General features: G+C 39.8%; 1 long non-coding RNA gene across 1 annotated transcript; it reads right to left on the bottom strand.

Moving 5' to 3' along the window:
- Nucleotides 1–26,014: 26,014 nt before the first annotated feature.
- Nucleotides 26,015–40,307, bottom strand: LOC125300919. The gene is made up of 3 exons (XR_007194636.1): nt 40,161–40,307; nt 27,246–27,384; nt 26,015–26,522 (listed from the first exon to the last, which is right to left on the bottom strand). It is a non-coding gene; the product is annotated as an uncharacterized LOC125300919 (long non-coding RNA).
- Between the last annotated feature and the right edge of the window lie 31,782 nt (nt 40,308–72,089).

Genomic DNA, 72,089 nt, shown 5'->3' on the forward strand with positions numbered 1-72,089 from the left:
TAAGTCTTGAAGTCACATCAAGCATACGAAGGCAGGATATAAATTCTTCCATCTGAGTGTGACTACATAGAAATCACTGTTAAGTGAGATCCTCAAATAACCTAACATACATGGGAAATAACCTAGTCTCCTCATGCACCCCAATTAGTAATACCAATTTGTACTTCTTTCACTTCCTCGGTGTGATAATTAAAACTATTCATTTAAAAATGAAAAATATTACGTAATAATTCTGCTCCAATAGTCTAAATGAAGTAAATAATAAAAGGCATTCTATCCATCAGCGATGATGCAAAGAAATTAACAAATTAAGAATGTGACTGAAATTGTCTGTAAGATTTTACCTCAACACATTACCACACATTTTACTTCAAAATGACGCAAAATGCATACTGACACTAACGGCATGTTTGTGTATGCCAATGGAGCTTTGGTAAAAACGATTTCTCTCTTTCAGAGTCCATGCAGCACACATCTGGCATGACTGTGGGAGTATTGTCTCCAGTCTATGAGTAATTCACTACCCGATGCAAATTAGACAGCTGCAGAACCACAATGATGGTCTGCCAATGCATGACACACTGTCACAACAACTCCGAAATATTTTGGATGGGTCTCTTCCATTGCATAGAACTGACAATATAATTAAACGTCCTCAACTGAAAAGCGTTGTGTGGTCCCACTTCTCACTTCCCTTTTTCCTTCCTTCTAAAAAGTGCAATTGCAAATAGGCATTTGACTTTTTCATGTATGTATACAGTGTTATGATAAAGCACTTGTCACTTCACACTGCAGTCCACACAGCTATTTTAGTGCAACAGCAACTCACTTATGGGTTACATGAATCTAGTGTGAGGGATGAAGTGAACGCCATGTAGTAGGCTTTACATTATACAGTGGACACAAGCAATAGTCAATGAAGTCACAAACTCTCACAGGATGTAATTGGTTCAAACTCTTACACGACCAGAATAATCCTAAGGTAACACGTTATTCACATGACATTACAGTCAAACTTCTTCAGCACATTAAAGAAGCTGGCTAGTTTTCTTGCATAGAAGATTAATCACACACTATTAATGTGTTACATTATTAAAACAAAAAAATGATAATTCATTCAATTATCTTTTACTTGAAATTGTTCACACAGCACTTTGCAATACTCCAGAGGCCAACAATTACTGCCTGGACTGTACCTGCAAGGTAGGGTAAACGTGCCACTTGGAAGCAAATGAACATTTATCAATTCATTGAGAAAGAAAACATGCAAGGTGTTGGGGCAGAATGCCACTAGGGGAACAGTGGGGCTTGTTTCTAAAAGTAAACCTGAACTCAATGGCTGCTCTCATCCCCATTCTGGGCGCGCGCCCCAGAGTGGAGAGTGATGAAGCACTCAAAGCACTAGCCCGGTCATTTACATGCAGGTGCTTAGCATTTATCAGTTTCCATTGGTATTAGTGATGTCTATGCTATCTAGGGAAATTATACTTCATAAAAGGCAGTCTGCCATGGGATATGTTTTATACAATTTCATAGTTGTAAAAATGCTTCAATTGTGTTTCTAAATATTTTTGACCTGTTTGCTTTTGTGCTTGTTTTGGGTGCAATACGAGTTATTGTTGTTTTCTTTAGATATGACTGAGGAATTGTAGTGCTCCTTTTCTAGTCTTTTTTGTCCTTTTTTGTGTTTTTTTGCCTGTGTTACATTTCCATCGCTTTACATTAATTTGCTTAAGGGAACAAATCAGAATTCAGTTTGCCCTTTGTTGTCTGGCAACGGTAATTTTCCACTTACATAAGGGGAAACAAAAGTTCCAAGACAAAAGCATTCAAAAGTATTTTCAAGACAAATATGGGCAATATTTTATGTTATGAACCCACTCGTCTGAGACATATTGAAACATAATTTCAGCTTTAGCTGTATTGTCATTGTGCTTCCTGTTGTGATTCTAAGCCATTATAGTTACATTAACCCCAAAGTATCAAGGTTCTTGTCAATGAATAAAAGTCTGTTGAGGTGAGTTAAATTTGTACCTGGATAAGATCAAACTTGAGGTCAAGTTGTGTTGTAGTGGTATTAAACTGTATTTCAGAAACAATTATTATGGTTCATGCATTTACAAATAACATACTCATTCGTACTCTTGTCACATAGCAGTCTTTATTTTCTGCTTAAAAAGGGGGAGCTGTTTGATTTCCTCTATATTCTACATTAATTGAACCACAATTCAGACGCCTAGCAGCCCCCACCAGTGGATATGTAGTGCACTGTTCATGTAATCCTAACATTTACACTGATTCCATCAATATCATAAAATGTCACATACCAATTTACTTTCTCACACATGCTGCTCAGGCAAACATAGAAAAGACATTAGGAAGCATTAGTGTGTGATTGATTACCTTTTTCAGTGCAGCCACAGCTTACTGAGTCGGGCTGATGGCTTGGCGTCGCTGCACTTGTGTACTGCTTTTCTGCTCTGTGGAATATCAGCTATTTGTTGAAGAATCATGATCCACATTATATCGACCCCAGTGTGCTATTGAAATAACACGCGGTGCGCCTGTGTGTAAACATGGGTTAATTTAGCCAAAATATATTATACCAGTATATATTTTCTCAGAACATTTTAATGAGATCAGGTGATCAGGTGATCAGGTGATCAGGTGCTGAATGTATATTAGCACAGATTAAAGAGGCAAGGCAAGGCACTTTGAAAGTGTCTCATAGGTGTGATTAGATAATTGTACTGTATTCACATGTGTCCACATTTCCATTTCCACGTCTCACAATATTACCACCCCTTTCATTTTGCTATATGTGTAACAAATGATCCCCAAATTACGCTTCCTCAACAAAAGAGCTTTGGTTGTTGTGGCACATTATGATAACATATTTTTGCACTTTCAATCCCAAGATACATCATTAAAGTTCGGCGTAATGGCAAAGTTCCATTATAAACAACATAGGTATATGGTTTTACAATTTCTTAAACAGTTTGTTACTCTGTGCATCATGGTGTAGATACACTATAATAATAGATCTGTAATATAAAGTGTTACCTTTATAATTCATTGTTTTCAAAACTCACAAACTCCTATTTCATTGCTGCAACAACGACCTGCTCCTCAGTTAATTCCTCCCCACTGCCAAGGCCAGCAGCTGGTCATTAGGTTTCCTAACTAACTAGTTTTCAGTTGACCATGTCCAAACAAATTCTGCATATTCATGAACACATGTCACTCAAAAGATCGGTGCCACTCGACCAGGCCAACTTAATATCTTAAAAGGAGTGAATAAGTAATTGTCAAGGGGGAAAATCATATCAACTGAAGTGGTACTGGGAAAACAGTTTAAGACAGTCACAATATAACTACCAGCAGAATACAAATGAAAATGACATTAATGTACCTTCTATTTTTCTATTTACTATCTATCTCTTATTTATATATGCATCTGTGTACATAAGCCATTATTTCCATATTTTCTTTCTCCAAATTGCAATGATCTGCACTGCTACTCCCCTCCCTTATGTAATATGTTTCCCTTTTTCGATTATTATATATATATTTGTATCATAGCATGCATAGTGATATATAGCCACAATGTAAAGATTAGGGGACCACAGAGTAGGTAGCTGGTTATCCTCACTCCACCCCACCCCCATCAATAATGCAGACCCCAAATTGAAATGCACTCAGGCTGAACCGTGGAATTACTTTGTGATCTAACGTCAGGTGGGTACAAGCTTGCATCCTTCTGCCTCAAAATGGAGAGGGTGCAGACAGCTATGAAAGAGAAATTGAACAAGGCTCTTCCGTTTCTGCCAAGATAATCTAACTCTTTGTATGCACAGGGTGAAGCGAGAGTGATTAAAACCCCTGCATAACGACATGGAATGAGTACTTCCTTTGTTAGGCATATGCTGATGAACTATCTCTACAGTGAATGCCATCAGTACCTTGGAAGACTGTTTTGTTTCAGCTTTGTGATTAAATTATTGCTTTGTCAATTATTGCAGTGTAATGTGGCGATAATACTCTCCGATAAACGTGAACTGTATATTACCTTAACGTTTACCATTACCTTAACATATGCATCTGCATTTTAACAATCAGTGTAGTGTAGCATCTCTATCTTACAGCGATGCAATCTCTTAGTTAACCCAACCCTCCATAATGTGGTTTGTCTTTCAGAAAATTCACCATGTGTTCAGTGGTGGGCTTCCTGACTTGGTTGTGCTGGTCAAGCTGTTTTAGGCACAGACAGGCCCATTAAGGCTGAATCAGGGGGAATTTGCCTTGTCCTGGCAAATGATCTCTCACTGCTTGTGACAGGCCTGGCAGTTCCTCCACACAGCTCCTTGGGTAGAGGCCGCATTCAGCTGGAACCATTGGGACTTGTCTCTCCCTGCAATAAGAACAACACAGTCAAATTGAAAGAGCCAGCAATCCTTGCTTGGTGAACATGGAGGCAAAATCGGACAAACAAAGCCAGCGGATTCTGAGAGGTACACGGGGTAATTTATTTATTTATTTATTTTTCCAAAGCTTCTTTTATTATTATGACCGCTTGTTGGCCGCGGTCATATAGGTTTAGTCAGATTTTTTTTTTTTCTTTTTCTTTTTGATGTCCAAATTTCGCCAATGATTCCTGGGACACTGAAAGACCGGGGTAGACAAAACTTGGTGGGCATGTAACCCCCATATGGATAGCATGGAACCATCGTTTTCGTTTTGATCTGTAGCCCCAGCTGGACTGCACCCTGAAGGAGGGGGGGGGCAGACACAGTTTTCTGTGAATATCTCAAGAACCGAGGGGTTTAGGAGGACCATTTTTTTTTGTATGTTGATCTCAAGGGCCATGTCAACGCATTCCATAACCACTCATTTCATGTATAGCCACCTAGTTAAACACAAAAAAGTAAAAATGAGGTGTTGTAATTGAAGGTATCTGTGACCCAACATAGTCAAACTGCAACGGAAATTGGAAGTGTAGGATCATTATGACACCCTCTGTATGCACGCCAAGTTTTTTGTGGAATTCCGTTCATGGGGGGCCACACAATAAATTAATTTATGTTACTATACACCAACTGGCCTGTAGGTGGCGGAGACAGTTTTCTGTGAATATCTCGAGAACCGTAGGGCCTAGAGGTCCACCTTTTTGTATGTTGGTCTAGGGGGCATGTCAACCCATCCCATTACCACTTATTTCATGTATAGCGCCACCTAGTTAAAAAAAAATTAAAAAGCATAAAAATTAGGTGTTTTCATCTCAATATCTCTGGCTGACAAGGTCAAAACTGCACAAAATTAAAAGTGTAGGATCATTATGACACCCTCTGAATGCATGCCAAGTTTTGTGTACTTTCGTTCATGGGGGCCTTACAATAAAATAATTTATGTGTACATTTAGTGGCATTACACCAACAAAGGATTCCGGGACACTGAAAGACCGAGGGGTACACAAAACTTGGCGAGCATGTACCCCATATGGATAGCATGGAACCGTCATTTTCGTTTTTCATCTGCAGCCCCCGCTGGACTGGACCCCGAAAGGAGGGTAGGGCGAGACACAGTTCTCTGTGAATCTTTTATGGTATGTTGGTCTCAAGGGCCCACATAAACCTGGCTCATAATCACTCATTTGTGATTTGCCCCGGTAAAAATGAAAATCAGTAGGATTAAAAGAAAGCCAAAATAAATATTCATCATCATCATCATGGCTGCATTTTCAGTATTGGCGAGAAGTAGTCGTTTGTCCACTAGATGGCGCATCGTTGCAGTGAGGCATGTAATTTTGTTGGAAGTTAAAAGGGGTTGGAAAAACAATGGGACGCTTCATACAAGGACTGTAATTTACCGCAGCAAACATCTAATAAGGATAGGACGATGTTCACATGAAGTGTAATTCCCATTTCTTCTTGAAGCGAAATAAATCTGAGGATGTTTATCGGACATGCTTGGTTTTACTGCAGATGCGTTAATCTTAATATCAATAAGGACCTAGGTAATGTTACCGTTAGCGTTGGTTGAGTGATGGAGGCATTTGATTTATTGCATTTGTAGAAAAACTATAAATGCGGTTATACCAAACAAATGTATAGCAGCACTGTTTGTATCTTCGACTGTCATTTATTGCACGTGCTACAAAATCATTCTGTGCAATGGAAGATTTACCAACGTTACACCGGTCTGATGCAGTTTTGCCTATACATGCGTGAGACTGAGGCGCCTGTTTATTTTGTTTTAAGTGCGTGCAGGGTGTGAGAATCGATGTGCTTTGATTACAGTTTGGTAGTTGTAGTCTGTGAAATTAAAAAGCGATGTGTGTGAAGTATCAAACAATGGACACCTTCATTTCATTATGGCTGTTTTTAGCAAAACACCTTAAGCTACTGTGTAGTAGGTCCCATTTAGAAGTGGCTACTTCATTTTTGCTTTCATTGACTCATGGAGCTGCGTGAATGTTATTACAACTTTTTAAGCCCGCGATATGACAGTTTAAGTCCCGCTTTTGATACTGTAAGGCGAAGCCATTGGTTTCAAAGGAGATTTTATTTTGTGTCGTTAGCATAGCCTATTGACAATTTATGTTGTCAATAGGCCTACCTTATAATCCTACCTGTAGCTTAGGGAAGCTAACAACTTTCTATTAGGATCTAGTTTGTTAGTTACCGTTTTGTCATAACTCCCTGATGCATTTTTGCATTTAGAATAGCCAGAGCGTGTATATCTCAATCGGGAAAATTAAACAATATCGGGTGCCTATGGACTAGGCTGGGTGAACCCAGCCTGATCTGCCCGCTATTTATTTTTTGATTTCTTAAAAGATTGAGCTTGGTCTGATGAAAGCCAGACTAGCCATGGACCTCAGTTAAACAATGCAAGGGAACATGAATCAGCCTATATTTGCACTAACAATAACGGACAAAAGCTCTTCAACGTTGGTCGTTAAAATGTGTATGAACAGTCTAGCTAATGATTTCATCAAGGCCCATTTGGACATGTCAGTTATTTGCACCACTGGTTAGATGTAAAACAGCACTTCGTTTCAGACTAGGCTACTGTTACTTAATTTGTGCATTAACAATAACGTTTCAGACTACTGTTACTTAATTTGTGCATTGACAATAAATTATTACATGAACTAAAGATGACTAAAATCTTATGTAGAAGAAGAAACATTCACAAAAATCCATCCATCCAAAATGACCTTTGTTTTTGATAGCTATTTGAAAACTTGGCATGGAACTGACAGAGATGTTTTTGTTTATAAATACATAAAAATAAATAAATAAATAACATTATGCTGATACCTTTTGCTTTTCCCCAAATACAATGTAGCCTACAGGTGTAAGTGACCTTTCATCAATCCAGTTGCAATGGATGAACTGTGATGAACTGCCCTACTTGTGATTGTTTAGAGATTTTAAAGGTTTTATAACAATTCTACATCTTCTTTGGCTATTCTACAATCTATTCACCTTTTCAGCACCAGTAGGGTACTTTCTGTGCAGCCGCGACACACACACTCAGGCATGCCAAACAAGCATACACAAAAGTTTCAAGAGTGGGGATGGAGTAAAATATGGAGACAAATTGAAGTGTGATTTATTTTTGTGAACGGATGTACAGGACTGATGGCGGTCATATTTTGTACCGCTATATGCGGTACATCTAGTTTATTTAATATCCATCTAAAAAATCTGAACGCACCACCAGGATTTAGTTTGTGACAAGCCATGCAAAATTGATACACCACACTGTTTTCATGTAAAACAGAGACAGAGGAGGAAGGAGGAAATATCAAAGAAACAGTCAGTCATGGATCTGTGCTGCATACTATTCAGTGCAGACAATGTCATTACATGTTGCCACATTGAAACTTTCTGTTTGTAGTGTAATATGACATTAATATACTATACTATTGTATATTATTATACTATATACTATTATAGTATTGTACTATAATCCACTATATTATTGCAAATGTTATAAAAATGTTCATGCGATCTAAGCCAGGAAAGGAGATGTCTAGGGACTAGACTCTACATCTCTTTGGACCCTGGGGAGGAAGAGGTGAGGTACATTCAGCATAAGTTCTGGGTGGGACGATTTTTTTTCACAGACTGACAGACTAGACTTACTAAATCATCAAAAAGCCACGTAGAAAGATCATAGAAAGCTGATTCTGCATTTGGAGAGCAACTGACCTCTCTACGCTCTGTGAACTCACAGACAAAGCCACGAGATGGATATGATGCCAGCATCGCATCCAGGATCTGGCTGTCTCTACTGTCTCTATTCGCTTCACCTCTAACAGGTCCCACAAAACACATTGTCTCAACTCAACTCAACCATATGGATCTGATTTCACTTTCTCTCAAGACTTTGTTCAGGAATAGCTAACTAGCTACAATGACACCAAATATATTTTATGCTTTAGACGACATTTGATGAAAAGGTCGGTGCTAAATTTATACATTTCTATCCTGCCTCAGTTCACTCTGAAGTTCACATGCATTTTCTATGAATGTAACAATATTTTTAAAAGAGAAAGTGCTGCTGCTATCACTTCATTTTCCAGTCACCAATATGGGTATTAGTATCTTTATCTTTTCAGTATGCTTCCTGTGCACTGCTTTAAGAGTTGAGAATATATTCAATTATCTTAGGTATCTGTCACCCCCTGACTAACCTTTAATTTTGTTACTGCCCTCTAGCTCTGGCACCGATAACTAGTGCATCAATATATCATGTTCCTCTCACCAATGTTTCTACCTTGACTCCAGCACAAATCCTTCCCCAAGATACACACCACTAACTCACTGCACTGGCTCCCGCATACATAAGTCTGCGTGACTTGAATGGGAGTGCATTGCTTTAAAAATTACCCTGGGAGTCTTCATCATTATTATGACCGCCGCCAAGCAGCGTAAGCGGCGGTCATATAGGTTTAGTCAGATTTTTTTTTTTTTTTTTTTCTTTTTTTCGCATGTCCAAATTTCCGCCAATGATTCCCGGGACACTGAAAGACCGGGTAGACAAAACTTGGTGGGCATGTAACCCCATATGGATAGCATGGAACCATCGTTTTTCGTTTTGATCTGTAGCCCCCACGCTGGACTGCACCCCTAAAGGAGGGTAGGGCAGACACAGTTTTCTGTGAATATCTCGAGAACCGTAAGGTTTAGGAGGACCATTATTTTTGTATGTTGATCTCAAGGCCATGTCAACGCATTCCATAACCACTCATTTCATGTATAGCGCCACCCTAGTTAAACACAAAAAGTAAAAATGAGGTGGTGTAATTGAAGGTATCTGTGACCCAACATAGTCAAAACTGCACAAAATTGGAAGTGTAGGATCATTATGACACCCTCTGTATGCACGCCAAGTTTTGTGGAATTCCGTTCATGGGGGCCACACAATAAATTAATTTATGTTACTATACACCAACTGGCCTGTAGGTGGTCGGAGACAGTTTTCTGTGAATATCTCGAGAACCGTAGGGCCTAGGAGGTCCACCTTTTTTGTATGTTGGTCTTAAGGGGCATGTCAACCCATCCCATTACCACTTATTTCATGTATAGCGCCACCTAGTTAAAAATTAAAAAGCATAAAATTAGGTGTTTTCATCTCAATATCTCTTATTGACAAGGTCAAAACTGCACAAAATTAAAAGTGTAGGATCATTATGACACCCTCTGAATGCATGCCAAGTTTTGTGTATTTTCGTTCATGGGGGCCTTACAATAAAATAATTTATGTGTACATTTAGTGACGCATACACCAACAAGGATTCCTGGACACTGAAAGACCGGGTACACAAAACTTGGTGAGCATGTACCCCCATATGGATAGCATGGAACCGCCATTTTTTCGTTTTCATCTGCAGCCCCCGCTGGACTGGACCCCCGAAAGGAGGGTAGGGCAGACACAGTTCTCTGTGAATCTTTTATGGTATGTTGGTCTCAAGGGCCCACATAAACCTGGCTCATAATCACTCATTTGTGATTCCCCCCTCCCCGGTAAAAAATGAAAATCAGTAGGATTAAAAAGAAAGCCAAAATAAATATTCATCATCATCATCATGGCTGCATTTTCAGTATTATTGGAGAAGTAGTCGCTTGTCCACTAGATGGCGATCGCTGCAGTGAGACGTAATTTTGTTGGAAGTTAAAAGGGTTGGAAAACAATGGACGCTTCATACAAGGACTGTATTTCACAAGGTTTAACATCTAATAAGGATAGGACGATGTTCACATGAAGTGTAATTCCCATTTCTTCTTGAAGCCTAAATAAATCTGAGGATGTTTATCGGACATGCTTGGTTTTTACTGCAGGTAATGCGTTAATCTTGTAATATCAATAAGGACCTAGGTAATGTTACCAAGTTAGCTTGGTTGAGTGATGGAGGCATTTGATTTATTGCATTTGTAGAAAACTATAAATGCGGTTATACCAAGCAAATGTATAGCAGCACTGTTTGTATCTTCGACTGTCATTTATTGCACGCTACAAAAAATCATTCTGTGCAATGGAAGATTTACCAACGCTACACGGGTCTGATGCAGTTTTGCCTATACATGCGGGAGACTGAGACGCCTGTTTATTTTGTTTTAAGGCGCGCAGGGTGTGAGAGGGGAATCGATGTGCTTTGATTACAGCTTGGTAGTTGTAGTCTGTGAAATTAAAAGCACGTGTGTGTGAAGTATCCAAACAATGACACCTTCATTTCATTATGGCTGTTTTAGCAAAACACCTTAAGCTACTGTGTAGTAGGTCCCATTTAGAAGTGGCTACTTCATTTGCTTTCATTGACTCATGGAGCTGCGGAATGTTATTACAACTTTTCGCCACGCATATGACAGTTTAAGTCCGCTTTGATACTGTAAGGCGAAGCCATTGGTTTCCAAAGGAGATTTTATTTGTGTCGTTAGCATAGCCTATTGACAATTTATGTTGTCAATAGGCCTACCTTATAATCCTACCTGTAGCTTAGGGAAGCTAACAACTTTCTATTAGGATCTAGTTTGTTAGTTACCGCTTTGTCATAACTCCCTGATGCATTTTGCATTTAGAATAGCCAGAGCGTGTATATCTCAATCGAAAATTAAACAATATCGGTGCCTATGGACTAGGCTGGGTGCACCCAGCCTGATCTGCCCGCTATTTATTTTTTGATTTCTTAAAAGATTGAGCTTGGTCTGATGAAAGCCAGACTAGCCATGGACCTCAGTTAAACAATGCAAGGGAACATGAATCAGCCTATATTTGCACCAACAATAACGGACAAAGCTCTTCAACGCTTGGTCCGTTAAAATGTGTATGAACAGTCTAGCGACGATTTCATCAAGGCCCATTTGGACATGTCAGTTATTTGCACCACTGGTTAGATGTAAAACAGCACTTCGTTTCAGACTAGGCTACTGTTACTTAATTTGTGCATTAACAATAACGTTTCAGACTACTGTTACTTAATTTGTGCATTGACAATAAAGTATTACATGAACTAAAGATGACTAAAATCTTATGTAGAAGAAGAAACATTCACAAAAAATCCATCCATCCAAAATGACCTTTGTTTTTGATAGCTGTTGAAAACGGCATGGAACTGACAGAGATGTTTTGTTTATAAATACATAAAAAATAAATAAATAAATAACATTATGCTGATACCTTTTGCTTTTCCCAAATACAATGTAGCCTACAGGTGTAAGTGACCTTTCATCAATCCAGTTGCAATGGATGAACTGTGATGAACTGCCCTACTTGTGATTGTTTAGAGATTTTAAAGGTTTTATAACAATTCTACATCTTCTTTGGCTATTCTACAATCTATTCACCTTTTCAGCACCAGTAGGGTACTTTTCTGTGCAGCCGCGACACACACACTCAGGCATGCCAAACAAGCATACACAAAAGTTTCAAGAGTGGGGGATGGAGTAAAATATGGAGACAAATTGAAGTGTGATTTATTTTCGCTGAACGGATGTACAGGACTGAGCTGGGCGGTCATATTTTGTACCGCTATGCGGTACATCTAGTTGTCACCACTGCCAGTCCAGAATCATGCTGATTCTGAATTGAGCTGGCTTTCATGTGGTTGCCCATGTCAAAAATGCTTAGGATTCCAGAGGAACTTAGCCCAACCTAGTAAGTAATACAGTAATACTGTAAGTCGGTGAATTTGACCAATAACCATGCTCCACTCATCATGGTTATGGTATTTCGCAGACACGAGTACTGTATCCCGATAAATGAACCAGTTAATCAGTTTGTTGCAACAGAGTCAATTGCCTTTCTTAAGCAGGAAGCAGGAAACACAATGAGCAAATCCTCACCATTAAAAAAATATTGTTACAAATATTTGTTGAGTGGAGCAGCTGAAGAATCTTCAGATATTGGTAGGTGATGTGGAGGGAAATAAGGATGCATTGTCGGAATGTGCTGGCCCACTTCAAAATAATCTCCCAGTTGAGTTGTAATGACTACAGTGTCATCCAGAATAGGCCCCATGCATATTATCCTTCATGGTAATTAAGTTGGGTCATTAAGAATAATTAAATGAGAGAGTAGCTACTTCTAGGCTGATGGGAACCACACTGGTTACATCCTTCATGTAATATGGGAATCAACCCGAGTGGGAATGTTTGCTAATATCCTATTAACTTATCTAATTGCCTTCGGACCAATGAGGAACATTTCTTTATGGACACTGTCAACTAATCTAATTATCTGCTAATCTGATTGAACAGAAGCGGACTAGCAGGTACTTGTCAGAAGCCTTAAAAAGATGAGCGTGCCACTCAGTATGTATCTGCCAAGCAGGGGCCGTTGGACTGGGGGTAAAACCACTACTCATTAAAGGGGCCCAAGGGGAGAGAGGGCCCTTTAAAAGTCTGGAATATATTTTATTCTACATGGGTTGAGGAACATGGGGGCCCATCAGGACTGCCTATGCAGGGGCCCAGGTTCTTGTGCTACGCCCCTGCTGCCCCAAGACTAATCGAATGTACCTGTTGCTGCATCTGTGCTCACTTCATAGGCTCCATTAGAGATTCTTTCAAATGTTTTATTGTACATTTATCTTTTTTTGCTCTGGTTTGAAAAGATTTTATAAGTGGATGTGAAAAAAAATTTGTACACATCTTTCTGGTGCCGTCTGCAACTGATTCAAAAGGATACACTACACATTGTCAGCAGTGACATCACGTTGTGTCAATGAAAATTGTCATGTAAGTTAATGTCAGGGAGTGGCATAAGCAATGACATATTTATGCCATAGTAATATAGATTTCTTCATTGCTGAAGTGTTATCATGGAATACTACTCCAAAGCATAACCCTGTTTGATCCACCCCACACTACCCCACCCATTCAATGCAGCCTAAAACCCTTACACAAATGGTTCTCCATTGAATCTAGAGCTTACCTAACCTACGCAAATGGTATACACTTTATTGAGCCAGTAGATACATTTAATTTGTATATGTTTTTAACTTTGTTTTTGATTTTGTAAATGTTACCAAGACATATCCACCATGAATACTTCAGGACTGAAGTTATATCAGACAGGAACTTCAGGAGTTCAGAGCAACAGACAGACAAAAGATACATCAAGAGTTAGAGCTTTATTCAATGACAAACAGACCATGACATGACAACAACCACCAGTCACATGACTTGACTCGAGTCAGATTCGAGTCACATTTTTTAGGATTATGTATAAAAGACTTGACTTGACTTTGACTTGCTATTCATGACTTGAGACTTGACTTGAAATGACTTGACTTTTTATTTTTTTCATAGATATTAAGGAGTTAACTTTACGATTTTAGAAAGTCGGCTTAGGTGCTGTTGCATGTGTCACGCGAGCGAACCTGTCATTGTTACCAAGTGACTCGACAGACCAATAGCAAGTGCCAGATCAAATGAGACAGACTGAGGTATAACTTGCCAATATGGAAGGCTCTATGTTTATACCAAAACATAATAATGTTTGGCTTTCACAGATGATGTATCTGACAACTCAAAGGAGAAATGAACAGCAGTCTGCAAGTGCGCAAATTGGCGACATAACCAACACCACGTTGATTTTCATCCGTCAGAAGTTAGTCGTGTTAGAAACCTATTGTCAAATTTGAGGCATGTTAAGAGTTGGCTTTGAATCTATTATACTTTGTAGTTAACGCCATATTAGGTTAAAATGTGTGAAATGGCAAAGTGAAACATTTTCTTGTTTAAATTTAATCTTGATATGCTAGCGAAAATGTTGCCAATGTAACCTAAAGTAAGCGCCTCTCTTTCTCCCTCCCTCTTAAACACGTCCCTGTTCCATACTGTATGTTACAGCCTAGTAGTAGGCTAACAACAATAAGTAGGCCTAGCAAACTGCCAGCAATCAGCATAGGAAAGTAGCTTACTTCACATGTTAGGCTTAGGCTATGTATAATATGATATAGCATTGACGGTCCTAAACCCTCCTTAAACCCATTGCTTGTCAAAGATTGGCAGTGACGTCGGCGGCAGCGTTTGATTGATTGATTAGTTCACTTTTTCAACATTATTGGGTCCCTGGAGATGTGACAGGTCAGTACAGGTGTAACTTGAACTGTTTGAATATATGTTCATGATTTGATGTAGCTTACCTAATATTTGAGGCATATTGAAACAATAATAGGCTATTTTATAATAGGTCTACTTGAAATACATTTATTTTTATTCGTATACATTTCATCTTATTCTATAAACCGTTCAGATGTAGAGCCTATGTGGCTTGAATTAATTTTTGAGTTTGAGTTTGTTACAAATAAAACTTCAGCAGTTCATAACTAGCCTATTGTAGCTTATTTTAAAATGAAAACCTAGGTAAATCATCATGAATTTGAATGATTTGGCTATGACTTGACTTGACTTGCTTGACTGTCACAAAAAATGACTTGGACTTGCTTGAGACTTGAGGGTTAAGACTTGAGACTTGCTTGTGACTTGCACATGTGTGACTTACTCCCACCTCTGTAAGTCAGCTTTACTTTGCTTAAAGGAACACAGCATCTCGTGTGGAGATTAGCTTCTTTACCATAGCACAGAGATAGATAAGAGGATACATACCGTTCTCTTCTCTGTGCTAGCAATAACCCAGTTTGACACTGTTAGCCTAGCTCAGCATAATTAAGTGGAAGTGGATTACACCAGTTAGCCTACTGCAGTGGTCCCCAAACGTTTTATTCCGAGGGCCAGCTTACTATGCCTGGCTGTAAGAGAGGGCCAGAGACTCGGAGTATATCAGTAACCATAAATAGCTTAGTGCTGTGAACAACAGCAGTCTACCTTAGTTGAATATTCCATTACATTTAATCTGTAGGCTATTGCAATTTAACACCATTGTTAGCTGTGTTTATATTGCCATCATGCCATATCAGTGTAAAATGTAACTGAAATTAAATAATACTAATAAAAAGACTTTTGCATTCCCAAAAGTATTAGCAGGTAGTCCCAAAAGTATATTTCATTAAAAATGTATGAACTCTGCTGAAGTGGTCTGAAATGACCACCGTTCTAACTTTCACTCTCCTGAACTTGTGAACATTGTATGAACATTTGAACAAATAAAAATAATTATCCCAGAAAGTCCCAGAAATATGACTTGAATATAAGTTAGTTAGTTATTAACAATTCATTGATAAACTTTTAGAATACTTTGAGCACTGATGCAGTCAGCATAGGCCTCTTACATTGTTTGCAGGTAGGACTACATTTCATTCCGTTTTTGATGGCAAACGCGAAACAGCGCCAAAACAACCACCAGTGGACAAAAAGAGTATTACATGTGTACTGTTAAGACTCGCCATAGAGAATGAATGGGGGAAATTGCGGAGGTTATAGTTTGACGATGTCGCACTCCCATGCGGGCCAGATGCTATACTACGAACATGTTTTGGGGGGCCACCCAAAATGAGGTGGCGGGCCGTAGTTTGGGGACCACTGGCCTACTGTATAGCTCCATTTTCACAATGGGCTAGCTTTACACTAACTGCTCTGCTCACTCACACTGTTCTTAAAGGAGCAACATCATTTTTTATCACAAAACACTGCTGCTTTATGAGTGTTACTAGGTTGACTTTTAGTTTTGTTGCAGCTGTACCATGGAGGACAGGCCATGATTTCTGTCATCATTTTTAGGCTTGGGTAAAATGACTGCAATTAAAATGTTAATATACATTTTTTCACACCTAAGTCACTAGTCTTAAAAGTCAACTAGGCATAAAAACAGATTGAATTTCATCCAACATTTTAAAAAATAGCCTCTAACCATCTGTCTGACGAAATCAAGGTGTTTCATCCCTAGTCTGGACATACTGCTATAAGCAATACTGCACTGTGACATCTACCTGCCTCGTATGTCTTCTGGGGGTTTTGTCTGTATTTATTAACATCTGTTGTGTCCGTCCTGTTCTAAATGGGTCATGGGCATGGTACTTTTTGTGTGACACCCTCTTGGGTCATTTCTGTAGAAATATTGCTCCATATATAAGATTTGGATTGTTCTTCTGCTACAGCCTAGTGCACTACCTCCAAGAGACCAATAAATAATCACCCCGGTGCACCCCCACCCAACTCCAACATGCAAGCATACCTCCCTCATTCAGTCACCTGCCCCCCCTCCCTCCCCCACCCTTACCTCTCACTACTTAGGTGACTCTCTTTCTCTGCTCATCCTCTGAATGAGTTTCAGAAAAATCACTGCCCCTTGAGTAATCATTACCCATAAGAAGGCTTTCTGCTGTTTATTTATTTTCTCCACCAGTAAATCTAATGGCATTTGCTCCCCACTTCACCCTGGCCCTCTGCCAGGACTCTCCTGCAAGTCATTTATCAAATGACCTAGCTACTAAACAAACCGCTCTAACTGGGTGATCGGTCCTTATTTTTGCCAGAATTTCTTTGACAAGAGAACGGTACCTTTCCAGAAGTGGACCATTAATGGTCATACCTCAACACAATGGAGAGGTCCTCACAAAAATCACACTCTTCCTCAACTACAGTTCACATTCCTCTCCCTCTAGGCTGCTGACTTATTAAGTCATTACCTCATTCAATACGGCCTGCCAATGATGATTTTGGACAACTAATTTGCCTTTGCCTTTGACCCAAACATCAAATCAATGTTTTTAATTTGATTATTGATGGAAGTGAGTTAGTGTACCATGATGATGCACAAATTCTTCCAAGTTACATTCAAGATGTGAGATCCGACCCGACTTTATCTTGTCCAAAATTAATATTTTTCCTGAATGGTAATTAAAGAAGTTTGGACTTGGAACTGACAGAGTGGAAAATATATCTGGAATGGTGGAAATACTTAAACAGCACACAATCAACCACTTGGCCAGCAAACTTTTTAAGTTTTTGAGTTTTGCTTTTGTCACTTGATGCCATGCAGAGGGCAGACTGCAATGCAGATGACCTAAGAGTTTATACATTTAAAAGCCCCATTGTATTCCATCAAAAAGGATTATCATGCTAAATATTATGCTATTTTACACCATTACATGCATGGCTGTTCAGTTGTTCAAGTGTATTTAAGTGTGTGTGCTTCACTACAACCTTTCTGAAGGCTATCCTGTTGTTGTCAGTAGTTTGATCATTCAGCCATGAAGTTTATAGGGATTTTGTGGAGCTCTTGACATTCTGATCAATGACCATCATAACATTAAGACTAGTGATCTGTTACATACTGTGCAATAACCGATGAAAAGGACTGAACACCAGTAGTGTTCTATTACACAGTGTAATTTCATAAAGAAAAACATCTGGCAGATTTAAGCTTCATCAATAAATAGATGACACTGAACAAAATTAAATTTCACCCAATCCTAAGCCTCTGGCTGACAAAGTGTCACAGAAACAGGATTTCCAAATAGATTCAATTTCAAATCACAGAGAAATTAAAGCTGTTAACATATTACCTATAATCCTATATTATCAATCACACATCAAACACATCACAACATTTTGAAGTAACATTTCACAAGTAGCAACATATTTGAGTTGCAAAAAAGAGGAGGTAACACTTTACGGTAAGGGTACATGAATCATCATGAATTCATGCATTAATTCATTCATGATTTATGCATTACTTCATGCCTTAATATCTCATGAATCATCAGGAATTGACATGAGTTCACCATATGTCATTCATGACCTCATGCATGAACAACATATCAACTAAAGCATTAAGTATGGTGGGTAAATCATTAATTATGCTTTATTAAGCATGATCATGATGATTTTTGTTTTTCTGTCACAAATGTGGTCATCACGGTAACTACTCATGGAATTCAATTCAGGCTTATTGTACATGGATTATCATGAATTCATGCATGTAAGACTTCTTGAGTTATTAGGGGAATAATACAAGAATTCATATTATCTTGTGCATGCGTGCATCCTCATTATGAGCGGTCATATAATGATTGTCAAAGTTTTTTTTTTTTTTCCCCCGTCATCTACTGTACTTCCTGAATTTTTGGTCAACGATACCCGGGACACTGAAACACCGGTGCACATGAAATTTGGTGGGTATGTAGCCCCACTAGACTTACAGAAAAATTTTGTTTCGTCCCCGGGGCCACTCCCCACCCCCCCCCCACCCCACCCCCCCGTGCTGGGCCCCCGGAAACGCAAAAAAAGCAGTTTTTCCTAAATAACTACCTGAACCGTGGCACTGATGATGAAGAATCTTTTATGGTATGTTGGTCTCAAGGGCCCACAACAACCTGACCCATAATCACTCATTTGTGATTTGCACCCCCCCGGTAAAAAATGAAAATGCAAATGCATACTCTGGGGGTATGCCATAGAATCATAGAATTTCATAGAATTTCATCCATGGGGGGGTCTAAAAAAATTAGGTTATGTGTACATTTAGTGACTGTACACTCATTGGCCTGTAGATGGCGGTGCACACATATACACATGCACACACACACAGGCACCCACATACTATCGGTGTTAGAACGGCCGATACATAATTACAAATTCAGTAGGATTAAAAGAAAGCCAAAATAAATATTCATCATCATCATCATGGCTGCATTTCCAGTATTGGCGATAAGTAGTCGTTTGTCCACTAGATGGCGCATCGTTACAGTGAGACGTAATTTTGTTGGAAGTTAAAAGTGGGTTGGAAAAACAATGGACGCTTCCTACAAGGACTGTAGTTTACCGCAGAGAACGTCTAAGGATAGGACGATGTTCACATGAAATGTAATTCCCATTTCTTCTTGAAGCCGAAATAAATCTGAGGATGTTTATCGGACATGCTTGGTTTTTACTGCAGATATGTTAATCTTATAATGTCAATAAGGACCTAGGTACAATAATGTTACTGTTAGCGTTGGTTGAGTGATGGAGGCCAATTTGATTGATTGCATTTGTAGAAAACTATAAATGGGGTTATACCAAGCAAATTGATAGCAGCACTGTAATTGTATCTTTCGACTGTCATTTGTTGCACGTGCTACAAAAATCATTCTGTGCAATAGAAGATTTACCAACGTTACACCGGTCTGATACAGTTTTGCCTATACATGCGTGAGACTGAGACGACTGTTTATTTGTTTTAAGTGCGTGCAGGGTTTGAGAGGGGAATCGATGTGCTTTGATTCCAGCTTGGTAGTTGTAGTCTGTGAAATTAAAAAGCACGTGTGTGTGAAGTATCCAAACAATGACACCTTCATTTCATTATGGCTGCTTTAGCAACACACCTTAAGCTAGTGGGTCTCATTTAGTGGGTCCCATTTAGAAGTGGCTACTTCATTCTCGCTTTCCTTGACTCATGGAGCTGCGTGAATTTTATTACAACTTTTCGCCACAATATGGCAGTTTAAGTCCGCTTGATACTGTAAGGCGTAAGCCATTGGTTTTCAAAGGAGATTTTATTTGTGTCGCCAGCATAGCCTATTGACAATTTATGTTGTAAATAAGCCTACCTTATAAGCCTACCTGTAGCTTAGGGAAGCTAACATCTATTAGGATCTAGTTTGTTAGTTACAGTTTTGTCATAACTCCCTGATGCATTTTTGCATTTAGAATAGCCAGAGTGTGGATATCTCAAAAAATTAAACAATATTGGGTGCCTATGGACTAGGCTGGGTGAACCCAGCCTGATCTGCCCGCTATTTATTTTTTGATTTCTTAAAAGATTGAGCTTGGTCTGGTGAAAGCCAGACTAGCCATGGACCTTAGTTACACAATGCAAGGGAACATGAATCAGCCTATATTTGCACGTACAATAACGGACAACAGCTCTTCAACTTTGGCCCATTAAAATGTGTATGAACAGTCTAGCGACGCATTTCATCAAGGCCCATTTGGACATGTCAGTTATTTGCACCACTGGTTAGATGTAAAACAGCATTTCGTTTCAGACTACTGTTACTTAATTTGTGCATTAACAATAACGTTTCAGACTACTGTTACTTAATTTGTGCATTGACAATAAAGTATCACATGAACTAAAGATGACTACAATCTTATGTAGAAGAGGAAACATTCACAAAAAATCCATCCATCCAAAAATGACCTTTGTTTTTTTAATAGCTGTTGAAAACGGCATGGAACTGACAGAGATGTTTTTGTTTATAAATAAATAAATAAATAAATAAATAAATAAATAACATTATGCTGATACCTTTTGCTTTTCCCAAATACAATGTAGCCTACAGGTGTAAGTGACCTTTCATCAATCCAGTTGCAATGGATGAACAGTGATGAACTGTCCTACTTGTGATTGTTTAGAGATTTTAAATGTTTTATAACAATGCTACATCTTGTTTGGCTATTCTACAATCTATTCACCTTTTCAGCACCAGTAGGCTACTTTCTGTGCAGCCGCACACACACACACTCTCAGGCATGCCAAACAAGCATACACAAAAGTTTCAAGAGTGGGGAATGGAGTAAAAGATGGAGACAAATTGAAGTGTGATTTATTTTTGCGGAACGGATGTACAGGACTGAGCGGCGGTCATATTTTGTACCGCTATGCGGTACATCTAGTTAACTAAGCATTAGCTTCTCATGTGTTCATCATGTTTGTGGCCCCTCAGCTAAAGTGGTGAATAGGTCCTAACACTGATGAATGACATGGTCATGGTATTAATAATGGCAAAACTGTGAAATTACATTTTTGTGACAAAATGAATGAATTTATGATAATTCATAAACAAATAAGCCTGAATTGAATTCCATGAGTAATTACCGTGATGACCACGTTTGTGACAGAAAAAAATCATCATGATCATGCTTAATAAAGCATAATTAATAATGTAGGACTACCCACCATATGCTTTAGTTGATATGTTGTTCATGCATGAGGTCATGAATGACATATGGTGAACTCATGTCAATTCTTGATGATTCATGAGATATTAAGGCATGAAGTAATGCAAGGATACAAGGAAGTTTATTGTCACATGCATATAGTTACTGGAAGTAAGAAATGCAGTGAAATTATGTCTGGTGTCAGCCTATTTGTGCATTTATGGGGGGGGGGGGGGGGGGTAAAAAGTGCAGCAGAAGAGGGGTTTAGTAGATTAAGTGGCAAGGGCTGCATAAGAAAGGTGGGGGAGGATTGGGATTGGGGGTACCAACAAAGGAGCACCCAAGAGCAACAGGGGCAAGGAAAAACTCCCTTACCAAGGAAGAAACCTTGGGTAGATCCCACGGCTCAAGGGGCTAACCCAACTGCCAGGGTCTTGGTGTGTGTGTTGGGGGATGACAAGGAGATGGGATAGTGTGCTGTGTATGTGGGGAGAGGGCAGTATGCAATATGTGTGTTGGAGAAGCTTCCTCATGAGACAATGTGCTGTGTATGTAGGGGAGGGGGGGGGCAGTGTAATGTGTGTGTGGGCGGGAGGGGAGTGGAGCAGTAACGTGTGTGTGTGTGTGTGTGTGTGTGTGTGTGTGTGTGGGTAGGTGGGGGCAGTGTGCTGTAAGTATGTAGAGGATGTGTGTTAAATGTGTGTAAAGTGTTACCATGTATTCAATCATTAGATAAATATCAGCCAAAAAAGTAGACAAAAACAAATCTGGCAATACGATGACCTTGATAAGTATTGCCACCAGTGGGTACCACCAGTGATGGCCACCATTTAGTTTTTAATTATAATTTAATTACTTCACATTTGCTATTGTTGCTAATGCACTTTTACTAACAAAACTAAACACATTTGGTCCACTGTGCTGACATGTAAAAGGTGTATAATTATATGATTGGGTTTGAAACTGTTTCACAGAAGCATGGACAATGGGGATGTGATATTTTCCTCTTTAGTAGACACTTGAGTAGATAAACATATGCAAGCAGATATATTATATTGTGGTTGTAACAGACACACTCTCACCCTTGCCTATAGCTCTAGGGGTTTACCAGGGCCTGTTATAGGGATTTGTTATGGTGTGATCCTCTCTGTCATTGAAAACAGTGATAGGTAGGGGATGTTTGCTGCGAATTGAGTCTTTGTGTGTTAATCACAAGCCGGAGCTCTGGCACGCTATTCCAAGCGTCAAGTCCAGAGGGTTTAGTGTTGCCTTTTCTTGCTTTGGTTGTGGGTACAACCTGGGCTTTTGTGTATTACAGACTGGTGGCAGAACTGGAGACTGTCCTGTGCCAAGCCATGAGGGTCTGACTATCCTTTGGGTATAGGGACAAGTGAATGGGGTAGAACTGTGCATTTTCTGAGTACTAACTTAATATCTTGTGTATCACTTCAGCCTTAAGAGTGCATATTAGATTATTATGGATTATTATGTCTTGTATGTGTTAAATGTTGCAGAGGGTTAGCTTTGAACTGTCATAATTAAAAACTACATCACTTAGCTGATTCTGAGATTTACCGAAGGCTGAGATTTACTGAATGCCACTTTTCCCTAAGTAAGGACAACATTAAATTTTAAGGAACCCTTTCAAGATAAAAAAAGATCATCTCCTTTGTTCTCTGCCTTCAAATAATGAAGTCTGCCAAAGGACTCAAACAGAAAATGCAGCACAAGGGCAATACACTTCACAAGCCGATGTACAGTAAGTCTCTGGCAGTCTACTGAAGACCAAGCCAAGTCTAAATTCACATGAGATTCTTGCTAGCACCTTGTGGAACACTTCCAGTTAACTTACTCCATAAGCAGCTGTCCAGTTGGCTATCATCATACACAATCCGCAGGAGTCTTCTGTGAAGATCTTCCAACAGTAACTTTTCCTCCATACATCAAGGTTGTGTGTTTCTCCTGCCAGTGTGAACAAGGCCAAATGACCTTCCTCCCTGGCTGTTATTTCCTGGGAGCACCATATTGGAGGTCTCTCGAGACTGTTTGACTTCCTCTGAACAAACTGTAGCTATCATTAACCAAGCCTCTTTGAACTGTTCCGGCAGATCCCACAGCAACCAGACAGAATGTGTCCCACAAGGATTTGCCCTTCTATACAGTCTGGTAGTCTCACAGTACCTAATGCCCCCTGAGCTGACTGCACTGCATACAAATCTCATGTTTCTGGTCTCTATTAGGAAATTTAACTTTGCCATCAAAAGTTGTAATGTGTGCATGCTGTGTGATTTTGTATACAATTGTATGGTTTTGCATGGAGCTTTGTTGCATGATTGGCAGATATTACCCTGTACAGCTAAGGGAAGATGCCATGTCCAAATAATTTTCAATGGTGTAAACATTATTTTGAATAAATACTGAATATCATCTAATATTGTCAACATATCCGTATCTCAACAGATAATCTTCCCTTTCTTTTGTGAGAAAGGAATCACTGAGCTATGACAATTGGTAGCAAGTCCAAATGTGTTCAAGGACTGAAAGATTACTTGAGTGACAGATGTTCATGTTGTTTTGTGTCAGGCTAAAAATTATTCTATTTTTGGTCGGCATAATTGCAGATTTCATATTAGACAATAAATAATTAAAAGGATTGTAGTTAAAACTCCAGCATTGGGCCTCAAAAAAGTTCCATCTGTCAACCAAGAGAAGAAAATTAAATCCACACAATGTATTTTCAAACAGCTTTGTTCTAAAGGCTTTTGGGATGCACAATTAAGAATTGTGCAGTGTAAAATACATTAGCATATCTGCTGAAACATAATGATTGTAATACCGCTACATGAGTTGTAACAGATGTGTAATAACACACATCTGTTACAACAAGTATGTCTAACCCAATTCCAAAATTGTAAACAATATGTAAATATTCAAATTAATGAAATACCTTGAATCTGTTGTCCTTAAATGACACAGTCATAAGGGCTATGTACATAATACTGAACACTAGTCCGTTGTATATTTTCCATGATTTTTACTCCACCCAGTCTGTAAAGATTTCAGCAAACTCAGAGGAACATTATTTGTTCTTTAAAAGAAAAGACCATGCACATATTACTGTAGCATGCTGCCTTAAAAAAGGCAGACTCAATACAGGTCCCTTAATTGCATAAAGAGATGAGCCATATTAATTGTTGCGGCCCATTGGCCTGTAACATACTCTTAATTTGATCTTGCCCTGAGCTGTGGTGTACAAGCTGTTGTAAAGTTTAGCACTTGGAAATAAGAGAGAGAAAAAATATCTATTGATTGAATTCCCTCTAATGAAAATCTAGATTTGTATGTACACTATATTTGAAGCCTCCCCCTCAAGACAGGGGAATCCATCACTATTGGCATGTGGCGTTGATGACCCAAGGAGGTCTGGCAGTTTTATAGACACATTATAAGTGGGCTGTCGGCCCCTCTTTAAAGCCACATCAGTCAGGGTGTCTGAAAATTAGGCCTCTATGCACTGATTCACAACAAAGCATTCCAGAGCTCTGGGGCCCTCACCTTGTACTGCTAGACTTGCCTGCTGAGAACGACAGCCCGGCAGACACGCCAACACATAGAAACACCAAAGCAAGCGGGCAGACACACACACACATCCCTTCTCTCTCTCTCTCTCTCTCTCTCTCACACACACACACACACATCCCTTCTCTCTCTCTCTCTCACACACACACGCACGCACACACACACACACACACACACACACACACGGTCGATTTAGAGCTCTCCACAGTTACGCATTCAGTTGTACAGCAGTATAATGGCTCTGTGGGTTGAAATGGAACTAACAACAAAGGGGCTCAGGGTAGCAACAACAACCAGGAACAGAAAAATAACTATTTAAAAAGTGCATAGTTTAAGGTCATATGTGAATTGATGTACACACTTGAGGTTGATGACATATTAAGGCAATGGCGATTGCTTATCAAATGCTTATACATTACGCAAAGATGAAGGACACAAACAGTCTAGCACTTGTAATAGTCCAGCTGTTACAAGTGCTGTAATGTAAATGTAATGACACATACACATAACATAGCAATGCTCTCAAGCATAAACTTAAGCCATCATGTGGTGTGTGAGAGTTTTGAGCTGTTTGTGCTTGCTCATGGTATTACATTTTCTAGATTTTACACAGTTATTAAATTAGCTTTACAGTAGTTCGACTTAGTTAGTTTGCACTTTGCCCTGCACTGAGACACACATGACAACCTTTAACTGCTTATTTCTCTCCTTCACTGTTAAACTGATTATGTGTATCTAGTTAATGATGCATGATTGGTGATGTAGACAAATATATTTTAAAGGTCTCAGTATAAAATGATTGGGTCCACACAGAATTTCTGCTCTCATTTCCATAATTGTTGAACTTAGCTACTGCCAGGTACTTTGAGAGCTCGTTCCCAATAGTATTGCCCCACTATTTAATCCTGAGGCCTTGTCAAGCGAGACTGATGAATCATGTCAACTTAGGAGCAACTAGAGATTTGACTGTCCCAGTATTTCAGTTATTACTGCATATTGAACGCACAAATGAATTTCAGACTTTCGTCTTTGCATTTTAACTGTATTTAGTTTTGCAGTTGACAGTTAAAGGAGGTAGTTGGCAGAAACTTGGATATTGCTTAGGCCTCAGTACATCTGTTCTGCACCACTGAGAGTGTATCACACAACAAGCAGGGAGTCTGTCAGCCCCAAGAATAATGCTTATGATTCACATTCCTTCTATAGTGATGAATTATACAGTGACTCAGTGTATTGATAAGCAAGAGTAATCAGCAATGGCCAATAGATTTAGGTAGATTTGTACTGCTTTGCCATTGTAATCTAAAAGCACATGGCATAACCTGATGGATTGTTTTAATCTGGTTTAAGCATCTAGGGCTGAATATTGAGTTAGCTCTACCCACACTCCCTCTGTGTAAATGAATAAGCTCCGAACTGAAAAAGCAGGGTTCTTTGTCAAGTCCAAGAAGTACCAGGTAGTTTTTTCATACTAAAAGCAGCACTGTTGTGTTTTTACATTTTAATCAGCCAGCTTACTCCCTCCAGCTTTTTCTCTGGTGTTTGGTATCCATCTCTTTCTTTGAAACTTAGTGTCTTGTTACTTTGAACACCTGGCCTAGATACCTACGGAAGCAGAGAAAGCAAAAAGGATAATATGAGAGAGACCAACGAGATGCGAATGCATATTGAGTAGGTTATAGAATTCTGGAAGTGAACTATTACTATTATAAGTATTATGTGAGTATATACAGTGGACACATACAATATACATGCTTTGCAACTGAGTCTAAACATTTAAGAATGTCACAGAAGAGTTACACCAGCAGAAATTCTCAAGGTCTGCAAAACATATGTACAGTAGCATTTTCCATCATGTGTTGTACTGCAAGTAGCAGTTTCTTGTCAAATCACTCTAATCATATTAGATCAGCTCTGACTGGTGATGCATCATACTGGTAGATGATGTATTATTAAACAATGTGTGTCAGTTCATAACTTGTATTATACATTTAAGAATAAAAGTCATCTGTTTTACTGCTTGCAATGTGATTCAAAGATTAAGATCTGTGCCTTGCAAAGATCAACTTAATTTGCTGAAGAAACTCATGAGAGCAATTTAGAGCAATTTACCCACCAAACAAATGCCATGGGCCAGGAAGCGTATTTGAATTCAATGCTAATCACATTATATTCATTGAAAAAGCTAATTGGTTTAGGCTCACCATTAATTGTTAAATAACAACTTGTGACTTCATACTCCAGCTGTTGGCATTCATTTTTTCCTGTTATGCTAACCTTCAGTGCATAATCATGTCTTAAATAATAAATAAATGTGTACAAACTCACCAGATCTGGTTGGCAGAACACAACCTTCCAACATTAAAAAGGATATCTGGAGGAGTGGAGACTTTTTTTAATCAGACAGCCATTTTGATTGCCTAGACTGTTTTTTCCCCCTCTGAAGTGTCTGAAGTGAATCCTTCCCCTGGATGCAAAAATAAAGCATTTTGCTCACAACAGAAATTAACCATCCAAGAAGCTGTCAACAGCCAAGCTTATTTTACATGCACAGAGATGAAAATAATGTCAGTCAGACAGTTTTCAGCGATCCAACTTAATTTTGAATGGACATCATAAACAAACAGACCATCTGTTGAAATGATGTTGGCTACGAGGAATATAAGTAGGCTTACATTTATGGTTATGGGTTGTGGTCAGGGTTAATTGACAAGTAGAAAATAGGCTTACTTGACAACTATATTAAAATTGGTTGAATATTGTTGGCTTGTGACTTTCAGATAATAGACCACTTAAAAAAGTGTCACAACTACAGTGGTTTCCTCAACCTTTTGCCCTCTGGAAAGTAGTTGCACAGAGCTCACTGTTGATGTCACTTTATTTTCAGCAGGAAAACCTGTTTTTGAACTCTGCAGCTAGGTTTTTCCGAGGGAGCCCATGGGACCTAACCTGGTCACAAGTGCACCAAAGCAAAGTCTCATTATCCCCTCGCCTAAAACCTGCAGGTTACACGTTAATTGGTCTTAAAAATTAAGGGTACCTTTGAGACTGCAGGTGACATTGTGTCATTCTCCATACTGCCATAGCAGAGAGATATCTCTGAGTCCAGGTGCCTGTTATATCAGCATATCACTGTTTACTTGTGGTGCAGTTCATGATAAGGTCTTCAGAAAACATTAGAAGCTAGAGAGCATGCTTTGTGGCTAAATCAAACCTACATGCTGTTTTTTTATTATCTTGCAAATCCTGATTACACAAGCTAAATCTGCTCCTTATTGGCTACAAAGTATTGTTAACTGGCCTCCTACAGACAAGACAATCTCAGTCCAGGCAGTTCTCGTTTGTGGTTCCCTATGGTTTGTGCTGCAAAATGCTATCAGAGCAAGGACATCTCTCTCTCCATCTTCAAGAATCTCTCGAGGACTCATCTCTTCCGAGAGCATCTCCTCTCACTCGCTTCGTGTTGAAATCACAATCACTGTGCACTCTGGCTGATCTCCTTGCAGTCTTAGTCTTATAGAATAGATTTAGTGCTTAGTGCTTACTCCAAGGTCTCCTATACTGTCTTGACACTTGTACATGGTTCCTCACTTGTAAGTTGTGTTGGATAAAAGCATCTGCCAAATGGATGAATGTATTACAAATGTAAGGTTTTGTTTTGGGTGGCTTCTTTTATGTAATTTGAAAAATAGTATATATATATATATATATATATATATATACGGTTGCTATCTATCCTACATCTTTCTTACTGTGTTGGCGTAATCACTGATTCACTAATTACTTCAAGGGGCCATATCATGCGAAACTGTGCTTCTGTGAGCTAGTCAGAGTTGTCCGAGTTGGAAAGTGTAAATTACCCAGCTTTCTTGTGGCATTTCATGCAGGCCGCGCCTTACCCCTCGAGTACCGAGGTAAGGGGGGCTAAGCGCACTGTACGACCCACGACAAACATGGCTGCGCCCATAGTTGAGATGAGATGACATGTATTTTATTTGCATTTATACTGTGTTGGTAATTTTAATGTCGATGCAATGCTCTTACACACTAGATTACATTGCTGCTTCAATCTGGTCACCAGTTTATGTATTGCACAGTCTTGCTGTGCGTGCAATGTAACGATTTGTTTACAGCCGTTTAGCTAGAGGCTACATGTAGCATGAAACAATAACAATGACTAGCCTCCTGCTAATGCCCCTCATGGCTCGAGAGAAACGCGACAGCACTTGTTGAAATTGAAATAAGCGAAATTGAGTTACTAAAAAAAGTTAATTCACATTGACCATACCCAGTAAGGGAGAATGAGGGACGTGTTTTCGTGTTCTTGATCCCACCAAGTACATGTCCAACACCAATGAGACAGCTGCTGCCCTGGTGGCATCCATTTTCTTCCCAAAAAGACTACAAACCCCAGCATTCCTCTAGCAACTCATTCGTACATGTTGTACATGTACTTGGTGGGTGTACGATGATTTACGAGTCCAATGGAAAGGGCCATTACCCAGGCCATCCGGTAATAGGCAGCCAATTTCACAAATGCTTTTAAACTTTTGAATAGGTTACATCAACTCTACTGGGCTTATATACTGACCCAAATAATTTTACCCATTATCATTTAACATTGTTAGGCCACGTTATATCATACTTGCAAGTTTTTGAATTGATTCTACTATGGTGGTTAATGTATTTAGCAGACGTTTTGGCTGAACTCCAATAACTTCACTATTAGGCTCCTTTACCATGGAAATTCAATCAGAACAGGGGGGGAATGCCTCTGCACTCAATTGGATAGACCTAACCAATCAGAGTAACAAAATAGCTTACCGTGAGGTGTAGGAAGAAAACACACAAACCATCCTTCTTCTCCACAAATGCCTTAACATTGTTTTCTGGTCTTTTGTAAAAGTTAGTGCCGTCAATAACTCCTAGCCTACTACGTATCTCTTAGCGAAATCTAAGAGATGTGTAGTAGGGTAGGCTATTAGGAAAAAATGAGAGCTTATATCCCCTCCGTTTTTAAAAATAATTCTGTTGAACACTGATATGACATGTTAAACAGCTGGGAAAGGCCGTCTCAAATCCCTCAAACAGGTGGTCAATCAGAGATTTCAAACGAACGAGGGAACATGTCGCTGTTTTCCCTTCATGAAAGTGAAACCATGAGTTTTCCCACATCTCAACTTTGGCCAAAGTTTTCAGAAATAATAGGTTTTCAGTGATAGAACCTCATTAAATAATATGCATTTTACATATGGGGTCTTAAAAGCCATGTATCCTTCTAGCCACAGCGTTTTTGTTTCAAACATAAGCCTAATCTAAGCGGGCTCAGATGACGTGATAGACCAGGCGCTGTTGCTCACCTGTCCATCATCGTAAAGCCCGATTTGATTGGTCCGGCCGATCTAGGGCGAGCATACTTGCTCCACAATGGAGCAATGCCAGACCGAACTTCCCAACCTCAAATGTTGTGGGTGGGGCTATGTTTGGAATGGCACCCAGGCTAACCCTTTGCCGTAAACATGGAATCCACGGCGGTATTATATGTAACTGGAGAGAGTGACTAAGTCCCGCCCTCCATTCAAATGAATGGTGAAGGCCGGTCAATTCATAGTCAACACCATATTGAACACTGGAGTTCGGATCCAGCTCCAGTCGGCTCTGACCATGCGCCAAGTTCCAAGCTGGAAATAATGCATGGACCAACGTCGATTTTTATTGAATATTCTGTAAAAAGAGAGTTGTCCTCCTGTAGGAGGGTGGCGATAATGCACATACATTGCCTGCCACGTAACAAGAAGAAGAAAAAGTTGCTTAGGAACGCGCATGGAGACCGAGGGGAGTCGCCCTGAAGTGCAACTTAATTTCATTGGATAACAGCGGCTCTAACGAAGAGCAGTCTGCCTGCCGTCCTGCTGCTGCAAATATGCATTCGAACATGATGTGAAATATCCGTAATCGAACTATAAATAAACGATTTGTTTTTTAGTGCCATGTTTTACAGTGTATGATTAGTTTGTTTTTTATTTTATTGTTTGCCATCTCATAGCGGTTGCTCTAAACGTATTCTAGCGTTGGCCCATGACCAAATCAAGCCAGTAATGGCCAGTAACCACAATAATGACTGGAGCCAGAGCCCTCAATAGCCACCCTGTTTCGAAAATGGAAGATAACGCACAGAACGGCCAGCCTGAGCGGACAATTACGTCCCCAACTCATCTAAAATGTGGTGTCTGGAAATACTTTGGGTTGTACACCGCAGATGGTAAAGTAACCGTTAAAGAGAATGTAGTCTGCAGACTCTGCAAAAAACAGTTTACTTACGCATCCACGACATCCAATTTTCACGCTCCCCTGTCGAGTTACCATCCAAATGAGGCAGCGGAGTCAGAGGCACAGACGGCCAGAGCATCGCCAGTCATCCATGTATGATTGTACACTTTCCGTAAATCCTCAAATTATGTCCGGGGTCTGCTATTTATTAGGCTTAGGCTGGTATCTGTTTGGGGCAGGCTTGTATGCGAGGCAGACCTTTATTTCTTACATTGAGTGTTTTATTGTGAGACATGTGTTTCGTTTGGAGCGGCATACCAGCTATCAAAAGTAGACGATTTTCGGTTTGGTTTAGGATTTAATTTACTTTAGGACTGTTTTATTATATAGCTAAATGTTGAGACTGATGGGACTTAAATATAGGGGGTATTTGATGGCTCACTGTGAGGTTTCATGTAGTTGAAAAAGTGTCGGAATTTCCAGCCGTTTCTTGGACAGGGCAGCCGCTTTCACTCATTCATTGAATGTGCGCTGTGCTGTAATGGAAACCTTATTGTGTAGCCTAAATTGAGTTATTTTTTAACTATGCATGGTTTACTTGTTATTAAATTTGTAGGCTGGAATGCCTCGTGGCAACAATTGTGTTTAAATGTAGTAGCTGCTTCAGCCTCTGGCTAGCTCAAAAGGGGGCTGCTATAGGTAGAGAGCAACGTGTTGGAGACCCATGGTGTATAACGAGACAATTAAGGGCTTTATGCCGCTGTTGTGTAATTTATTGTCTTTAATCATATTTAGGCTATTTTTGTTTGGGACAAACAAAAACGAAACAAGATCAATACAATTCTCTTTATTTGTCATGCATAACCATAATATACATGTATTCTCATAAGCTCCTCAATTAATAGGCTACGCACTGAATAACGTACTGTAGCCGCTGGATAGGTACCCGCCCACCAACATGTACGTGCATGAGAGCTCAAGCTCATTGTTGGAAAAAGAAGTATAATGTGGGACCTTTAAATATATATATCTCAAAGTGGACAAACGTGTCTGCCAAGAAACATAGCCATAATGCATTATTATATTACCATTAGCATTGTACAATATCAGATCATCTTCAACATATCTGCAGTATGATCATAGGGTTGATGTTTGAAGTTCTGTTAATAAATGACAAAATGCATACTAATGACCACAAAATATTTTTTCATAACAAAAGCACTGTTGATCTCTGTGTGATGTTCTCTCTGCTGTTGATCTCTGTGATGTTCTCTCTGCTGTTTCGTACCACATCAATTCACTGTGCATTTTTAAGAGTCAAGAGTCATCAAGTCAAGCTACTTCCTGTAACCACTCTCTCAAGCGAGAGAGGTGCAGATTCTGTGGAGTAGCCTTGACATGTGAGCACTTACAAAGCAGGGGCCATTAGCATGCTGTGGAAGTGACTAGCAATGAGTCTGCCAGAGTTAAAAGAGGGTGGACTTTCACTGCAGCAGTGGGGATTTAGTCATGCATGCAATCATCATGGACACTGTAACCTACTATCAGCTGAAGAATCACTCAATGCTTTATTCTCTCTATAAAACTGCCTTGCCTTACCTTTATAAGGAGTTTTAGAGGGAGAGTAACAGCAATTAGTCATGTTTTGATATGTGGTGTTGACATTTCACATGGCAACCCCGCCACAATCAATTAAGCATGTGCACGCGTAAGTGACATGGGAGAGGTTAAGGTTATCCCTGACCACAAGTCATCCATTCCTTCACTAAACATTCAGCCATAAATGTGCTACATTCAAAATGTAACACTGAAGGGACAGAACAAGAAGTATAAACCCTCATCCTGCATTTTCAAAGCTGGTGGCCACTGCTTGGGTCTGTGTGAAGAAAGCTCAGTCTATGAGTTCTCAAGGGATTATTTTCTCCCCTTGTTTTTTTCTCCCTTTCTGCCATGCTGTAATTTGCTCCCACACTGGGCAGGACACACTGAGCCCCTAATTACAAGCATTACAATCTGACTAACTTAGTTTATGCTCTGCCATACATGGCTGTGGATCTCACGTCACTCTCCCATCTAGACTTGTGCCTCACCCGCGACATTGATTAAGAAGCCATTAATCTGGTCCAGAGGAAAGATCTAAAAAAGGGATATGAAACATATGAATCATACGGCACGCTGCTTCAAGTGGTGCTGCAAATCACACTGACGACCAAGCGTGCCATCTGCTCCTCTTCAAAACCTGGGCTGAGCAGTCGCACAAGGCTGATAGCAGGAAGTTAGAATGACAACACCAAGGGATTCGAGTTAAAAAATGAACTAAGACGAGGCAGAGAGGGTGAGTGGGGGGGGGCATGTTGTGAGTGTTCACATCATCAGTGTTGCTCAGACAACTTTGATAAAAAAAAAAATTATATCTTGATCATGAGACGTGGCAGAATATTTGCTAATTAGTCCGTGGAGGAAACTCAGCAAGCTTATTCAAAGACACTGCAAACATGTACTAGCCACCGTTCAGCAAGATCTATGGCTTCCTTTTGAGTTTGCAGACAATGTAGTGAGTTGGTCATATACCTTTGAGGGTTAGTTTTGACAAAGAACCAATATATCCTGGTACACATGTGACACATTCCTCATAAGATCAGAGAGATATATTGAGCTATCCCAAGGGGAAAGGTAAAAAACTGACATTTTGGCTGGCAATTGAAAGCTTATTATAACCCTGTCACTGTTGTTTGTTCCTAGTGTAGTCGGCACAACAACTACAACTTTAATGTGTGGGGCTTTCTGTCCTTTTAAGCATAGTCTAATAATAACATAAATATATGTTATAAATATGACCCTTTCACAAGCAGCAAGCGTCTTAAATAGCTCTTTGTAACATCACAATGACTCTCTTTAGAGAATTATCAATTATCATGTCATTATGGCATACAATGGCCACATATCTCAAATACAAATCTGAAAGAAAAGAGAATTTCATGAAGCTTTAGTCATGATTTTTGGGTTGTCTCTGAATTTGGGTTCATGCAAATGGCTTTCTCTCTCTCTGTCTGTGACACAGTCTTTTATGGCCTTGCGGCAGAGAGGAAGGGAAAGGCATTCAGAGCCAGCAGGGCATTCTTATTATTCTGTCTGACTGGGCCCACACCTCCAGCAGCCGGACAGCAGGCTGCAGAGTCCGCCATTAAATGTCCGACAGCTTAATTATGAGAATTCAAATGAGATCCTTGGACTCGAGTTTGACATTTTAACTGCTTTAAAAAAGACCCCCCACCCCCATCCCCAACCCAACCCTCTTCATTCTACCACCACCACCATAACCCCCTCCCCATCATGACTATGCCGGAAACCTTGGTTGTCATGATGAAGGGTACGGAGCGAAAGATTCTGCTCACACTGTGGACTCCACTTCCTTCATTTTCACTTTTAAGCCTTTTACATCCTCAGGGCGTCCGCTGGTAAAAATCCCTCTTAAAAAGAAAAAAAAAATGTTCAGATCCTAATGCACATCTGTAAGAAGTGGAGGTGGAAATTATCATTTGAGTCTTTCCCGAGATAACAGCTTCTCAAAAAGCCCCTATAAAAAGCATCATAACCAAAAAAAAAAAAAAAAAGGAAACAGAAAATAAACAGTCTGAATTGTGAGCATACATGTGTCATCGTCCACACAAGCCCAGTAGAGAGGTCTGGCATGTGTGCTGAAGTAACGACTTCACCTGCCAAACGTCCGCCTGCCTTATGGTGTCCAGCGCAGTCTCAGAAGGCCACCAGGAGCTTCCAGTCAGTCTTGATAAATGGCACTGCTCAGCACAGTGTATCTGCAGGCCTCGAGCTGTCTGACTTATCACAGTGCAAGTCGAAACTATTACTTGTAGAGCCACCAGGGCTATCCGCGGGCCTTCTCCACCAATTTACATTGCACAGTGGCACTCGGAAGAAGGGTGAGGAAGATCATGAAATCCTCATGTGAGGAATTTCAGGAAGGAGGGAGTGTGGGCTGTACAAGTATGGTTTGGTATGTAGCGGTATAGTTGGTCTGAAAACTTCAATAGCTTATTTCTTGGATTATCCTGAATGGCACATACTGAATGGCACATACTGTCTCTCTCATTCCCCCATGAATGTGTGAACTATGTGTAAGCTACTGCTAGACATGACTGTAGATTAACTGATTAATTGTCCCTGAGTAACTTTACCATTGCTTTTGTCACTTCTGCTTTCCCCAGAGGTGGACATTACATGATCAGGGTCATGCTACGGGACTGATAGTGGACCGAGCTTTTAGCCACATATTTAGTTTATGGGCCCACAGGTGAAGACCCCCATTTTTATGTCCTTGAAACTCAACCTAACCATAAGCTGAATTTCAATTTGTGGCATTTTGAGTGCCTGGAAATGAAGGACACTAAATTTAAATCTGCAGAAATTAAAGAAATAAATGGGGGGGTAAGAAGATGCACAGACCTGGTTGCCATGGTGATCTGACCTAACATGGCCAGTCCGGACATGAAGTCAGGGAGAAAAAGAGGGAGGGTAGTGAAATGTACTGAAAACTGGTGGTATGGCTCCATCCACAGTTCATACAAGGTTTCTTTGACCATTTACATTAGCCATCTACCACCAATAAAACTAAATGGATATGGATGATGGCCATGTAAATACAGACAGACAGGAGGCTCAGCTGGAGGAGAGCAGCTTAGGGGCAGATCCTGAGAGCTATGCAGCCTGGGACCAATCATCCACTGTGAGAGAGGTATGGAACAGCTTCTCCTGGGTTCAATTGCCATTCATTACTTCACATTTCAATATGATGGCATAATGAGTGAAATGGCAACCATTTTTCTGCTTATTTCACTTACCGAGCATGCATGACATTTAAAATAAGGCAAAAACAAGACAAATTTATCTTAAAAGGAAATACACTGGCTAAAAGCTTTTTGCCATTGCTTTTTTTAGGGACAATGTTTTTTTGATTACTATCTTGATTTGATTACTAAAAAATACCAGAGCACAAACACTTCTATTTCTTCTACACAAATAGTTGTTATTACTGGTGTTGCACCAGACTGAGGATTTTCTGTCCATTATGGCTTTCATGCCTCGAAACTGACCTTTCCTACCACTTAAAGCAAAATTTCCTGGAGCATTAACTTCTATTCAGTCCGTGTGTGAATGCCCTCCTATTGGGATGCTTTATAGTAAATGCAATAGATTCCTAAAATGGATGTGTGATTGGTCTAAAGGGCAATTACCCAAAGGGCAGGAGAACCAGCTCTGCTAAAGTATCAATCAGAGACACGTTATGTCATTGTAGTAGTCTTTGCTATATGATTCAACATTATTTTTGATGACTTTATTGTATAGTATTATATATATATACCTGAGTTTAATTGGAAGTTGGGGGTAAATGTCATTTGGATTAGCTGATAATCCAATCCATAGCTGATAAACTAGTTACTTGGTAATTTATTTGAGATATAAGTTATTAATCATTTGGAGTCAGATAATCACGTTTTTTTTATAATTGCTTCTCCAGCCTGTCCATTGTTCACACACGCGATCAACAGGATAACGGGCCAACACACTTTGTGCCCGCTCTTTCCTTTCAAGTGAGGAAGCCCGACGTGTTTTTATGTTGTGGATTTTTCCCTCCCTTCAATGTTAATAAAGTCACTCTTCTACCTCCCACATAAAGCAATGCAAAGGGGATAATTGGCACAGTATGGAACCTTTACACAAGCAGCTGAATGGTATATGTCTGGCACCAGATGACACCAGGGCCTAAATGCAGAGAGAGGCAGCCGAAAAAGATGTACACGTACAAAAAGAAGTTGCAATGGAATGCAACTAGAGGACGTCTCTCCAGCACCTGCTAGGCTTTACATCATTTCATACAATCAGTCTTTCTGCCCTTTTATAGTCTATAAGCCTTAGGCCCCTATCACATTCTGCCTGTCAGACAGATGGTCATTCAAAATCTGAGTGAAGAGATTCATACGCCATGGCTTTTATCCAGCATGCATTCTGGACGCAGATGAAATTTAATACACCTGTCACATCAGAATCAACAGCATGTATAGAAACAGCAGCATCTACTACCTCTTGAATAGCACCACCATATTGAAATGCACAGACAGGTGGATATTTGCTGGTAGGGTATGTATTCTATGTTGATGTAGAATTTAGTGGATGTCATGTGCCAAGAGCCATTTGGCATGAGAATATGGCGCACACAGAATACTGTCATCTTTGTGGCATCTGTAGTGGTAACTGCCAGTGAAACTACAACAAACAACAGATGCTCCTTCCTGACCAACAAAAAAACATTCCTTTCCAACACATGGATGTGATATGACTTTGGGCCAGTTTGAGTTCATGAGCTAAAATTAGTATATTTTTCCTGGATCAATTATATCCCACATCAATTCTGATTCAGATCTACACTGTATAAAAGAATCGTTAGAGCTACGTTGTGATCAATACTACTGGGGACAACAAAACTGACTCAGCGTGTTTTTCTTTGATGGATAATTTGCCTTGAGGAGGACATGGCAAGTCCTTTTCTTTCTTCTTGTCTGTGAACACTCCATGGCAAATCAATTGCAATACATAATATGTTAATGTATGTTACAAATTGCTAATAATCCATGCAGTGCACATTTCACAATCCTTACCAAATGTTTCAGGACCCTGGCCAGGGAATGTTTTATAATGCCCATCTAATATCCTTTATAGCCTATTATTCCACTGATTCAAATACTGAATGGTACCTCAGAAGTTGAATTATATTGAGAAAAGCCAGTGCCAGACAACGTGTTGGGAGTGGGGCAAGGGTAAAAGGACAAATGCTGACTTCATTCATTTTACCACAAGGCGCAAGGAGAGGCATTATGCCTTATGCAGGAGTGGAGGTGTCCCTCTCCAGGACTGGACCTAGCGCTGAGTAAATTAGCCTCACTAATTGAAGGTGAAGGTTACGGTGGCACTCATTGTCTATCACACTGAGAAATCTTACATCTTCTCTTCATTTGCCTTTCTACTAGATGCATTATTGCAATGGCTGCTTAGCAAAAGCAACAGCGGTCACAACAAATCACTGAAGAGGAATGGATTGTCCAAAAGGGTATTCACCAACACACACACACACACACACACACAAACAAACAAACACACATTATGATGTCATGGACAAGGACGGTTCATGCTCACTGCTTTTGTTCTTGTGTGTGAAGGGCAAAGTTTTTCTTCAGGGTGGAACACCTAATAAATAATATGTTAGGGGTACAGAGGTTAGCTTTTATATGGAAAGAATGATTTTTGTTCACTTCCATAAGTATAAGTATACTCTTTTGATCCCGTGAGGGAAATTTGGTCTCTGCATTTATCCCAAACCGTGAATTAGTGAAACACACTCAGCACACACTAATCCTGGCACAGTGAGCTGCCTGCATCAACAGTGGCGCTCGGGGAGCAGTGAGGGGTTAGGTGCCTTGCTCAAGGGCACTTCAGCCGTTCCTACTGGTCAGGGTTCGAACCGGCAACCCTCCGGTTACAAGTCCGAAGCGCTAACCAGTAGGCCATGGCTGCCCCTCATAACATGGACATGTATCATGAGATCTGATGAGTCACAGCTAATAAGTACTAATAGGTTTCCACAAAAGAAGAACACTATTCAGTCTTTCATCCTGCATTTGCTTTCAGAAAAGAACATTCTCTGGACAAAATGCTAAAGCTTTTATACTGGTGGACAAAATGCTAAAGCGTTATACTTGTGAGGACAAAATGCATGAAACATTTGGTTTCATCATGACTTATTGCACTTCATAGCATAAAATGCTTTCTGTCTATAAAAAAAAAAATTAGGGCCGGAAGGTAATATAACATGATGAGAGTGGACAGACTCGACTGATCATTTGGAATTTCACCAGTGCAGATATGAAAATAACCTCAAGAGCAATCGAGCAGCTGTTGGAAGAGTGTCAGAAAAGGAGGTGTCAGGAACCAAGTGCAGCACTGAATGGCGATTCATCTTAGAGCTGAGTTAGTATTCTGATTTCACTTTACAACGGATACATATTCTAGACATCTTTTAGGATCTGCTTGGGCAGCCTTTAAAATGCTGTTTTACATGAATGCTTCTCAAAATACTGATAAATGGTACACAGTGGACAGAGCTGCCAGCTACCACTAATTCACATCCGTGTTTTCGAAAGCATGTGGGAGCATTTCCTATAGTCGCAGGTGCTATATCAGATGGGGGGTTATGAGACATGCTGATGTGAAACTAAAAAAGCGATTAATTTGAAATATGTGCATCCATACCTAATGAGCTTTGTGTGGGTGTTGTCGTGTGTTAACCACACACAATATGTCATGGTGGGATGTTTATGTGTATGTAATTTAGCAGACACTTTTGTCCAAAGCGACAGACAAATGTAACAATACAATAGTTAAAATGAACGGTAAAACGTATTAGAAAGTTGGTAAGCTACATTAAGGATAGTAATGATAACAATAATGTCAATGTAACAATCAATAATAAAAATAAACAAATACTACATAAAATGGTAATGGTATGGGATGTATCCTAGTGTATCTTCACTGCATGTAATCCTTACATTTATTCACAACAGCACACCCTTGTGCTCCAAATAGTGTTTACTCCTATGTTCAAGCCCATGTATTGCTTTACCTGATACTGTAGACCTAAAACAATACTAACAACAGTATTGCCCTTTCAACCATTAGGTGCCTGGTGGGTCACCAATAAGCCTAGCATGTTTGGTATACCTTCTGCAGTTAAAGCCATAAAAAGGCCATGATGTGAGTGTCATAATTGGCAGGAAACCTACAGAGTCATTATGATTACCATGCACCCTTCAGGGCCGCAATGATTGCAACAAATATTGCAATAATGCTGAATTTCATCTCGGTGTAGCGGCTGGGGTTTGGCGCGTGGCCATTTGTGCTCACCTCCCCTTGCAGCTGTGCAGCATTCTCCCAGAAGACCACATTCCAAACAGGAAGCCTGCAGTGTCAAAAATGAAATATGATTTAAATGCGGAAACTGAAATGGGCAATATCACATTGGAAGCATGAGTGTTTCCATGCCCCTAAGACACAAACAGTTCATTATGGTGTAACATTGATGCATGTTCTAAGTGTTTTTATGCGTATTGTTGAATTTCCTCAGAATTTATAACCACACATTGTTTCAGCCAAGGGGTGTCATGCCTATTTCATTTTTCAAACAATAATAAAAACCAAATGCTTTTAATGTCACCCTGAAGTCAGTATTCTATAGAGGAAATGTTCACTGTTAAATGGGGAAAATAATAATGGACTTCAGTGTGAAGCAGGGTGTATTTGAACTGATTGCTAGACCTGTTTTAAACATATGAGGGCCATTATGCAACCATTAGGAGGATGGTATTTCGGTATTATATAAATCATATTGCAGTTTAATTGCCTCATATTAAAGGGGCCAATAATTAGTTGATACTTTACACTTTTCTTTGAGACAAGAAAATCACAATAAAAGATGGATAAAAAAAAAAAAAGATTCAAATAAATTATTTAAAATAAAGTTGCAAGTCAACAAAAATTGTGTGTGTGTGTGTGTGTGTGTGCGTGCTCTGTCCACCAACAAGTCCAATGTACATGCAATAACAGTGTTAGGCCAGCAAGAGGTTGGTCTGCTGCTTTTCTTCTTTTATTTTGTATCAGTTGAATTACAGTGGAAAAGCAGCCTCATGTGTTACATCATACAAAGGAACCAGTGGTTTGGCAATGTTCTGTGTGCTTTAGTCCTCACAAGTCTGATGAAGAGCTGAGATAAAATTGCTTCCCTCTCACACAAATATTTTCTGTACCTCATCGCTCTTTGTTTGTCTGTGGGTCTCTCCTTCCATTTGTCTGTTTGTCTTTTTCAGCAGGAATACAGAAAAAAAAACTGCCAGGCTTATTTTCATGAAACTTGGTGAAGGGGTGTAGCATGGGCCAAGGAAGAATCCATTAAAATTGGAAGCGGATTCGATTTCACGGGGCATATCCACTAATTATTTTTTGCTTCCGTTAACATTGCAAGATAGGGCATTTGGCCTTGGGAGAGGTCTGTGCTCTCTGAGTGCCTTTCTTGTTTCTCCTAGGAATGTTTAGACACATTAAAGATGATCATTTTAATAGTATATTTCTTTGACAGTCTCCATGCAGTGCTCCATTAAAACGTTTTCCACACTGACCTGATCATTGGTTCTGGGACACATGATCATCTCCTCCTAGTAAAACAAATTTATAATGACAATCAAAAGGATCATTATTTTCAGCAGACTCAACAAAGACAAACCAGACAAACCTTTTCATACGAGGACCCAGTAGTAGACATATGCTTTCTACTTCAAAATCACCAATACCGTATACTATCTTTACATGATATAGGATATGATATAGGATTAGGTCTAAAACATACTGTATGTGCCAGATAATAATTATCTTATGCATTTGTCACCTGCACACAATTTAGAAACTGTTGCTCTGTAGGTTAGGTTTCTGTCATTGCAAAGATTATGCAGAGGTTTCCAGAGGTTTCCAATGATTGGTTGTTGGTAGGGGTACTCTAAAGAAGTGGTTCTTAAACTGGGGGTCGGCAAAAATATTGGAGCGGTCGCAAAATGATTTGCATTGTCTGGATTAAAGACAAGTTTTTAGTCAAACGCTGCCATTGACATAATGCCTTTGTTGTTGACATAGCCTACCTATGAGAGAAGACATTTTCCGTCTCTGCTTCCAATGCCCATCTCGCAACATTTCAAAACCAAATTCCGCTGGTTAGAGAGAAGGGGGTCACGAGACTTGCCCCATGTTTTTTGGGGGGGCAAGTGACTGTGATTTGACCTCGGTGACTGTGATTTGTTCAAGTAAGAGTTGTTCCTGGACCAACATTCTAAAGACGGTCCTGGACCAACAACTCTTTAACCAATCACAGCCTTGTGATGTCATCAATGTGAGTCTTCTGCTTCTCCCATTGCCATTTTGAAATTTCCCTCCAGAAACAACCAGTGGATCACCAACTTGTATCTCAATAAAGGTAGGTCCTTGCATATCTGTGTGTAAAATAGTTGTAAAATAAAGTAATTCCGAGTGGAATCTGAATATATGTACCTTAGATTTTTTTTATTTTCGTTTTAGTTGACTTGGTTCCATATTTGTCTAATGTTAGCTGCCAGGCTAGGGACCATACATTTACTGTAATACATTAGCTTCCTAATAGGTAATTCAGTGGCTATGCATCTTTTAAATAACTTATTTTGAAGGGATACAGTAGTTGAAGTAGCTTTGAAGCTTATTTAGCAATCTTGGTGCCGCTGTTATTATGTTAGAGGCTAGGCTAGGGAACATAAATTTATACACATGTACATGGTCCTGGAGTGACGTTGCCATGTTGGTCTTGGACCGTCATTACAATGTTGGTCCAGGAACGTCTTTACAATGTTGGTCTAGGACCCACATTGTCATGTTTGTCCAGGACCGTCTTTACAATGTTGGTCCAGGACCCACATTGTCATGTTTGTCCAGGACCGTCTTTACAATGTTGGTCCAGGACCCACATTGTCATGTTTGTCCAGGACCGTCATTACAATGGGCAGCCGTGGCCCACTGGTTAGCACTCTGGACTTGTAACCGGAGGGTTGCCGGTTCAAGCCCCGACCAGTGGGCCACGGCTGAAGTGCCTTTGAGCAAGGCACCTAACCCCTCACTGCTCCCCGAGTGCCACCGTTGTAGCAGGCAGCTCACTGCGCTGGGATTAGTGTGTGCTTCACCTCACTGTGTGTTTACTGTGTGCGTTTCACTAATTCACCGATTGGGTTAAATGCAGAGACCGAATTTCCCTCACGGGATCAAAAAAGTATATATACACTATACTATATACAATGTTGGTTGGTAATGTTGGTCTTGTAATCTTGTAAAGACGGTCCTGGACCAACATTATAAAGACAATATTGTAAAGACGGTCCTGGAACAACATTGTAATGACAGTCCTGGACAAACACAACAATGTGGGTCCTGGACCAACATTGTAAAGACGGTCCTGGACAAACATGACAATGTGGGTCCTGGACCAACATTGTAAAGCCAGTCCTGGACCAACATGGCAATGTCGCTCCAGGACCATGTACAAACAAAAGCTACTGCTTTAGCCTATTACCAAGCTACATTAGTAGTCCAAAAGTGTGCTCCTTAGCAAGTGAACTAACATAACACCGGCTTGGCACTTCACATAGTTGCATGCTGCACCTACCTATTAGCAAGCTAATTTGGTAGCATACATTTATGTTCCCTAGCCTAGCCTCTAACATAACAGCGGCACCAAGATTGCTAAATGAGCTTCAAAGCTACTTCAACTACTGTATCTCTTCAAAATAAGTTATTTAAAAGATGCATTGCCACTGAATTACCTTTTAGGAAGCTAATGTATTACAGTAAATGTATGGTCCCTAGCCTGGCAGCTAACATTAGACAAACATGGAACCAAGTCAACTAAAACGAAAAATAAAAAAAATCTAAAAAGGTGCATATATTCAGATTCCACTCGGAATTACTTTATTTTACAACTATTTTACAGACACATATGCAAGGACCTACCTTTATTGAGATACAAGTTGGTGATCCACTCGTTGTTTCTGGAGGGAAATTTCAAAATGGCAATGGGAGAAGCAGAAGACTCACATTGATGACATCACAAGGCTGTGATTGGTTAAAAAGTTGTTGGTCCAGGACCGTCTTTAGAATGTTGGTCCAGGAACAACTCTTACTTGAACAAATCACGGTCACCGTATTACCTCATGCAAAGCAATCTTCTTTATTTCTTTCACTTTCCTGTCATTATTTCCCCTTTTGTCATTTGATATTTTTATTTGTAAAAGCTAAAGGCTCGGCAGACATACAAACTCGGCAGACTGACATCCAGCATTCAGGGTGCATTTCAGGCACGTGCAGAGAAGGGGGGCTACAGGGGCTCTAGCACCTGCCCTTTTGCCCCTTTGATGTCCAAGTGCCCTTTTGACAAGACCCGTTTTTTACTTTTTAAAATTTTTAATACTTCCGCTAGTTCCAAAGCGAATATTCGCTAAAATGTCTAATAGTTTGTGAAATTAGAAATGTACAAAAATAACAATTTTCTGTGTTAATTGTAATGCCTTGCGGCCACCAATCCGTGACGTCATACATTCAGTGAACTCTCAGAAGGTGCACGCAGGCACAGTGCTGCAGGAGACGTTTGGGAGCACGGTAAGGTCACTTGGCAGTTAGCCTGTCTGAACATGCAATAGTATTCAGATTAGAGATAAAGAATAAAATGTTTAAAGTTGTTTCATGTTTAATGAAGTAGGCTATCAAACCCGTTTTAACCATGTCATGGTCCATACATTTCAATAACCTGGCAGCTCCGAAAATCTAAGGCTGAACGTTCATAACATATTCTGTTTAGGTTACTATGTTATAGTAGCTTAGGTTAGTAGACCTAGTTCATAAAACAGAGTAGGTAAACCTTTTCTAAATCGTCATAACCCGAGGACATAGGCTACTGTAGTCATTTAACTGTAGCGCCCCCTTGCCTAAATTACTGGCAAGACACCTAGAAACATGTGAAACACTCAAATATGGGGCGCCCTGAGTTCTTATCAGTTTTGGTGATAAAACAGCAGTAGTTTTGATCGGTTGGTTATGAGTTACCTTGTGAATATACTGTAAATACACCCTTTTAATCTTTTTAACCCAGTAAGAATATCACAATGAAAGAATGAATTTCCAAGAAAATGTCTTTTTACCTTTTACTATGAAAATAATTGGTAAATGAAATTACATGTATTAATAAATGAAATATCCTTGTTGTCTTTGTTTTAAATAAACCAAAACACACTCAAAAGTGTGGGCACAAAGCTTAAATTAAACTCACAATGCTCTTATAGCAATGTACACTCACAATGAATGTGTCTTAGCACAAAACCTAAAATTCAAAGTTCTCCTTTAAACTTCCAAAATTACCCTTTAAAGTTGAAAATGTAAACCCACTTCAGTGTCCCTTCATGTCACTGTACATGCAATAGCAAACATTCAGTTCAAATGCAAAGTCACCAAAGTCACTAGTAAATATCCTAAGCTATACCGGCTTTAAATCTAAACTAAATGACCCAGAAAAGTACCCCGTTGCAGGCCTGAACGTCGCTTGGGTGCGTTGGGGCCTGGAAATTAAACACTGGCCGCTTCACTCGATGAGCAACATAAAAAGAAACTGACTCTGTACCTGATCGCTGCAGAGAAGTGAAGAGTAGTGTTCACGCGCTCACTGCATGATCCGCGCAGCTGAAGGCGTGGACCTGTCGTGGCTTCGTCCCTCAGCACTTTCGCATCCTGCATGGACTCCTGCCGCACCGAATCTCCCGGTCCCCACCGTGTCGTTGTTCTCGGCCGTCTTGTCCAAATGAAACCCCAACTTCTCCGGCGATTGGGATGATTCTAACACAGTTCCCCAAGCACAGTTACCAGGTAGCCCACCAACGCTGTAGCCGACCCTCCTCACTGTCTTGGAACCGGCGTGCTCTCGGCTTGTGGCGTGCAGTAGGCCTATTCACGACTGTCTAACTTTAAACTTCTCAAATAAAACAAAGGAAAAGTGTCCTAGCCGAACACTTGGCTGCAGATTCTTTCCCATAGCCTGGAAAAGTTTTGGTTTTGCATATGCTAACAGGGAGAAACAATAGGGTAGGCTGTCTTCTTAATCATCCTCCGACGAACTGAACACTTTCGCTCTCCTTCGATTTACATAACAGTTCAGGGATCAGTATCCTCGACCAATCAGGAATTAGTAAAATAATTCGGCAAATATTACAAACAGAAATTAAATACAAAATTGTAGAAACAAAAGCATTAGTCATTGGAATTTTACTAGAGCTTGTAAATTGCATTAAAACCATTTTTTTACATTTTAACCTTTTTAAATATTAAACCTGCACATGAATTGAAATATCCCATGTATTGAAATGAACCCAAAATATAGCACAGGGCTACATAACCAAAGATTGTTAAGGCAGAGCAAGCAATGTGTTGATTGGCTCTTCAGAAAGGCAGTAAAATTAGGGTCAAAAGTCCGTAAGCATTGCCAATCAGTTTCGGCTCCTACACACAGCTGCCTGCCTTGCGTTGCTGGAGACGCATCCCATTCACTTTACATGGGCTCACGTCATCCGTTGCCGAACTGAATTGTGTGTCCGTCGCGTCGCGTTTCTCCCGTCGCTCGCGTTGAGAAGTTCAGCTGTTGCTGCACAGACAGACGGCACCGGCCAATCAAGCCAATCTACGGACGGCACCAACCAATCACATTACGGTTTTACTTCAAGTCATTTGCATAGCTACCGTCAGGAACACCCACTGGAATGCGTTGACGGAACGCAACTGTGTGTAGGAGCCGTTACACAAGCTTGTACTTTCAGTGTTGCGCAGGAAAGCATCGCGTAGGAGATTCACACACGTACAAAGTATTTGTGCAGGTACATATTTTTTCCACACGTGAACAAAATATTTTTACAGATCCGCATTTCCCCCCCCACATATGTACAAAACATTTCTACAGATACACATTCTTTTCACACATGTACAAAATATTTCTACAGGTACGAAATTTCTTTGCACATGCAGAACTCCTTTTGCACAGCTGCAAAACTTTATTACACATGTGAACATCTTTTCACAAGCTCTCAATATTAAAGACCCTATTTTGACTCCATACCAGCTTGCTAATGGTGGTAGTTCACTGTGATAAACATTAAAATTATAGCCTGACAAGCCAGACTAGGCAATAACATATTTGCTGCCGCTAGGGTGCGTCTAGATTTCTAGGCTATTAAAATTAGCTTTGAATTTAATCAATAAGATGTAGCCTTATAGCCTATGATCTCTGTGTAGACAATAGCCTAATGAAAACTGAAAAGACCTATTGTTTTCTGAAAATTTTGTTCCATGTGCCCTTTTTTTAATTTGAGCCCCTGCCCCTTCAAAGGTCTCTGCACGTCCCTGGTGCATTTTATTCTTAGGCATACAGCCATAACTGCAAAGAAAGTAGGAGACTCCTGTTAAAAGCTCATCAGATGAATATGTGCCTTCAACAGTTGAGTCTTCAAGCAAAGACAGGGACAGGGATTCTGCTGATCAAATAGAATTGGATAGCTATTTCCACCAACAAGAGACCACAGAAGAGAGGTGTCTGTTTTTTGCAAGTGGAATGATGGTGATACAAAGTCATATTCACTGGAGAAGCATACAAAGCAAGAAAAAAACTGAATTTAAGCACCAGTGGTAATCTGATGTCTGCTCTTTTTGCAAGCATCAGTGACTTAAATTTGGGTTACAGGAAGGCAGAGAAGCATGTCCAACAGTGACATGATGTTTTTTAGATAATTGAAAATCACACATAGGGCCGAAATCCAAATAATCTTCCACTTCCATTGAAACCATTAGCAGATATATACCAGATACCATTAGATATATTGGAAAGAGAAGGGGATCACATAAGCCTTCACGTACCTCACAGGGAAGGCAGCAAGACTTCATCAACCACATCATCCAATGACAACTGAAATCTATAAGGATGAAATCAATTGTGTATGTGTGTTAGCTGAGATGCGTAGATCAGAGTGTGGAGAGAAGTACAGGATCTGGTCCTGTCCAGCAAAATATCCAAGCAATTAGCCGCTCACACTTGTTATGACCGCCGCGCAGCGAAGTGGCAGTCATATAGGTTTAGTCAGATTTTTTTTTTTTTTTTTTCACACGGCCAAATTTCCGTCAAGGATTCCCGGGGTACACGAAACTTGGTGGGCATGTAGTCCCACATGGATAGCATGGAACCATCGTTTTTCGTTTTCATCTGTAGCCCCCCCCGCTGGACTGGACCCCCGAAAGGAGGGTAGGGCAGACACAGTTTTCTGTGAATATCTCGAGAACCGTAGGGTTTAGGAAGACCACCTTTTTTTGTATGTTGATCTTAAGGGGCCATGTCAACCCATTCCATTTCCACTTATTTCATGTGTAGCGCCGCCTAGTTAAAAATTAAAAAGCAAAAAATTAGGTGTCAAAATTATGAACAGGCAAGATGGGGGTGGGGTTATATAAAATGTATTTTACATGTGAAATCTATGAACTAATCATGTTTTGGTACTGACTTGGTACCCTGACTTTGCTGAATTACTGAAGCTAAGCAGGAACAAAGGAGGAAATAAACACAATTTGCCAAGTGTGACTTATTTTTGTGGAAAAAATGTGCGGGACTGGGCCACGGTCATATTTTGTATCGCTCTGCGGTACATCTAGTTCACTCACAGACAACCGATCTTTATCACAACCTGACACTTGATATCCTGAGAGGTCTGTGGGATCTCTGGACATATGCAATTTATTCTCATCTGCTCAGGGAATGGTACACGCTCTCACATGGTATCAGTTAGCCAAGTCCAGAATGTGTTATCACTGTGCTAACCTCAAGGAAATAGTAGTTGCACTGAAGAGACAGGCGGTGAAAAGAGTGACATCTTGGTGTAGCCGTGGTCTACTGGTTAGGGCTTCGGACTTCGAACCCCCACCAGTAGGAACAGCTGAAGTGTCCTTGAGCATGGCACCTAACCCCTCACTGATCCCCAGCGCTGCTCTAGCAGGCAGCTCACTGCGTTGGAATTAGTGTGTGCTTAACCTCACTGTGTGTTCACTGTATGCTGAGTGTGTTTCACTAATTCACGGATTGTGATAAATCAAGAGACCAAATTTCCCTCACGGGATCAAAAGAGTATATATTCTTATACTTTAAATATGAAGATATGTATGCAAGTCAACTATGGATGAGATACAGTTACCAGATATTAGTTTGAAGTTACAGTATGTATCATCTAGTGGTGAAGGGGCTGAATTACAGCCAACTGATTACCACTCCATTTCTGAGTGTGTGGCTGAAATATGGTGGCCGTTAAGTGGTAAAAAATGTGAAAGACCCTCCAGAAGCAAGGTTTTGGTTTGTATATAGCGGGGTACATGGTACAGTAGACTCTGTGGAGGGGTTCTACATTGTACCTTAAATATTCTTGAAATTTCTTTCCTGATTTTGAGTGATCTTCTTGGAGCTTACAAACACTTGACACTTGCCATTAGTGGTCCTCTTAAAGATTTATCTAGTATGATTGCCTGGTGAAAATCAGTTGGATTGTGGGCCCTGTACAGTACATTACAGTTGACAGACAGAAGAATAAGCAGCAGTGCATTGATGTGTTCCACTGCACTAGTCAGGCTGAATAACGATAATGGGTTTCCTATCTAGATTTTCAAGTGTTCGCCATGTCAATATGGTAACCCATAATGGTTTGTCTATAATTAATTTTCTAATTAAACCAGAGGAGAGAGAAAGAGAGGCCTAATGAACACTATCACTCGTGCATGTCGTATGGAGTAGGGGAGGAAATCTCACACAATCTCCACTCAAAAAATCCCAAAGTCCAAAAATAGAAGCACCTGTAAACGTCATTAGAACTTTTCTGTTGACAGTTTGAACTATTAAATGGAATGGTCTGATAGCTCTGTTATTGCTTTTGGGGCAATATATCTTATCTTAAATTATCTTATCTTGGGGCCTGATACAATTGCAATCTTTTTTTCATAACTGAAGTTCCAGAAGTTCCTGCCACAACAAGAGCATTTACCAAACAGCTTTCTGAGAGGTCATTCACTTCAGTGGTTTACCTTAGTGTCTGTGCCTGTGCCACAGAAATGGTACCACTGAAGATGTGGATTAAAACTATGTCAGCCAGAACACAGTAGGCCAAGGCATAGTGCAGTAGGTTGTTTATTACCAAGTGTCTCTGAGCATTTTTATTTGGCTGACCCATTTATGGTAGTCCTCACTAAGGACAGTTCTGAAACTTGTCATGCAGCCACTGGCATTACGGGTATGAAATCCACCTCTCCCCTCCGCATGCTCCCTCCATTTCTCTCATGCACAGACAGGAACTCCTTTTAGTTATATATAGCTCTCTCTCACAAAAGCACATTACCCCAAGGAGAAGGCCAGGAGCAGCCAGACAAGGGAACAACAGAGTGAGGGTGTTATTCTTTTTAACATATCTTTAGGGTACTGCATATCAATGGGGTGGGCCTCCAAATATAATTCAGATATTTGGCTGTTGCAGCGGAGCAAAAAAAGAAAAGAAAAAACACTGAAATCAAACAAAGAGAAAATAATGTAATGCTCATGAAGACTTGATAATGTGGGAGAATTGAGGAGAAAGTATTAAGGAATAAAATGCGTGGAACTCATCCTCATCAGGTTCTTTGAGTTCTCATGAGCTTACACAGTGAGCCTTGAGTCAGATTGAGTCATTTATTCCGCACCCATGGGACTATACTGTGAAAGTGGTGGAGCATACCAGCCATCACTCAAAGGCATGGAAGGGGACAAGTTCCTACCATTTCACATCAATGCAGACTGGCTGCCTTATTATTTTTTTTTTGTGTGTGTGTGTGTGTGTGTGTGTGTGTGTGTGTGTGTGTGTGTGTGTGTGTGTGTGTGTGTGTATAAATTTCCCCCTGCTCCATTTACTGTTTGTTCTTAAGCCATATGTGGTGACCTTTGTGCACTTTGCTGTTGTTGTTGTTGTTGTTGTTGTTGTTGTTGTTGTTTTCTGTTTTGTCTTAGTCCCAGGTAAGAATTCCATTCCGTATCTCTCTGCCCCTTTGCTTACAGACACTGTAGCAAGACCTAGACCTGCTCACAGAGGTTCATTCCCCAGCCTGTCCACTTTAAATTAACTATGAAAGGGCAGGTGACTCACCGTGTGACCATGGAGACATAAACTTTTTGTGTTATTATTACCTTACAATAACAAGAACAAACAGTTGTCAACAAACAAGCCAACACTCACTAGGGATTTGGAGATCGAGATTACAGTATGCATTTAGTTAGCTGTGCGCAAGCTAATTTTGCCTTCATATCACACAGATTAATCTCTGTCTCCCTCTCTCACACACCCCCACACACACACACACACACACACATGTATATTATGATATTCAAGACGAGATGAGAGATACAAATACCCGTGCACACATACACAAACACACACACATGCACACCAAATAAATGTATCATTCGTATACACCTGTGATGTGTGGAGGGTGCACACATGCAGATACATGACGTGAACACTTATTTTGACAAAATATTTACATGTGTAGCTACTTGATAAATAATGTAATGAGCCACAGCACACCACAGCTCACAACGATCTGCGGTCACAATTAGCATAGATAATTAGTGGTAATTTGAATCATTCAAGGGAAAACAATGGCATAATCACTTGTGAATACGCAATCAAAGTCTAATTATGATAAGTCTTCCTCTTCATAACCAGGTCTAGAAAGTGGACTCCAGATTAAGGGCAGTAAAACCTGTTGTGCTCAATGAAGGCATCCTTAGCAAACAAACAAAGAAATCACATTAGTCAAAATTTAGGCTGTTTATAGTGAAATCAATTGATCCTTTATAGGCTCAACTTAATAGACCTGAGGTCTGAGCAGCTCCATTATCAAGGATTTCAATAAACCTTGTGTACTGCATTTAATCAGCTACCCCCATGGTTATAACCACACATGAAATATGCATGTGTATATGTATAACATAATGCTTGATAATTATACGACCCTAAATCATAAATTCCACTTAGTGTTCCATAAAAGGCATCCAAAAGCCATGAATTCAACAGACTTGTCTCTTCTAAATGATGTCTCTTTCTCTTCACTGACATTCAGAAGCAGCCTGTCGACTGGACACTACATTATCTTAGCCATGCACATTTGTATTGCCTGTCTTTCTGTACTTCAGGGGCCTCTCCATAACTGTAAATGAAACACTAGCCTGTGAGTGGTGGTCTACAAGATTCTGACCAGCTGGGCATTTTAAATGAGAAACATTGATCTGAGTTGCCTTGTGCCTTCTCCTTCAAACGCACTGGGAAGGTGAATGGCAGGCTGTGTGGATAAAGAGCTCCACACAGTGGCTGGCAGAGCAGAGGCCTCCGAACATCAGCACATATCTTAAATGCTTTTTTGTCTAAAACATGGTAGTTGTTTGGATGGATTCCCTTGTAACATACTACTGTAAGAGCGTTTTCAGGCTGAAGTGTGTTTGATTGCACTTGTACTACAAGCTTTTAAGTCCACTGTTTCTGAAAGCCAGGTCCACACTGGCATGATTGGAATGCCACTGTACTTTGTGCTGGGCTCAGGGTTGGCTAATCAACTCTTGAATCTCTCTTCTGTGTTAATCAGCACAACTGAATGGGAAAATGCTAATTAGATGAATGAGATATTGGAGTCCCAGTCTGATTCCTGTCATAACAAAAAGTTAATTAAGAAAATAATCAGTCTATTCCATTCGATCTCTCTTGCTCTCTCTGCTGTGCCCTCTCCCGGTATAAAAAAAAAAAAAAGGATTTATATGATTTTTTCTTCTTTAATGAGTGCACATAGCATCACACATTCAGTGTGCACACTATAGAGTTAGTTATTCAACTCAGGCTTGCCCCTGGAAAAATAGGCACTAAATTACTTTGGGGAGTCTCTACTGCAAATGCAAATGTTCAGCGCTTTAGATCGTGTTTACCTAAAGGTGTCAGAGGTAAACTACAAGATTTTCTTATTTGGTTATGCTCGTTAAATAGTGCTATCATTTCAGAGATAAATGTCTCAAGGGGTGTTGCTGTGAGAAGCATGCAATGCCTTTTAGCAACAGAACATGTGAGGTAGTGTGTTCTCATGAAAAACTGTCATAAATTAGGTCACACAAGTACACATATATCCGATGGCAGTGGTTCGGGCAGTTAGTTTGTGTTTTGTTGATTAAAACAATAATTAACTTGCTGTTATTTTTGTTTAATTGCCTCTGCTAACTGGATCAGTTTTGTTCTTATTACCAAGCTTATGGCATGACCTTTTGATTGTATAGCCCTTTTTGTCAGCTGGTTTTATTGAGGTGACTTGACAAACCTAACTTGACATGTGATTGTTTATTGATAGCTTTCCCTGGCATTGCATAGACATTTGTTCCATCTAATGGTTGTAGATTGTCAATTATGTGCATAGGCTTACCATCCCCTCTTTTGCCGTATCGTAACTGCTTTTATTAGTTGTTAAAAAAAAAGGAGCCATTCGGTAACTCTAATTAGGGTAATTATGTACTACAATGAGTATTCTGTATTGTTAAAATAACTCTTATAACTTAAAAACATAAAAGTATAAATGAAAAAGAGAGCATGATCAAAAGCTGATTCCTCCTCCTACTTATGCACATACAACATATAGACTACCTAACAGAGGTAAATCTCCTAATGGATAAACCTTCTTTGGCCTTGAAATAACATTTAAAGGCCTGATGGCTTTAAAAAGAAGGGCCATGTCTAACTCTATGATTCACACAGGATAAGTCAGAACTCCTGGAGGGCACAAGGGAGAAATCTACTGCACCAGTTGTAGTTCCTATAGATTAATGTGAGTATTACCATGCAGTGGTCTCCGTTTAGGAAATCAAATTCCCAGGCGAACCACCCATTTTGCACGCAAATCCCAGGATGCTTTGCTGTTTTACAACACCCGTCCCTATTTCTTACCCGTCGTGCATCTGCCGAGAATTCACAAATCAAGCGGACCGTCGTAGCAAAGACGGTGGACATGTAGAGCTGCACGTCACCAAGCTTCTTGGGCACAATGGAGGCTTTTACTCAATCATCAGTCACTTTCATAGCCGTGCTGATGGCGCTCGCCTCTGACAGCGGTGACTCCCTCATCTTGCCATTTCTTCCAGTCAGTGACAGATGGACACACGATGGATGTTCCATGAACTGGGTCAAACATATCTCTGATTCTTCAGGTGCCGAGAATTTCCTCTCAGGGACCTGGGGAATATTATCACTCTCCCCCACATCTATCTAACCTATCTGTGGTCTGCATCTGAGAGAGAGAGAGAGAGAGAGAGAGAGAGAGAGAGAGAGAAAGAGAAAGAGAAAGGAGAAGACAAACTATGACATTGCAGCACCCCTAGCCAAGAGGTTGCCATTATTTTTTTTGCACAGCCTTGTGGGGCCCGATTCTAGTCTGCAGGGAATTTCAAACCAAGATCTGCTATGATAAAATAGTTGGAGACAAGTCTGGAATTTCTATGAGCTCTGCATTTTTACATGCATCATACATTACACTCTCAAATGTATTTCCCACCATTTTTGGCCCCCAACCCTTAATTTGCTAAAGCATAAAGAAATTACATTTGGTTTAAAGATTATGAAATATTCATAGGCAGTAAGCTAAGATTTATATTCGTGTATCAGACAGGGATTAGAAGGAATGAGGGCTTAAGAGTGCTCATCAATATATGGTGCAGAATTAAGGATGGAAAGACATTTCCCATTTAACTTACAATTGAAATAGTCTAAACCATCCTTCTATGCTTCTTTCCAAAAAATCACCATTGACATTGTTTGACTGAAAGAACTTTTTAAAACATAATATCAGCCCTTTATCTTTATTTTTGTTTGTGTTTTTCTTACCTTGTAGGACAAGGAAGTCCTTTGAAGTAAATATTCATCTTGTTTCTCACTCACAGTTCTAAGACTCATCACTGTTCTGCATCCTCTGGCACATACACATCTGATTTGAGATGCTCCCTATGATCTGTGTTGAATTCCTGTCTTTCTGGGAACATCAAAAGCTCCAGGCGATCCTGATGCCTTTGTACAGGATCGAGGTTTTTGAAAATTCAGTTGTGCTTCCATCACAAAGAGAAACTATGGAAACCGTGGCATATTCTGGCAGGCTGACAATTACACCCTGAAGAATCTTGATTTGTTTCATTTCAACTCTTTTGTAAATTCATATTGGCCAATTCATATGCAGTGATTTTCTGCTTAACATGAAGTGATCAGAACATTTTTGAAATCCAGCCTCTGTCAATATGTATATGGTATATATCACTCAGTATAAGTCTGGTGAACAGTCTTGGTACATAGCACAGCAGTAGCAACAGCATCCCACATCTGCATAGGATCAGAGTGGCCATGAAGACATTGAGTCTTACCCAGGTCATGTCTCCTCATCTTCCCCCTCTCTCATTTCTGCATGTGCTTACTCCACTGTGTGCTTACTCCTCAAGCTCAAATCAGAGGAACATTTGCACAATGCACATTGAATCATGCAACCATAACAAATACTTTTTGAAAGTGCAATGCAATGCCACTGATTTCTTACTGAGGTAAATCTCCTAATGGCTGGACCTGGCCCTGAAATAACACCACAACAACCTTCAAATGCTCATGATATAAACAACTGATGGCTTTAAAAAGCAGGGCAATGTCTAATTCTGTGATTCACGCAGGATAAGTTAGGACTCATACTGTAGAGGGCGCAAAGGAAATGTACTGCACCACCTGTGCCATTAATTTCTCGTACATAAATATTTGATAATAATAATGAGGAAAATATTTTAAGACCTTGTTGTGAAATAAATAAAAACCCATTATGATTCTAATTGTAATACATATATTTAGCTGTGAAAATGTTAATGAAATGGTACTCTATAAACAGATACTTTTAATGGGATGGCCCATAAATATGAAGAATATGAAGAACACATTTATACATTTTCAAAAAAGATGTTGATGAAAGGCTCATTAAAATAGGAAATGAAACTGTTAAAAGACAAATATAAAGTATTTTTTTAGTTGTTCTTTGCGAAATAGTGTTGCCATGCTCATTAACCCAGAGCATAACATGACAAATACTATAGGTGTGATTCTATTCCACCATTGTCCTCACTGTTGACAACACATATCTAGGATCAATTTTATTTTAATAGGCCACAATTAACAAAACAATGTCTCTGATAATGGTGAAGAAGAGAAAAAAGGATACGGGGTTAGAGCTAAGACTCAAGACATGGTCAGTTAATTGAGAGTGAAGCTCAGTTCACAGTTAGCAGAACGTTTGTTCTTTTCCTTTAAAAGATACTTGTTGTTTGTTAGTTAGTTACTTTATTAGTTGTCCCCTTAGGGAAATTCTTTTTCACATTTTCCATACCGCTTCTCATCCTGCATGGTCACAAGCACGGAATGGCACATACATGGTCACAGACATAGGAATGACATACAGACATACACCTTACATACATCATAGGCATTTGACACAGACTTTTACATAAATTATTGGGGGTTTCATGGGGAAAACATACATTATTGCACTGCATATATTTATCTGTGAGGCTTTGTGTTGTTGAGTGTTTGGATTCCTAAGGGGATTAGGCTTCTGCACCTTATGCTTCTAAACCTCCTGCCAGAGGGTAGGGGTCAGGTGAGAAGTATAGCGGTTGAGTGAGTGGGTAATGTCCAGGGATATTGAATGAGCAATACGTGCAATGGCCTTAGTGTTTAGTTCTTGTAAGTTTGGGGTATGCAGACCTATTATTTTGGTGGCAGTATTGGTTAGTTGAGTGAGTTTGTTACGTCTTTTTACAGTAAGCATGTTGAAGAAGCAGGTGGAACAGTATAAAAGGATGGGTTGGACAATGCTAGTATAAAGTAGTAGGAGGAGATGGGGGGCAACATGAAGTCCTTTTAGTTTGCGCACTGCTGATAGTCTTTGGTTTCCTTTTTTCTGTATGTCTGTTGTGTGATGTTCAAAGGTGAGGTTATTTTTGTCAATTGTGAGTCCAAGGTATTTGAAATGGTCTATTGTCTCCACTGTTTCATCGGAAATGATGATGGGGTGGTGGGATTGTGTGGATCCAAAAGCCATTTATTTTGTTTTGCTGATGTTGAGTTTGAGATAATTATTTACACACCACTGAGTGAAGTGAGAGACTGTGTTGAGACATTCTTGGGTTGAATGAGTGTCTGTGAGGAGGCCAAGGATCGCGGTGTCATCGGCGTTGAGGAATATGGTGTTGGATGAGGGGCTGGTACAGTCGTTTGTGTAGAGGGTGTATAGGAATTGTGGAATTCATTGTGATGCTTGGACTAGAAAAAAAATGAGTGTAGCCATTTTAGCAAAACCGAAACCAACACCAAATAGTGAATATTAGCCAACATTGTAGGCGTCCTGTCCTCCTCCATCCATCCCACTCTGTTTTTGCTCAGTGCTTTAATGAGTGTACTGACCCAAGGTCTGTCTGTGGAATCACAAAATAATGATATAATAGCTACCGGTGCTGTGTCAGTCTTGGGTAAAATAAATAAACAAATGAATAAAATTACTAATCTGATTTTCATTTAAAGGCTTGGGGGTGTGCTACCTGTGACCTGTCCAGGTGCTGCCAGGGCTGTCTTCCCACGGCATGGCTCTTATTTGGCTTACGGTGAAAGGCCAGAAGGCCATTTCCCACCTCCATCACTCCATAATTACATTTATGGAAATATGGTCCTGTGCACTTTGTTTCTTATTTCCAAGGGGTTGAATTTGCATGAAAAATTCATGATGACACCTAAGCAATGTTCCACTCTGACTTTGCGGGAGAAGATGACATACCCAGGGAAAGGGAGCACTGGAAGTCATTTAAAAAAAAAAAAAAAAAAAAAGGAGAGACCACACTGACATTGAACGTGCTTTTTCTGCCTTTCGTTGATTACTGTCAGTTTTCCCACACTGTGATTTATGGGCAGCAATTAGCGTGAGTAATGTTGGTGCATGCTGTTTTGTGTTTGCATGCGCTCCCCAAAGGCCGGTGAAAAATTGTGCACCTGTATGGATCCATAACTAGGCTAAGCGCTTACAAAACAAACAGCTGAGTACACAAATGAGGCTGTCCCTCCGTGATTAAAGGACAGTATCTGTCTCTGTTTCTAAACTTGTGTCATGTTGCATAAATTACTAACAATGTCTGTGAAATTTGCTAAGTTTGGAATTCAGTGATACCAACCTCCTGTGATATTGATAATGTGTTGCTTTACATGCTGTATGTTGAGTTCTAATATGATTAATCACATACAGCAAATATTATATAACCGTCAAACATTTCACATTCACACCATAACGCTCTTACAACAGCTGTAATATGATATAAATCCTGCAAGCTCTGCGGGACATTATTTCTCCTGTGTGAGAGTGGGTGCAAACTGCATTGCTGTAGGAGTACTGTGTAACGATACGCTCACCTTCCTCCAAGAGGTTAGCCAGCTTGGAGAGACGGCCTCAAGACTAAGTACAGTGAACAGCACATTGTGTTGTATGGCCAACAAGGGACGCAAGATCATTGGATCCATCCCAACATTGATCTTCACAGCGAACTAGCTCTTTGCTGAGCCTGAGAGAAATAAGTGTCTGGGAAGATTGAACTGGTTTTGTTGCAATGCAGCTCTCAGTTCACAGTTATGAGAGCTTAGACAGTGTACTTTGCATCCAAGTAATCCATTGAGTGGCACTGGTCAGTTCTCAGAGGCTATGCAAGACATCGGAACGCTGCACCTTCTGTGCGCACTGTGTGACTTGCAACCTAAAGTGATGGGCCTTTACTCTTCCTCGTCATTTGATATATAATTCAGACCATCTTTTTGCTATAGCACAGGCTGAATCATGCTGTATGGTTTATAGAATATTCTAGGGGTACCTTGCCAAGAGAACTGTGGAAAACATGATTTCCTGGTGAGAAAGGGTGTTTTCCAAAAGCAAACACACACACTTTATTTTTTTAGTTTCATTAAATCTCTCTTCTTTTTTTTGAAGCAACGTTAACACTACCAAGGTGGATATATGAAGAACAGAAAAAACAGCAAAGTGCACAATTATGCTGCTGTTCAATTGTTTTAAGACCAATTCCACAGTATCACCATAATAATCATAGATGACAATAACAACACCGCAGTTGGTCAGCATTTGGCATGGTTTGTTCCTATTTTGCCAAAGCTCAGTCACAGTCTCATTAATCGTGTTACATGGTAGAGTACATACAAATGCTCCCTTAAAGCATGTAAAAGTTAATCGAAATGCCACACAAGTTAGGGCACCAGCCAGACAAGTGCATTTGTTATGATTAATGGACTCAATTAATACTTCAGCAGCTATGTGGGAGATGGGTAATAACTCATTTGCAGCCATTTTCCCATACGATGAAACAAAGCGTGGATTAATTTGAGAATTCAGTGGGAGCGACTTTTATTTCTGTGAAGCTGTACCTGATAATTGGAATGCAGCAGACGGTTGTGGGCCCATTGCAATCAGACAAACATCAGCAGGGGCCAAGGAGAGGCTCAGGTCCCTGATGTTGTTTCACTATCTTTTGTGCTCAGGGCAACACTGTATCATCAGTTTCGCTGGCAAACGTTCCTTGGCATGGCCTGCACTCGCTTCCCAATTCTACTACTGTGCGTTGCTCACTTTCTACCACACACACACACAAACACACAAACAGACACACACACACACACACACACAGTCGCTGACCTTATCACTCTTATTCCATTTCCCTAGTCTTTAAATCTTTTTTCTCTTTTTTCTATCTTTTAATTACTTTATGCCTCTTACCAACCTGATCTAATCTCTTCCAGTTTTAACTTTGTCTGTGGGCAGACAGACAGTCACATTTTTCTCTATAAACAATTAACTGTTTGGAGTCACAGAAAATGTCTGCCATCAAACCAGACTGCAGATCTCTCATAGCTTTCGTCCAAGCATGTAGCACAACCTATGGAATTCATTAGATACCAAGCTACACATTTGGCTAGTGGCTACATTTAGAGATCGGATAGCTGTATTCAAACAATCTGATGAGGCTGTGCCCATGTATGCTACAACAATGAATTTGCACCACCAAATGAAAGTTTGTACAAAGCCATCAAACACTATCACAACAAAAGCTTGTGATAACAGTCAGAATACACATTAAATCAATTGGTTGACAATGGTATATATTGGAGCACTGCCTAGTTTGCCTAGTTTGACTATGTGTCATAATTAGCCCTGCCTTCATATATTTTAACATATTCTTATACACAGACATGCCTGACATGTCAACTGTGTTTATTATTCATGAATAAGTCTAAAAATGATATACCATTGTCAGCCATACATATGAACTATTTATTCTTTTAGGTGGCATATTAAACACATACATTTTGCATACTGAATGTAACAACTGATTCATATACAAGGTATTTGTGCATGAGCTTACCCGAAACTAATAACATTAACAGCACAATCAAACACAAGAATATTTAAAGTGACACAATGTAGGAATTCCCATTTTCATTTAATTTTCAACATACTGGGTACCCATTTAGTGCTGAGAAAGTACCCAATTTGTCTAAATGTGACCCAATTGCCATGTTCCTACCCAACACGATTTCACATTGTACCAGGCGTTCAGGAGGCACATCAGCAATATCAGAAATGGCATTCTCCCAATTAAGTCAGTGTTGAGTCAAAATGTGTTTAAAGTCATTATTGTAAGGTAAAAGAACAACATTGTGTCGCTTTAATGAGTCATGACCATCAGCAGCATCAGCAGCATGTGTGTGTGTCTCCCTGTGTGTGTGTGTCTCCCTGTGTGTGTGTGTGTGTGTGTGTGTGTGTGTGTGTGTGTGTGTGTGTGTGTGTGTGTGTGTGTGTGTGTGAGAGAGAGAGAGAGAGAGAGAGAGAGAGAGAGAGAGAGAGGGTGGGTGGGCAGGAGATTTGACGGCTGATAGGGTGAAGGCTCTTTTTGTTTTTGTTTACACTGTGGCATACAGCATCATAATAGGAGTCTTTACTGCGTGATCCAGTCTATAGCCTACTATCCTGCAGACAGCTTCGCCAGCTTCCAGCCATCAGGCAGGAAGAACAAGATTATCTTCCAGAAGCATGGAGAACTATCGATTAAAAGGCACCATGCTAATATATTTCATTCCATGGATATTAGGAGCATTTGCACATTGTCACATTATGATGTCTGTTTCTGGAAGAAAAACACCAAATGACACCAAATTCTCTGCGATATGGAAGTATGAAATAAAAGACAAGAAAGCATCTATATCAAATCCCAATTAAAGCAGGTGAAATTCCACATGCCTCAGGTTAAAATTAAATAGAGTAAATCGGTTATTAAAGCACCATAGTGTTATCAAATATGTTTAGTTTTCTTACTTCAAATGTAGTTTTTTGATAAGCAAATGTTACACTGAACAGCACATCTCAGGTGGCTAAAGCTGAGCCCTCCTGTTTCAGACAAGTGCTTTATCTGGATGATGTGTTTGGTATTGGGCAAAAAAAAGTTCTGACATTTGAGATATTACACTCTAACATCCCTCCAAAATTGTAATAACCATAATGTCAGGTCATAAATCAGAATCCTCCCAAAGACAAAATGTAAAAATCTACATAATACTAAACAAGGATTTCAGCAAGGATTTAGATGTCTTGCAGGTCTGATATATGAGATATATTCTCATATTACAGTCATCTTTTCCTCCATCACTGTATCACCAAGATTGCATGGTATCCCAGACAATACACCACAATGTTCTTCAACTTGAAGAAAATACCAAAATGGAATCAGACACACACTTTCTACCCTGATATATTTTTTCATAATCATATGATTCATGGTGACATCATCCTTTCAGCTAATCAAACTTTAATGATGTTTTCCACAAGATTTTCTTCCACGGGATGTTTTTAAGGTGGGCCCTGCGTGATTCACCCTTACACACACACTAATTAGGTGTGAGGGGAGGGACTGACGGGCACAGGAAAAGAAGATGGGGGACATTTCCATGAAAACCGCTGACAATAGCTACAACACAACACCTCCTATTATGTTTTATCTGAAAGCCTGGAAGCTATGAGCTTGGCAAAAGACCAAGAAAAGCCTAAGAGTGGACTTATTTTTTCTGAGGTCATCTCACACAATACATCCAGGATGTGATGGAAGAGGTATCCATGGATTATTTGAATGTCTTAGTTGTCTATCCTAATGTTTCAGAAATGGCTGACTTATTAGGTCAAGATCAGGTCAACATTTCAAGTCCAAGAACTTAGAGAAAACACAAACTGAGTTCCTGTTTTTTGGTCATGAATCCAGGGTGGTAGATTTCATCATTTAAGTGATGACACAGTCTCTCTTCCCCCCATCTATTCAGGTCTTAACCCACTACCACTAGCATCGCTGCCTGCATGCAATAGCTGAGGATAGAATGTCAAGATCTCATACTGTTAATACTCAGTGGTGTTGGATAGGCCTATATTTGGATAAGTCTTCTGTATGGCACCAACGGCATTGTGCATTTTGCCACCATTTTAACTCTTGTATTTATGTACATTTGGAAACTGCCTTAGTGAATTCCCTCACTAAGGGAAGGGAACTGCACTGTAAACTGAAGGATGTGCCAGTGTGTCCATGGAGGTAGTGCCAGTGTGCCAGTGTGTCCATGGAGGTAGTGCAAATGCCGAGCAGTGCAAAGGGATTCATAGTGCACGGGTAATAATTACTGTACATAATATAGAATATACCTGAGCAAACTTGCACACAGCAATAGAAAAAAACTAAACAATACTACAACTTATTGATACCTGATATAGACAAACACTAGAAATGTAGGCTTAAATACACAACGATTAAAACAGATTGTGAGGCTAATGTAGTATACTGTCTGTCTTAATGTGGTTTGGCAAGGTAGGGCCAGGCAGGCAGTGTCATCCATACAGTTTTCTATCTCAAGAACCATAGGGCTTAGGGCCTAGGATGACCAACTTTTTTTCGTATGTTGATTTCAAGGGGCGATGTCAACAGATCCCATATCCACTCATTTAAGGTATAGTGCCACCTACTGTAGTTAAAAATGAAAAAGCAAAAATGAAAAAAGCAAAAATGAGGCGTTGTAATCACAGGTATCTTGACAGGTTCAAAACTGCACGAAATTTTAAGTGTTTCATTATGACAACCTCTGAATGCATGCCAAGTTTAGTGGAATTCCGTTCATGGGGGGCCATATCAAGCATACACACACAGATACACACACACACACACACACACACACACATACACACATGCACATGCACACACACAGGCACGAACACAGACTCACGCACGCAAAACACACAGGCACGAACACACACACACACACGCACGCACACACTGACACACATAAACACACACACACATAAAAACTTAAAACACACACACATGCAGGCAAGCGCACACACACACACATGCAGGCAAGCACACACACACACACACACACACACACACACACACACACTCCATTACCCCCACACACACACTCACAAGCGAACCCCCACACACACACACACAGAAGCACACGTATACACAAAACCAAGCACACAAATGCACACATTCATTTACACACAAAAGTAGGCGATGGAGTAGGAGTTGATGGAAGAGAAGTGTCCATGGATGATTTGAATGTTCTTAGTTATTTATCATTTCATAAATGGCTGACTTATTAGGTCGAGATCAGGTCAACATTTCAAGTCCAAGAACATAGAGAAAACACAAACTGAGTTCCTGTTTTTTGGTCATGAACCAAGGGTGGTAGATTTCATCATTTAAGTGATGACACAGTCTCTTTTCCCCCATCTATTCAGGTTTTAACCCACTACCACTAGCATCGCTGCCTGCATGCAATAGCTGAGGATAGAATGTCAAGATCTCGTACTGACAATACAATGCAATGGTGTAGGAGAGGCCTATATTTGGATAATTCTTCTGTATGGCACCAACGGCATTCAGTGTTGTAATGTCACGGAGTACAAATACTTCGTTACTGTACTTAAGTAGAAATTTCACGTATCTGTACTTTACTTCGCTATTTAACTTTCACTTTTACTCCACTACATTTCCTAGATAAAATGTATACTTTTACTCCGTTATACTTCCACTAAGCATCTTCGTTACTCGTTACTAAAACATAAAATTAGAAGAAATGTGTGCGACTGCAATAAGGGAGGTTTGGCGAATCACTGCTCTTAGATTGCATTACGCACGCTCCGCACACTGCGCGCTCTATTTCAGTGCTTGTTTGTTGCTAAAGGAGGAGGAAGCACAACTGAAACCGCCATTGAAGCACGAGCACCTACTGGAGGACCTCCCGTTATCATAGACGACCACCCCGACGATAGGGGTGAACTCGGTGAACAGGGTAGTGGTAAAGTGAACGTCATACACCCGTGGCCGTATTTGCAAGAAATGTTTCTGTACATTGGCAGCTTTCTGTGAAGCTGAACACTCCGCTACTTGCCTCAGCGGCCTGTGAAAGGAAAAAATATTGACATTTGTCACGTTAGTCTATCTTTTCTTAAAGTAGGACACGTTCCGCATTCTGTGCATGACACCAATGCCTCTGTATGGGTTGTAGCCTACGCGGCCGGTACATTCCTAACCGGGCCGTAGCCTACGACATGAGTTTAAAAAAATGCATGCAAACTAAATTAAATTTAATTCGCAATAATGTCACGTTTTTTACATGACATAGGCCTATATGCAGTTGTTTGATTGCACGCATGTTTGCATTTTGCAAGGTCTATTTTCTTACGTCTGTCCCGCCTTCAACACTTTTACATATTGCCTTCAGCGCTGCGCAGCCTCAGGTCAGCTCACTTCACCTTCTTAGCGAACGGTAGTGTCACATGAAGTTAGGTAAACTGCTAGAATGAGCAACAAAAAACAAGCATCTTTAGCTGGTCACTGGCCAGAGTGTTTGAGTTGCGAGAGCCGCTGCAGAGATTTCTTACAGAAAAAAAGTCACCTTTAGCTGCACATTTTAGTGATGAGGACTGGGTGTCAAAACTCGCTTACCTGTGTGACATATTCGGGTTGCTTAATGACCTCAACCTGTCACTCCAGGAGAGAATGACGACTGTTTAAACTGGCAGATAAAGTCGCTGCATTTAAAGCCAAGCTTGATTTGTGGGGACGACGAGTGGACCGGGGTGTATTTGATATGTTCCAAACATTAGTGGGGGTTTTGGGAAAGACTGAGGCAGGGCCCTTTCTCTCGCAGCTGGTGCGCGATCACCTTGTTGCGCTTTTAAATGAGTTTAAGCGTTACTTCCCATCCTCCAAAGATCCACGGCAAACCAATGAGTGGGTCCGCAACCCATTTGTCAATATTGAATAGTCCTAACTTGTCAGCGCAGGAGGAAGAGCAGTTGATCGAAATTGCAAATGACGGTGGTCTTAAGAGTGTGTATAAGGAAACCTCTCTGGCGGGTTTTTGGATCAAAACCAAAGCAGAATATCCTGAGCCGTAAAAGCGCTGAAATAGTTGCTACCATTTCCCACCACGTATCTATGCGAGGCCGGGTTTCCGGCAATGACTGCAACTAAGACCAAATTCTGCAATCGACTGGACATTTCAAACACACTGAGGGTGTCACTGTCTTCCATCACCCCCAGATGGAACCTTCTTGTTGCAGGGAAACAAGCACAGGGCTCCCACTGATTATATTCGTAATGCACGTTTAGTTCCCCTGTTTTGTTCCCATATTTTGTTAAGCATGTTCACACTTATAGATGTAGCTTCAAGTTGTTCAATATTCATAGTTCATATTGTTAAATTTTCACTTCTTCAGGTTCACGTTTTTCACATGTTTAAGAGATCGTTACCTTCACTGTTCATACATAACTGGAGCTAGTTCTTTTCAAGTAATGTGCATGCACAACACATATGGAACATGGAACCCCCGTTCCACGCGCTCGTGGGCAAGTCCAGAATGAATGGAGGTCTATGGAGCTGTACCCCTCAAAATCCACTTTTCTCGGGATATAATTTTTTTTCAAGTAATTTGAATATTGTATTCGAAAGGGGAGGCAAAGACAATACACTTGGTTGAGTATTATATTTTTTAAAGTCACTTAATTGTTCTAAAAAGCCTTTCAAACGTGTCAATGACGTCATTCATTAGCATGATCATAGCATGGCATAGCATCAATGCTAGCATGTTATGGGCAACAACGACCCAACCTGTAAGAAAATGAAAGGACATGACTCCCGGATTATTTCATTTTTGATTTATAATCCATATCCATTTTGCGAAAAATTAAATAAAATCTGAGGGTTTCAGTTGTTAAATAGGTGAAAACAATAAATGTAGCCATGTAGCTCCATAGGACCCCATGTATTTTGGACTCGCCCGCGATCGCCATCTAGGTGAACTCTGGTGAACTGCAGCCAAATTCGGTTCGTATGGGATTGATAGAGAGTGGGGAGGCTCTCCGTAGATGGGCTCTGACGCTACGTAGATTCCTCCAGTAGGCTAAATTCGGTTTGCTGCTGACGTGGATGTGTAACTGTAAGTTGCTAGCAGACGTCTAGCTTGTTGAAAATGTGCTATTTTACAGCCTTCACGTGTTTTGATCTTTCATAACTCATGTCAAGTCTACCTGCTACTTACCCACTGAGGCTAGTAAAGTGGACCTTGGTTAGTTACCAAGATAATTCTCTATTTAAATAATTTATTATTATTATTTTACATTGTGGTGAGGTAAAATTGATTGTCATTTCCAAGGAGATTAACTCCAGTCCAGTTTAGTTCCATAAATGTAGTTTCATCGGACCCTGATACTAGGCTATCTTAATGAAACTAGGATTTGATTTTATTCACAGAGACACTATTAAGAAAAGGAAAAGTGTATGTGACTCATTTGTAGGATACTGTAGCGTTAATGATACCCAGCTTGTTCTGGTTATCAGATTCTTGTAGGTTACCGCTTGGTAGTTCTTCTGTGGTAGTATGTTTTTTCATAGTATGCTCCTTAACCACATTAAATATTGCTCAGGTTTCACATATCTCTAAGCAATTGTGTTGATTTGACACTGACTACCATAGACTATAATAGAAAATTGGTTTCTGTTTATAAAGTATATGAGAGGGTTGGGTCTTACCTCCAGGTCTTATGAAATCTAAAAATAAACCAAATCAATATTTCATGAAATAGGCAATAGGCTTCTTGTAAAGGTATTACTTTTACTATTAGAATTGTATTTCAGTGCACTTTACTTCTAACTTTTGAGAGCTGATCAAAACGGTTCTCTTTTGGATATATAATAACAATGAGATATTAGCCTTATCAGTTTGTCGCATGTTTAGACCTTGTATGTGTGTTGCACAACACATGTTGCACTTGGCGATCACGATGGGGATTGATACTGTATGGTAGTGGACCATGATGGCCATATGAGCCGGCCCTACAGTAGACACAAGCATCAGGAAGAATGGATGGTAGAAAGAGGCCAGGAGAGACTGAGCACTGAAAATGATGAGCCCGAAATTAGCAGGGTTGCCAACTCTCACGCATCAGGCCTGACACTCACGCTTTCAGCACCAATCTCACGCTCTTACGCACACGCAAGAAATGTCACGCCAAATCCATTCTTTTTTTTTCTAGACCACAGCATTGTTTCTAAATGACAGCATACGAGTTTAAGGCATAAATATGTCTTTAGACCAACAGCAGGTAGGTCTAATATCTGCCTACAACGTTCTCAGCACAGTTTTCTCTGATTGTTGATTCGCTGACAAGGCTTTTTTTTAATCTGGTCCTTGACACCTTCACGAACACGCTGCTATTTAGGCAGGAGACAAAAGGACACAAAGTGTGGCCGCCCATTCTTCTCTGTTGAACTACTCGCGAAGTAGCCTAGTCATCACAGACATCACATGAAATAACTTTTTCTCATCTTTTATACGATGCTACAGCCGCTATTTACTGTGATAAACGTTAAGTGTCTTAAAACTGAGCTGTTCTTAAATACCTATATATCTGTAAATATTAAAATCAGAAGATATACAAAGCTCATGGCTAAGAGTTTGTCGATGTAGCCATAGGCTAATGATTTATTTTCACAAAATGCTAAGCATGTATCTATTTAAGTGTCTTAAATTGGTCAATGCATAATTTCATAACATGCCAAATAGAAAATAAATGTTAAATGTTAAATATAGCCTAGACATAATATTAAAATTAGATAATGTAGGCTAGTAGGCTATAGAGTTAGATAAAGTTGGATGGCTCCAGAACTCACACCAGTGGATTGTGTCTTAAAGGAGCCACACCACTTTTATGACACTAGCTGTTCTGTTGACCTTTAGTTTTGTTGCTACTGGGCATGAAGGGCATGCCAATTATGAGTTATGTCCAACATTGATGGTAGGTTCAGAAAAAAAAGTCAGCACATTTGAACCATATCGCAATAATACCAATAACCATGATCATTTTGATCATTTCAGATCAACGATTCATGATTTTTCATCAAATGTTCATACTGTATCTCTAGTGGCTGGTAAAAAAGTTGAGTGGCTGGTAGACTTTGGAATCCACCAGCCACAATGGTAGGTGGAACAAAATGTTATTTCCATCCCTGATACATACGTACACTCATACACACATTCATATTTGTAAGTCTCAATCTGTCCATTTATTTCCACAAAACTCGCCAGAAGTCATCATTTAAGAGGTTATTTTTTTTTTTAAATCTACATTTTACATAAATCAGGGATTATACATAGCAAAAGAGTCAGGGGACAGACATTTTTAAAATTAGGTTTAGGCCTAGGGAAAAATTTAACGCACATGCACTATGACTAAACAAAATCTCTCTCCAGCCAAACACCCAAAGTTGGCAACCCTGAATTAGTGATGAGAAGGCCATAACTACAAGGACAAGTAGAGAGGATAAATTAAAGTTATTTAATGTAAGAAAGAGCAATTACCCTACATGATAAACCTATATGCCTTGTTTGCTCAGAAGAGGGTGTAAAGGAGTAGGCTAATTCACCAAACAACAATATAGCCTACCCATGCAAAAAACATGTAGCCTAAACATTAGTTCAATATGCCTCTTTGTGGAAGCGTGGGATAGGCTACATTTCAAAGGCTTTCTTTCTTTCTTTCTGTTTTTGTTAACTCGTGGAATAGTGGAATATTTTTTGTTAACTTCTCAGTTGAAGTGAATTATTATATAACCTCTACACATTTATTGAACCATGGTACTAATAAAAACTACAGGATAGTAAGAGCTGAAATGTTGCTTCATTTATCCAATTTCCACCACTATGGAAAACGTGGGCCGGTCTTGGGCCTGAAACTCCCAGGCAATGAATTCTGGCAACTTTGAAAACCAGCTTTTTTTGAAGATGAACTGGCATATTAGTAGCTGCTGGACGTAGGTGGCCTGTGTGTGTGTGTGAGAGTGAGATGGTGACCTGGGGAGTAAGCCCTAGAAATGCTCATACCACATGACCAAAATGTTCTCCCTACCAGCAGGTCATTTTTTTTTTTTTTTTTTTTAAGAAATAAGTTATTTATTTTCCATTTTTACCTGAAGTAAAAAAAGTGAAATTTCTTGATGAGTGAGATTAAGAAGATATGGGAACCCTGAATATGCTTTATGCTTTACTATAAAAAAAGCCAAAATAAAGTTCACAATAAAAGTTCAAAATAAAACCTCTTGCTTTTTACTTTTATGCAAATACTTATACATTAAATATCCGAAAATTACTTTTGATACTTAAGTACAGTATATATCAGATACTTTAAGACTTTTACTTAAGTAATATTCTAAAAGGTAACTTTCACTTCTACCTAAAGTCTTTTTCTAGTACGATACTTGTACTTTTACTCAAGTATTGCTTTTTAGTACTTTATACAACACTGCATTCTACATTTTGCCACCATTTTAACTCTTGTATTTATTTGGAAACCATTTTTAAAACAGCACTTTTCAACATATCAAAGACCATGACAACAACTGGTGTTTATATTCCATCAGATTTAATGATGTTTTCTAAACAAAGTTGGGGAGGAGCCCTTAGGAATGATTGACTGGTGTTTAGGGTATTTCCTTTATATATAGCCCAAAGTTATCCCTCCTCCTCCCCCTACTCCTCCATTTCACTGATAGCCCAGTTACGCATCCTCCTTACACTGGGGGGTGCAAGCAGCCATCGCTATATCACGATCTCCGCTTCAGGCATTCCATGACCACGGCCAGCTACCATGCCAAACACGCACTTAACTTATACACTCAGTTAGCAATCATGCCGACGGGCGAACTAGTGAAATAGAGTTTGACGGATCTAGGCTAATCCATACCTGAAAAAACCTTGGTTATTTGTCACTCCTAATCAAGGAGTTGGTTCAAAAAAAGGTTCCAGCAGAAAATCCAAAGTTCTCTGGGGCGAGGCCTCATTTTACACAATTGTTTCTAGACAAAACCATTACATACAGACATACTGTATGACAATACCTGAGCACTTCATGGATAAAAACCCAGGACCATCAGACCACCAGAGACAATAGACAACTCAAGGATTAAGCACAATATCCCATAGGCATCCCTTAGTCTTTCCTGCTATGTGTCAGCACTATTCTCTGAAGAAGCATATAGGCAATGAATATCACATAGTCACTTGTAATGAATATCACATAGTCACTTGTAATGAATATCACATAGTCACTTGTGTGTCTCAGGGAATTCCCTCACTATTCTAACAATAGATGTCGCATGATCTGTATTAGAAAGAGCAAGTTGGAAAGAGCAAGTTGGATGTACAGAAATGTATGTTGAAATAGTGAGAGACTCTGAATTCTGAAGAACACCAGTTCTTCCCAAACTTAATAAATTGTATGTAAACCATATATTATTACACAAAATGTAATATTCAACATGTGCAATTTATTGAGAGTATCACATTTCTCCCACACAAACTGCTGACAGACAGTATGATATAGGTTATGATATCAGATTTAACATCTGGTTAAAGTAGTATGTAGTATATGATTACACAGAATCAGGGCTGTAGTACTTATAAGAAACTTTTAAAAGGAAATCATGAAGGCAACAGTAGTTCCCACTACTGACCATTTAAAAACTGTGAGAGGGCCCAGCCGTAGGTACAGCACTGCACTAGCCATAGCAGAGCAGGCAGAAGATAATTGAGAAATTAACATGAATTAAAGCGACTGTCTTAAAGTGACAGTGCACAATTTATACATTTGTTATTGAGAGTATCACATTTCTCCCACACAAACTGCTGACAGACGGTATGATATAGGTTATGATATCAGATTTAACATCTCAAAGTCAAAATCAAAGTCTGCTTTATTGTCAATTTCTTCACATGCCCAGACATACAAAGAGATCGAAATTACGTTTCTCACTATCCCACGGTGAAGACAAGACATATTTTACCAGTTAAGTGTACAGACAAACATAACATTCAAGTAAACAATAAAAAGTAAATAAGAAGGCACATACAATGAAGAAATACGAAAAAATCTGGTTAAAGTATTATGTAGTATATGATTACACAGAATCAGGGCTGCAGTTGAGACTAAACCCAAGTTTATCTGCTCCCATTAAGTGTGGTGTCCCCCAGGGTTCTATTTTAGGGCCTCTATTATTTTCTTTATACATGCTTCCCCTGGGCTCCATTTTCAATCAATTCAATATTCATTATCACTGCTACGCAGATGATACCCAATTTTATATACCGGTGGCCCCTGAAAATTCCTGCTCATTGACAAACCTTTTTCTTTGTCTTAATGACATTAAGAATTGATGGCTAACAACTTTTTTACAGCTAAATGACAGCAAAACTGAAGTAATCATTTTTGGACCACCAAATTCTGTCAACAATGTAAGCAAGTCTCTTGGCCCTCTGTCTGTTAACCATCACAGTGTGGTCAAGAACCTAGGTGTTTTCCTAGACTCTTCTCTGACTTTTAATAAGCAAGTCAACAGCGTTGTCAAGGGAAGTTTTTACCAACTTAGGACAATAGCAAAGCTCAAGTCTTCTCTCTCCTACAGTGATTTAGAAATCTTTATACATGCCTTTATT

The sequence above is a fragment of the Alosa alosa genome, chromosome 9, assembly GCF_017589495.1.
Source record: "Alosa alosa isolate M-15738 ecotype Scorff River chromosome 9, AALO_Geno_1.1, whole genome shotgun sequence".
NCBI lineage: Eukaryota > Metazoa > Chordata > Actinopteri > Clupeiformes > Clupeidae > Alosa > Alosa alosa.